The sequence below is a fragment of the Cyrtonyx montezumae genome, unplaced genomic scaffold, assembly GCF_038088225.1.
Source record: "Cyrtonyx montezumae isolate F1298 unplaced genomic scaffold, pur_monq_1.0 scaffold_12, whole genome shotgun sequence".
Classification (NCBI taxonomy): domain Eukaryota; kingdom Metazoa; phylum Chordata; class Aves; order Galliformes; family Odontophoridae; genus Cyrtonyx; species Cyrtonyx montezumae.
Window position 1 is genome coordinate 10,622,889 of NW_027071848.1, and position 72,089 is coordinate 10,694,977.

The following is a 72,089-nucleotide window of genomic DNA, read 5'->3' on the forward strand; positions in this document are numbered from 1 at the left end:
GTGAGAACAGCCAGTGGGAGAACATCTCCTAGTATCTAATCTGAGCTTCTTGCAGCTCACTGTGTCCATTGCCCCTTGTTTTCAGTATGGGACTGAGATGCATAATAACAGTAGGATCACCGAGTCTGAAACGTTTTCCTCAAGCATTTTTTGTAGCTTTTGAGTGGTTTCAGTGATGTTAGAGACTTGCTTGAGCACCTACTTTATAGAAAACATTGCATTTGAATGTTCAAAGTACCACAAAAAAATAAAATAAGGAAGTATAGCATGTCTATATGAAGAATATGTAGAATTATAATATATATATATGTATGTGTGAGTATGAATGTAATGTGTGTGTCTTTATTTTATGTATAATGCATACGCAGGTGTGTGAGTGACAGAGCAAGGCTGCCTGCGAGCGCTGCTGGAGGCGCTGGGTAGGGCCAAAAGCAGGGCCGCACTGCCCCGGCGTGGTGGCTCGGCTCCTTGCACGCTTTCATTCACCGACATTCTCACTTTTGTGTTTTCAAAGCTTTGCTCCACTGACTCTGGTCCACATGAGGTTTTGTTTTCCTTTGTAACGGTGGTCTGCAGATAACAGGTTTGCTTCATCCCTGAGTGCTAGGAAGCGGCCCCAACAGCACCACGCTTTGCTTTAAGTTACTCACTGTAACAGCAGATGGGTACAAACAATGTGATGTGGAGTTTGTAGAATTATTGTTGGGAGTGGCATGTGTGCCTGTGGTTTCCCAGGGTTTGATCCATCAGTTGCTGCATGCCTGGGAGAAATACAGCGTGATAGGCACTTATCACCTAAAGTATTAGCACTGACACTGCTGCCCCAAAGTAGTTCTCATGCCTGGATAACCAATAAGGCCTTGTTATACCCGATTTGGAGGATTTTAGGTCAATTTATCAGCGTTGTGTGAGTCACATGCAGTCAGGCAAAGTTACTAGGAGCATTACAGCAGCAACCTCAAACATCAAATTCCTGCAGCAGATGCAAATATACTACAGCTAGAAACACTCTGAACTTTGAAGGTGTATGTGAGCTCTGCCTCTGTGCATGCCTTTTCCTTAACACCTTTATCCAAACAGTGTGGAAGAAAGCCAGGCTCCAGGTTGAATTAAGCTTGTGCTCCTGTCTGGCTGGCAGGTTGCATGCATGCTTCCAGGGAAACAGAGCTCACAAATGAACACAAAGACCCCAGGCCATCTGAGGATGACTGACTTGATTTAGACTGACGCCCACCCAGGTCAACCATTGCAATCACTTCTGCTGCAGCCTGGGAATGCAAGTAAAATATGAACAATGCTATAAAGTTTGCTTATTATAGGGATGCAGCCTGCCGAAGGGATTTAGCTGTGTTAGAGCTGTTTACACCCTCTCATAGTGCCAAGGTTAATTTATCCCTATTTTTCTCATGTCTGACTGTAATCTTTAATTCCTTTTACACTGTAAGCAAAAAGAAATAAGGATGAGGACATGCATTCTGCTTTTCAGAATTGAGTTTGCTCTGAGAAATATTTTTTTTTTAATTATCCTTTTTACGTGGAGATTTCTGGAAAGCTGATGCACTTAATGCACTTAGCCACAACCTTGACAAACGTACTGCAAAAGGATAAGCAGGTTATATTATAATTGTTACTGAGTCGATACATGTATTTCCTACATGGACTTGTTAATTCAGGCCTCTGGCCGTGGTGTAATGAGTTTATGTTGGCAGGGACATGGCACTGTTGTGGGAAATTTTTGTTTTCAAGCTCATTGTTACTGAGGAAAATAGTAGATGAAGGGACATAGAAATACTGTTAGGAAATAAAATTGTTAAAATACTTGCTTTATTGGAAAAAGAATGATATTCTATGTAATTATATATATAATTGTGACATTTATTGGGATATGCATAGCAGATTACAGGTTATAATGGGACTTACATAGAAAATGTTCAAGAGTCTAACAATAGACTGTAATTATCATAAATTGGAGCAAATGTGATATGCTCCTGGGTTACATCAAATCCTCTCTTTGAACCAGAAAGCAGTTGTACATATTTTGGATAGTACTAGGAAAAAGAAAATGCTGTTGTGTTGTTGTGACTCAGCTACATCAACAGGGAGCTGTCATTTCTGTGCCTGTCATCCACACAACTTACTGCCAAAAGAATTTACAATAGTTCATAAACCAAGACTTCAGAGATGCTAGAATCATCCTTGCTGGACTCCAAAAGCCTAGCCATAGTCCCACAGAGACTTTATCATCGCTTGGCCCTGATTTTAATTGCTCCTCTCATTCTATCTTACCCTCCAAGCTGCCTGTATTGAGAAATACCTGAGATTTCATTTGAAGACTAGCTACTCAAGGTGGTTTTCACCTTTATTATGACTGCATTTACTTTGGACAAACAGCTGTAGGTAGGTATGGCACACAACAGCATATGTATGGGTAATCATCAATTCTGCCACAATGCTTAATTTATGCAGTCAGGGTACACAGGAAGGCAAAATAACTCTTTGTATCAAGCCATTGCCAGTGGGATGGATGAATTTTGAGTCTGTATAGTCTGGAGTAGCAGCTCTGCTACACTGTGCCCTGAAGAATTCAAACATCATTTACCTGCCAGAAAACCTGGGCTGTCTTAGCTACAGCCATTAAATAAGATGGATCTTTACTACCATCTGTGTTCTTCTGGCACACATCCTGTGATCTACAGATATGCAGAGGGATTTACCGAACTGCAGTTCTGTGTTGCTCATGGGAAAACCTTGATATGATGAACTATTGGCTAGTAGATGCTGACTATGTTATGCCAACAATGTGGAATGTATAGACATTGAAAATGTTGACTTACATTTGTTTCTATTGGAGCTGAATTTCTGTCTGAACAAAATATGTAAGTCAATAACCATAACTGAACATGCTTAACAATATATTATTCAAAAGATGTACTAGCATAATAGAAGGGGTACGTACGGCAAGAAAAGTTTTTCAGAGACACATGTACATGTTGACCATGCATTGACCAAGACTGCCTTCAGTTTTCAAGTCTTTTGTTTAATAAGGGAAAGGAAAGTCTGGGAATATTTGCTCTAGAGATACTTTCAGAGACTGACTGCAGCCTGCTGGTTTGGGTATTGTTCTCTGTGTAAAAGGAAACTCATATGTGAATTCCAAGTGAGCATGACAATAAGAGCAATTGCCAAAAATAATTCTCAGTCTCCGGGGGCATATGTAGCTGTGCTCACTCCTATTGAGCTGCTGAGGAAACTCACAAGGACCATGACATGCCATAATACTAGGAGATATTGCTGGGATAGGATGGTGAGGATCCTTCACTGGGACCATCAACACAAACTCTACCTTCTCCTCATTCTCCCTCACATTAAGTTTTAGGTATTGACTAGAAAACTTACATGTATAAATAAATAGCCTAATATAGATGTGCCAAGTCTTAATATAGTGCACTGTTTGGAGATGTGAAATCTCCTGCACAGAAAATCTCTCAGCATACTTTCATGTGCAACAGCCAATGGTTCTTGTCAAAGTCACTTCCTTGTAGACCTCATCAGCCACCCACTAAGGTGCTCCCATTTTCTAAAGACTCTGTGCTGTAAATAGATTGGGCCAGTGCCGAGCCCCTGCCCTAAAGCAAGACTTACCTCAGAAGCATCACTCAGGCTACAGAAGTCTGTGCCAAGTCCATGAAGAAGAAGGTGTCGAAGGCCATACTCACCACACAGCTGTTCACTACTGAAGGTTTGTGACAGTGGATAGGACTTACCTGAGTGGTATGAAAAGCTGTTTTGAAGGTGTGTTTCGATGGCATATTTTAGGCATCGAAAATTGTGCCCTGGAATTAGGAGGAACCTACAAGGTTGCTGAGTCGTCTGCATTGTGAATTTCTAGAATGGAATAGAAAAAATCCCCAGACATATGGAACATCCATGGTGGTTACAGACACACTTCAGCTGTTAAATAACCATTGGCTCTGTAGGAGTGATTTCTTTATTTCTTCTTACAGATATGCTGATAAATCTTTCTTGGTGCAGCTGGGCTTGGCTTTATGACTCTTGTTGGTGCTATGGGCTCCTGTAGGATCAGAGAAGTCTCTGCTGAAGGGATGTGGCTGCATCATGAATCAGTTTCCTCAACTAAAGCACAGAGCAATGTGTAAGATCCACCTCAGAGGGAAGAAGCTCACAGCACTGTTAAATGATGCTGATGAGTTTGGGCAGATCATTTCTGGAACAAGTATTTTCAATAGAAAAATAAAACATCCACCTCAGTGGAGGTCATATTGTGCTTTGTTCAGCACAGCCATCCACGGTCCTCTTGAATCTTTTACTGTGACCTGGTTTGATAACAATCTGAATATGTGCTTATCTTCATACCATACAGGCTCACCCATGACGCGTGGCATTTTAAACAATTTACTGTGTTCATTATTTTTCTCTACTCAAAAGCAGGTTTGCTTTGAGCCACCTGCAGGGTCCCAGCTTACCATGAGAAGATGGGGAACGACTCATGAGGCCACAGATGGGACAGGCACCATCTGTGCTTTAACGGGCACTGTTAGAATTGCAGCTGCTGCTGCCCAAGAGAGGCCTACGCACAAGTGTTTTGGACTGCTCGTCAATTTAATTGAGCCCTTTTTGATGAACTGCACAAACTTACCAGAATACACTCCTTGTTGTTTATAAAGCATGATGAAATGCCAGCATGATGTCAAAGTGTTTATACATAGAAATGTATAAAATTATTACTGCTCATATTGATAATGATGTATCTCCTGAGAGGTATTTGCAGACAATGCAATCTGATCTTCTTCGATTACTTTTATTGGAGATCCATTGATTAAATGAGCGAGGAATGAATGTCAAGGAGTAGAATCATGGAATTTTGAAAAGGTTAAAGCAAAATCAGGTGCTTCTCAAAGAGCTGCCTTGACATAAAAAGCACTGAAGGACCTCTGAAGTGATCACTGAAGTGATCACTTATAACCATCTCAGTGATGTCACGTTAAGGATGGTGACAAAAACAGAAAGAGGATCAAGAGTTTGTTTGCAACAATGAAAGAAATGAAATAATTACAATATTTTGAGCTACTCACAGTCACATACGCAAGGGAAGAGCACTGGATGCTATGGGATTCCCTAATCTCCCAAGAGTGTGAAATTTAAAGTCATTCCTCAGCCTCCCCTAACTTCTCTTTTTAAATGAGAAAAAGAAGTACATTTTCATTTTACCAAAGGGAATCTTTCTGATTTATGAGTTCTATCTTCCACAGACCAAATTAAAATTTAAGAGGAACAAAAATGCATAGAACTAAGCAATATTATTCACACCAGGATTTTTCTAAAGTATTTTAAAAAGCATTAAATATTTACATGAAAAATTAGTAGTTTTCATCCAAAGGAAGATTTCTACAGTTCTGTGAATGAGTACAGTTGCACATTATGTTGTCCATAATGTATTAATTGGAATGTTCAGCTACAGATTTCAGGCTTGAGGAAAATCTATGGCAGACAAATGCAAGATTTCATTGGTTTAAGCTGCATTTTGGGACACTGCAGCTGTGAGTACATGCTCTTAGTAAATTATATGATACAGCTGCTGCAGCCAAAGCATTGCCAAACTGTATATTTTAAACTTTTCTTTAAAGAGATAATATTGAAAGTAGATGCTTACCATAATGAAATAAAGTATAGGATATTAACTTCTCTTTATTGTAAAGTTCCTGGTCATCACCGAGAGTTTAGTTGACAAGCGCACACTAAGTTGCAGTTTTTGGAATGTCTTGGGTAGATTCAGTTAATGGGTATTTTCATTTATGCCTACCCACAGTTACATTATTGAAGAAGGAAAAAAATGTAATATTGCCTCAGAGAAAGGAAGAACCATACTAATACATTATCCCTGGAGGCTGGATTCTTCTGCTAGTAGGTTAGATCCTGCCCCTCTCAATGGGGGCGAAATTTTAAGGTATGTTAGAGGGAAAAAATATTAAGAGCCCATACTTTTTTCACAGTAAGTCTGTTTTGGATGTGAAAGCTGCTGTTGCAAGAGCTGTGAATTGATGAGTTAAAAAAAAAATTAATGTGATTTAAAGGAACGCTTAAGTGGGTAGCAAGACTACTTTGTTATTAAAAAAAAAAAAACCTACTTCAATGTCCTTTGTTCACCCAAAAAAGTCTGGAAATACCTCCTCAGCAAAGTTGTGTCAATCTTTTGTCATTAGAAACCAGAAGTAGAACCATGTAGGATGAAAACTGTCTGTTACTTAATACAGGGTCCTTCACAAAAGTCCAGCGTTAGTCACAATTAGCCAGAGAAGGCTAATTTCACATTAATCAATTAGGACAAGGCTTTTCAACCTTCCAGGAAACTTTCTTTGTTGTAGTAGTAGTAGCAATGCTAGTAAGTTGAAGCAATTTGCATGAGGCAACGAAGGATCAATATGATCATACAATGCAACACAAAGGTATTTTGAGTCTGGTACGTTTAATTTTTTATCAGAATTAGATATTTGGTATTGTGCTCATTTTAAATACTACAATGTTTGTCACACTACATTTGGCATTAAACCTCCGCAAATATATTTAACAAATTGTTCCATGAGTAATAGCTACATATAAAATATATTCATTGAATTAAAAAAATCCGTATTTTTTTTTCATGAAATACAATATATACATTATGATCCTATAGTTTTAAGGTAAGTTAAAATTTGGGCTTAAACAAATTCACAGTGTCCATTTTGTCTCTGTAATAAAAATCTTCATTTTAAAAGTGCCAGGATCTTAAATTACGTTTACACATTTCCTTAAGTGCCACATCCATACATTGGATTTATAGAGACTGAAGGTTTTACCATCATCCAGCACTGGGCTGCAAATCCAAATTGTACATTAAATGACAAAAACTTAGTGTTAGTGAAAGCAAATTGTGACTGTAATTGGAAGCCAAAATTTCTGGTCAACAGATTTTCCAGAGAACTTCTTAAATGTGGAAAATCTTGGTGCAGTGGGTTTTCTAATGTGGTCATTAATTGGAGCTATAGAAAGCGCTCACTACTTCAGAAAACCAGGCCACAGATGTTCATGTGGGAACTCATAATCAGCAGCCAATCCTGACTCAAGGAGATGGACAGAAGCATTCTAGGAGCCAAAAGACAGTGAAGATAGATAGCTTCATGCTGACTTCCAGCCACAGACCACCCCTACTGCCTTCTTTTCCATGAAGTTGCTGACACAGAAACCAGAGCATCTCTGCCAGCACAGCCATCTCAGAGTCTGCAGCACTCCCTGTGGACAACTGCAGCAGATATGGCATGTTATGAGGTAATACTTTCTAATTATCAAAGGCAAGTTATTAAACTGACTATCCTGTAGCTCATAGTTCTCCAGTCACACACAGTGTTTGTAACATAGCCTGTTCTCGTACCTTTGAAAATCTCATTTCCTTTCTCGTCCCTCAGAAAAACAGAACTTAAATTTTTTCTAAACCCTGAGTTCATCGTATCTGAGTCTCACATGCTCCAATAGTGGCTAACCTCATGGGATGAGCATAAGGCTGAGAGGTTCCCCAAACTCATAGTTAATACAGTCTGGGAAGACCAACTTGCACAACTCTGACCAACTCCAGGCAGGACAGAAACCTTCAGTTCCATGTAACTCTGCAGGGTTGCAAAACCACTCCTCATTCAGTCTTTTTTTTTTTTTTCCCTGAAAATACACAGTGATTTGACCAACATTTTTAAAAAAGGCCTATCAGTAAATTCAGTTGGAAACTAATTTTTATACCTCCAGTCTAAAAGAGAGACATGGGAAGATTCTGATACATTCCACAATAAATAAGTTTCACACAGCTGATTTAAAAGCAATTACTGTCGAGCCGTTCCTAGCCTTGTTTCCTAAGCATACAAGGTTTTTATAGGTGCATTATGCATCGTGAAGTCTGTGTTAAAATGTTTCCCAGCCCTTTTGCTATCTTTAAACAAGCTTAAAGAGGAACATAATATAGCATTATGACAATTCCAGACCTGGTAATTGTTGGAGGAGAGAAATCCTACTTTCTGTGCTAATTGAGGAAAAAATGAGATGGCATTTAGCCCATATCCACTTGGAAAAACAGAAAACAGCCAACTATTCTGCATGCAGGTATTTGCTGGCAAGTTGCACAACTGACAACCAGACTCAGCTTATGCTACCTCTCCTGCAGCCAAACAGAGACATTGGAATATTGCAGTGGGCAAGGTGGAAGCATTGGAGGATACTGATGATGACATGAAGAAGACTTTTCATTGATGAAGTCCTGGGAAACACAGCACAGAAGATTCCCCAGGAAAAAAAAAAAAGGACAAGGGATGTAACCAAATGTGAGATTTCATGCTTTTGAACAACAGATTTTCTTTTGCTGTGGATACATTTGAACAAAATGCAATGATTTAAACAAGTTTAACTGAGGAAGCATGGTCCGTGGAGCATAATGTTCCCAGAATTCAGAGGGTTTGCACCTTATATTTAGTTATTTCCCTACTTAAATAAATCTTATTCACATTTCCTTCCAGTTTGTGTGTTTTACTTCAAGACATAAAAGCAGAACTGGGGAACTCTGGAACAGACTAGAAAGAACTTCAAAGGATTAACTGTTTTGGATTAAAGGAATTTCCTTCAAGCCTCAGCAACAGTTCTTCAATAAGCTTGGTGATAAATATTTCCTTCTTAATGCACCAACTCCCATTGGAACCTAGGCATCTTCCAGGACAGCTCAGCAGTGACAGAGGTAAGTAGGGAAGGCCTCTGAGTATTCTGCTACCTACCTCTGTCAATGAGGTGCTCAAACAAATTATTTTAATATCCTGCACAATTTTAGGAAAGGCAATTAGCTTTTACTTCCCCCCACACATTTTTATTTTTTTTTTTTTTTTGCTAGTTGGGAATGCTTGAAAAATGAAATCGATATTGATAAAAATATGTAAAAGACTAGAATATTCCTCTTCTGCTCTAAAAACAAATAAAACAAATGTATGAATGCCTATTAAATGAAATTTGGAAAAACAACCAGTTAATGTAGGAAAACTTTGGATTTATGTTTTTAATCTTTCATGATTGGGCATATTAGATTCCACTCACGTTCTAAAAGAGGTAAATACAAAAATGATGGAAAACTATCCCTTCAACAGGTAATGAATAAATAAATATCAAGTGGTATTTCATCTATACCATAGACACAGAGGATTTGCCACTGTGATACTTTCAATTAAGAATTGGAATGATGTAGTTTCTGAATCCGCAGTAGAAATGTGAGCTAGACTTGAGAAAAACAGAAATATGGCTTTGAGTGGATTAACGTTCTGTTGCATTTCTTAAATGTTTGGTTATCTCTTGCTTTCTTCTTTAGAGTTGATTGAAAGTTTTTCCCCAAGTTTCCTTATAAGTTCTGCCAGATCTTCTGAATTTTGAGATTTTTCCTCAAGGAGTTCATACCGAAGACTTGAAATGTCCTGTTTAATCTCCTTCAGTTCACCTGTAACAAACATTAGAAGGTCATACTATTAAGAAAAGAAGGATAGAGTGACATATCCAAATATATCTCTGTCCTCATGGGTTTTCTTCCTTGAACCAAAAGTGTGTGGGTGTTCTGCTGCCCACTGATGAATGCTGGATCGTGGACAGGAAACAAAGAAGCCATTCAAGAAATAAACAAATCTGAAGGCGAAAGCATGAGACTTCATATCAGTTTGCAAAACCTTAATGATCCCCCACATGGAAGTTGATGACCTACTCTACTTTAAGAGAAATCTATCAGATTGTGTGCCTAAGTTGTCCTAGTCAGCCACAAAGCCTCTTACTGTACAGAAGAGATGTCCTCTGCTTTTACTTCTGCATTAAGTGCCGGACAGCATCAGAGGTGTGCAAATAAAGGTGAACATTTCTGCTAAGTACATGCACCAGCTGTTTTTAGCTAACAGACCACAGCAAGAAAAACAGATGAAGTATGTGTATCCCCATGCATATATACCCCTATTAAGAACACATATCTACAGAAGGGAGTGCCCCAAACCAGCCACTGCATTAAATGCAGCCTCCATGCAGGAAATACATGGTCTGAACTAGACATGGCATCACTCTTCATGAGAAAGTGCCAGATTGGTGATATTTCCTGATGGGAGAAAAGAAATAGAAAGCCACATCTCTTCCTTAACTTCAACTTAATGTTAATGTTTCATTTTGCATTTGTAAATGTGTCAAGAGGATTAAATATTTTGCAAATGTTTTTTCATGTGGTGTCTGTAACCACTTTAATTAGTTTGTTTTGATACACTGATTAGAGGTAAATGTTATTCATCAACATACTCACCTTCATTGACTTCATCACTTTCCTTATCTATCTGAGCTTTCAGTACGTATCTTTTAATCAGACGCTTCATTATTTTCTGCAGAGAAGAAAGTAAGAAAATAAGTTTACTTTCTTGCTTATTGCTAAGAAATTTCAAAATTTATGCTATTAAAAAATATGCTGTTTTCTTCTCACATTCAGACTTCTCAGTGTAGACTTGTCAGATTAGAAGTAGGGATGTAAAAATCTCTAGTATCATCTACAGTAGAATTTTAGATATTCTATACAAGCATCCACAGGAAAGTTAGAAAACTAATTATTACCTTCCTGTTTTTATTCATGAAGCTCAAACTAAACTACTATTAAGTCTATAATAATGATTAATACAGTTTTGATCTCCACATAGTTGAAAACATCTGGCCTTCACTGCTACCAGATGACAGTGACTGAATAACCAGGCTAATTGCTAAGATCTTTTGCAATGTCTATTTTAATCTATTTTTAGTATTATAACTAGTAAGCTTTCTTTTTAAATATGAATGTTGGAGAAAATGGGACACACAAAGGAGTTATTTAAGCACCTCAGCCATGACTCATTTAACCAAACATAAATATTTTATAATGTAAATATACATATCTGTGGCAGTCACCTTTAGTCCTTTTATGGAGAGTAAAAGCAAATGTGAGAGCAAAGCTCAACTCAGACATCTAAAACTGCAAATGAACTATGCAATGTGAATGGCCCTCTCCACTAATAATACGGGTGACCTATATCAGCAAATTTAGATGTAAATTTTACTTTTCTAGGATGCACAAACTTTGTCCCTTTTTTTCCTGCTAGTTCAAATTACTTAAATAATAAGCTATCTAATTACTTCTGCAAATGAGTCTTGGTTTTACTATTTTCATGTAGTTTAAACCATGGCAACACAATATTTTCTGATTTTCACTTAAGGATAGAAAGTCTACATAGGATTTTGTGTTTTGTTTTTTCTGCACAGGAATGGATTGGAACAGAGATGGCTGAGAAGTGAATCATCCTAGTTTAGTGGCCACAGACCATCATTACAGTCATGCTAGCAAGTTCAGATGTGTTACTGCTTTTTCTAATAATCCGAGAATTTTTCAAATCTGAAATCACACATCCTCATGTTTAGAGGATAAATTTATACTCTTACTATCTGTCATTGCATCATGATGATACCTGTATGGGAACTGTTGAATCATGGCCTGAACCACTGACTGATCACCTGAGGTGAGCACTGATTCAGCCGCAGGAGCACAGGTGAAGGCAATTCACCTGTATGACTGGAAGGGGTGGAGTCTGGCTCCACCTCTCCCAGACCCCATTTAAGGGCTGACCACCACTGAGGTAGGGTCTCTTGTTGGTGATCCCTCCTCTGTGGAGTTCTGGTCAAGTCTTGACCATCAGTGACAGGTGAACCTTTCCTTATTTATTGGTTATCTTTATAACATCTGGATAAGCCATACAAAAATATACCATCCACCTTCATTATTTTGTGTGGTATTCTTCTAAGGTATTCACCCTATAGTACTGGTCATAAAAAAAGTGAGAGTTTTTGGAGAAGCCTTGTATAGATGTTGCACAGTAATAACAGTGGTGCAGAGCAAAGAAAGCAACTTGGTTTTGTCTTACGGTTAGAAAAGGTATTAACATTTTACTCCACGCTATTTTCAATACGCTTTTGTTGATGAGCCAACTTGGTTTTGCCATATGATTATCAAGGGTGTCAGTACTTTATTCTACACTACTTCTAATACCCTTTATTTGAAGAAACAAACTTGGTTTCTTTGCTCTGCACCACTCTTGTATTAATCAGCATCTATACAAGTCTATTCCAAAAACTCATTTTCTCACAATTAGTATCACTGTGATGCAGTGATGGATAGTAAGATTACCAGCAGACAAAATAAAACAAAGAGAGTAATGAAAACGTAAAAGCTGAAAGATATTTCCTGTGCTTGAAGTATTAGAATACAGAAACATGACACAATAAGCTAAGCTGCTTCAGCAATCAGACCAGGAATCTCTTGCATTTCCTTTTGGTGTTCTAAGTTGCACTGTGCAGTTGAGGGATTTGAAGACTCAACCTGTGTCTAGAACTGAAAATATTTTCAAACATGTAAAAATATTGCACTATAAGTTGTGTTTATTTCTGATATGTACAAAGTCTATGGATTTGTTCTTGGTTCGTATTGTTTAGCAGAAATTCAGACTGTCCTTATGCTGTCAGTCTGAGCTGCTAGTTACACAGCTTCTTGACCTTGTGTAATAATAAAATGCTTTTTACCTGATATTGTCTTGGAGGATTGTTTAAACTGTTCAAGTGGATTTCATCAGAACTTCTTATACTTGATTGCTTCCTTTGATCAAGCTGAAATGGAAACATTACTCATTTTTTATTATAAATAATAATCTCCTTATAAAATAGTAAGTTAAATTACCTTGCACAGATGTTGTATGATAGAACGTTAACTGTTGAACCCAGTTCTGTGAGTATGAAATTACCATGAAAGTCCATCACAGGGCTTGAAACAAGCCCTTTCAGATTGTGCTGTAGGGTTAGGGAGGAACTCAGAAGTTTTCTTTGAATTATGTGTATTTTAAATAAGCAAAAGTAATTGTACGATATATATAATGAATAATATTTACATCTAACATGCTAAGTTCAGTTCAGATGGAAACTGAATTAAAGATGTATAACATGCTATCGTTGCTTTTTCTCATTTGAATAAAATAACCTTAAATGCTTTGAATATATAGTGGGAAGCATAAGTTTCTCTAGAATGTTTTAACTGTATGATGTGATTTTTAACAAAAATACTGGCTAGTGTGTGCACATAACTGTATAATCACTTTTTTATGGTTTGAAAACTAATGGTTATTCTTCTGGGCCTCACCTTTATTATTAGATTAAAAGAGAAATAACACCTTCCTGCTTCTTCAGCTCCTGGTTTCCTAATGAACAATTTCTGGAAATAACAGAATAAAAGGAAGAGTTTGCTTTCCTTGTAAAAAACACATTTGTATGCTGCTGATTCACCACTTGGTGGCAGAAACTGCCCAGATTTCCTTATAATTTCATTTTTCCACTGAATTTTTTAAGTATTGTGCCTATAGCTCTTTCCTCTCCTAAAAGCTTCTACTACTGTAATGAACTCAGCTTGTCACATTCATAAGTGAACCAGTATACATGTTTTTAAGGAGATATCAATAAAAATTTGCTCAAGAGTAACTGAAGAGTGAAGCAAAGGTAATTTAAATACACCAGTGATACAAACTCTATTAATAACTCTCCTCCAGGAGTGCTGTGTGAAAGAAGAAATGTAGCATGCATGCCATTGCTCTTAGGAAAAAAAACATTCTTGTTTAAACTTGCTTCTCATTTCAGCTCTCCCTAGTACTGCTTCAAATTCAATGCAGTGGTGAAATCAACTTTCATCAAGCAGCCTGATGAAAAGTTCTGAAAATGTGGAGTCACTGAAACCTTGAGCAAATGCTGAAGGAATGACATAGAACTATGTCAGGGGAGGGTCTGGCTGAGGATTGGGAAAAAGATTCTTTGCCAGAAAGTGGTCAAGCATGGGGCAGCTTCCCCAGGGCAGTGTACGTGGCCTCAGGGGCCATGGAGCTCAAGGGGCACTTGGACAACGCTCTCAGATGCAGGGTCTGATCTCAGGATGGTGCTCTGTGAAGTCCAAAGAGTTGGACTCAGTGATCTTTGTGGGTCCCAAATCAAACTCAGAATATTCCATAAGAGCTGTGAAATGCTAGAAAGTTTACGTGTAGCACACGTGACATCTGAAATTAAAAACATGCTGCCCTTGGTGGCAGTGTTTGTAACATCTGCATTTGCTTTTATAAGCCATTATGAACTTAACCAGAGGCAGGGGCTTGCCAGGGGTGTACTGCAGCTCCATGCTTTCCTTCTATGATTGTAATGAATTTCTTTTCACTTCTACTCTTCAGCTGTTATGAAAAAAGTGCTTGTCAGATTGGCTAAAAACTGACAGAGACATGTAATTTCTTTATTGGCGCCCATTCTGCCAAAGTATAGCCATCATCTCAAAAACTACTGACCCTGAACTGTGCTCAGACTGCTGCCTATTTTAACAGTGGTCCTTCCATTTAAAAAGTATCATAAAGGACATATTTGATTCTGCCAAAATAACAAACTCTTAATTTATTTTTTTACAAGTGTATGTTGCTATATGCTCAACTTTCTACATACTAAGTTTCATTGGTTGCTTACAATGCTTTTCTTCCACAATGTGTTATAATAGTGTCAGTCTTTAGACTTCTAGTACCACCTAAAACCCTACATTCTCCTAATGCAGTTAATTTATTCCAAACCACTGCAAGAAAAAGAGACTGACTATAAACTCTTTAAACAAGCAATGGATCAACTCAAGTGCTTTTTACTACACTTGTATGAAACAAATATTGGAATGCTTAAGAGTAAAAGCAAACTGCTTTCTTGGTGGACAGGCTTAGACACAGGCTGCAAAGGGGATTCAAAACACTGCCCAAGTGTGAGGGTGGCATTAGGAAAGCCAAAGCTCACCTCAAGATGACATTAGCAAGGGCAAGAAGAAAAGCTTCTGCTGCTGAGATAGCACGGAAAGGCTGAACAGTGGATCTGAGGCTCAGTGGAGCACTGTGGTTAGGGACAGTGAATGTAAGCAGGGCTGAGGGACTTGGTACATTCCTTCCTTCAGGCTTCAGAATTATTCTACCGGGGCACCATGCTTACTGGAGGGCTGATGGGTTTAATGAAGGGTTTAAACAACTGGCTGAGAATCAGAGTTGAGTCAGGGGTAAGTTGAGAGAGCTTGGCCTAGGCAAGTTTATTGGATCTAATGGGCTGCAGCTGTGGGTGCTGACAGCAGATGGTAGCGAAGATAGCAAGATAATGGAGACTGGGAACAGTCTACAAAGAAAGAGAGAAGTCAAACTCATCTTCAAAAGAACCCAAGATGATAATGTTGGGAACTACATCAATATCACTTTGGTAACTGGGAAAGTAATGGATTGAGTCCTCTTGGAGAACATTTCTGGACACATGGTTGAGCGTATGGTTACTGGGAAGAGTAAGTGTGGATTTAAAAAGGGTAAAATTTGCCTGACACTCCAAATGGCCCTCTGTGAAAAAATGACTGGAATTGCAGATGGAGAAAGAGCTGAAGATGTAATCTATCTTTATTTTAGCAAGTGTGTTTCAGGCTTGAGCAGTGGGCCCAGGTGAATCTCATGAAGTTCAACAACTCCAAGTCTTGCATCTGGCTCATGGCCACCCCCACTGTCACTACAAGCTGGGGGACAAAAAGGACTTGGGGTAGCAGTGGAAAGCAAGGTGGACATGAGCCAGCAGTTTGTCCTCACAGCCCTGAGTGAAAACCGTACCCTAGGCTGCATCAAAAGAAACGTGGCCAGCAGGGTGAGGGAGATGATCCTGCCCCTCTGCTCTGTGCTGGTGAGGTCTCATCTGGAGTCCTGTGTTCAGAAGTGGAGTCCTCAGTACAGGAGAGATGTAGATCTGTTGGAACACATCCAGAGGAGAGGCACAAAAATGACTGAAGGGATGGAACACATCTCCTACAAGGACAGGCCAAGAGAGCTGGGGCTGTTCAGCCTGGAGAAGAAAAGGGTCCAGGGAGACCTGAGAGCAGCCTTTCAGTATCTGAGAGGGGCTATGAGAAGGAAAGGGACAAACTCTTCAGCAGGGTGTGTTGGGAAATGGGGGAAGGGGAAATGGTTTCAAACTAAATGAAGGGAGATTTAGATTGGATACAAGGAAGAAGTTTTTTACAGTAAACATGGTGAGGCACTAGAGCAGGGAGGTTTTGGACACATTTGGAAACACTTAAGGTCAGGCTGGGTTCTGAGCAACCTGATCAAGGTGTACGCACCCCTATTCATTGCAGGCGAGCTGAACTAGATGACCTTGAAATGTCCCTTCCAACTCAAAAGATTCTTTGATTCTATGATTTTAACACTGTATCCCAGAATATTCTTTCACACACATTAGGATGTTATGGGCAAAATTCTGGCTGAATAGTTTTACTTAGAGGGTAGTAAGGACTCGTGTGGGACTTACACTTTTTAACACAGAATCTGTGAACCTATACATCACTTTGTTGATAGTACTGATGTTGCAGGACATTGGACTTGAGCTTTATAAACTTAATGAGTGCCCGTTTTCCAAGCCTACCCAGGTCCTTACAGTTGGTACCCCTTCCTTATAGCACCTCAACTGCACCACTCAGCTTGGTGTTACCTGCAAACTTGCTGAGCATGCACTTTATCTCACTATCTATGTCACAGATAAAGATATCATATGCTACTGGGACCAGTATGGACTCTTGAAGTACAACACTCATTATTGGTTTCCAGTATATTTACCAATGGCTGGATGTCAGAGGAAGTGTTGGATTGCAACTGTGAGGCTTAGCTGAAAACCATGGAGATGGTGGGGGCTAAATCACCTTCCTCATCAGAACAAGCTAAAGAAGTTGAGCTTGTTCATCCTGAAACAAGAGAGGTTCATCCTGGATAGAAGACTGCCCAGGCAGGTAGTGCTCTCTCTGTCCTTGGATGTTTTCAAGACTAGACTAGATGAAGTCCTAAGCAGCCTGGTCTGACCTCAGAAGTGAGGAGGCAGTTGGACAAGACACCTTTGAGGTCCCTTTCAGCCTTAAATATTTTCTGAATCTGCGACAGAGAGCAGGAAGAACTGTACATTTACAATGTTATTATGGAACTTAATTGATTATAGAAGTAGAAAAATATTTGTATTAAAAACCAAAGTAAGAATTTCAGCTTGTTCCCAGTGACTGATTTCAGTCTGAACAAAGCAGATCAGGAAATCTATCAGAAAAAAAAAAGATCAACACTGACAATGAAAACTTAAAATTGATTTTATCTTTTGAAAAAAGTAGTTGCTACATGTACTATAAAATTACCTTGTTCATCTCTGCATCTTCCTGGAAGTTTTTCTTTTGGCATATAAATGGTTTAGTGATCCATTTTTTGAGTCTGAGTAAGAGATACAGCAAAGATTTTGGACTTGGCACTAAGTTGAAGGGTACTGGAAGAGTCCTCCCTTCTTCAAAGTAAGAAAACCAAAGTTTAGCCCTTGCAAATTTCCATTCTACATCAGCATCATCCTGAAAAACAAAAATATTACTATTATTAATAGCATCTCTAGAATTGATGATGCTCTAGATAATGTTAGGTGTGTTTTCAATGTAATTGGCTCAATTTAACTTCGAACAGATCAAGAGCTTGTTTATAATATGTGAAAATCAGATTTGAATGAACTGAACTGTTATTAATACATTTAAAATAATGCAATTTCAGAAGAACTAAGTAGATTTGATTTAGATGTTGGTTAATCCAGAATGAGTGCTAATTCTGCATTACAGCATCACAAAGACTTTGTGCATGCTTTTTGTGACAAGTATGTGAAAGAGTAACAAGAATTAAAAATTAAAAACTGACAGTACAAATGCCTAAAGAAAACGTGGCAACATTCAACTTCATCCTCCTGGGCTTGACTGAGTAGTCACTTGCTTGGGAATCTGTTGCACTCAGTAAATGAAAAGGAACAATCGTAGGTTAACAAAAATATAAAATGCTCAATGAGCAAATGAGCTCTGATCTCTTATTTTACTGCTCTTCTTTATTATTTTCTTTGTGAAGAAGACGTAGTATCAAAACTTTAACTAAGAAGTTTAGTACTTTAAACATGAGCTTATACAAGATTAGTGGATTCTTTTTGAATTCCTTCCACTTGCTTAAAAATGTGATTAAATCAGGTATGCTATCATCACCACGATTTATATTTAACATTTATAATGGTCAAAACACTTATTTTACTCCTTTGTGTAAATCACAGAATTGTAGGAGTTGGAAGTGAGCCTCTGTAGATCACCTAATCCAACCCTCCTGCTACAGAAGGTCATAGAGGAAAATGTCCAGACAGGTTTTGCATATCTCCAGAGAGCCATGAGGGCACGCTGCCAGCTCATGGTGAGCCTCTTGTCCATCAGAATACCCAGGTCCTTCTCAGCAGAGCTCAAGAGAAAAGTTCAAGAGAAGCCCATTCTGCAGAAAGAAATGAGGTCAAGCCCAAGGACATGACTATATGACTATTGCTGTATCTGGTTATAGAAGCTGTTTGTATTCATTTACAGTACTTACATATAACAGTCTGGGGTTTATTGCTCTGTTTGTTCTGTTTCTTAGACAGAAAAATCTGAACCTCCCTGGAGAATGTGTGCTGTTCTTCCTTAGACTGTGACCTCAAGCCAGAGCCCAGCTCCTGGGACCAGATCGCTGTCTAACAACCTGAGCATGCTGCTCTGTAGCAAAGCATCACCTGGAAAAGACTGGGATGGGCTAGCTTCTGTAGACCTGCTTCCTTTTATTCAAAATAATGACAATTATTTAGATCTTCGTAGTGCATGGCACGCAAAAGTTCATGCTGACTGTCGGTAACTCTGCTGTTTACTTTGTCAGATAAGTTTTGTTCACTGCAGAGGACTAAAGAAATGGTTGTTTAAAGTAAAAAAGGAAACAGCACATTTTAGGCTAACAAGATCAAGGCATAGGAATGAAAACATCCTTGTAGCAAGAAGGACACTGTTCACAGCTCAAATAGTAACTACAAACAAGGTGCAGAGAAGATTTACTAAGTCACACAATACAGTATATCCTTTTTAGGATTGTAAGACAGTTCAGTAGCAGTTCCTTTGTCCTGTCTAGTTCTTACTTCTTCGAGCACACACAGCTGAGAAATTTCCAGATAACTTATAATAAAAACAAATGGTGAAAATAATATTTTTGAGTGATGCATTCCAAAATCTCATTTGTTATTTTTCTTATATAACATGACAACTAGATAGTATTTCCAGGAGATGTAGACAATCAGATTTTGAACTAAATTTCATGGTGATATTTCATCACAAATAGAATTTTTACCTCAATTTCCTGGAATGAGCTGTTGATCATTGCAATAAGCATGTTCAGTAAGACTATGACCATGGTAACATTATAGACTCCATATAGAACGTAGCCAATATTTTCAATGAACTTGTGTTTATAATTGATAACAACTGATTTAACTTCTGAAAGTCCAAATATAGCCCAGAACAATGTCTTGAAACTTTCTTCAACACTAAAAGAAAAAATTGAACACATGAACATTACAGGTGTAATTATCACTAAGAATTGTAGAGTCTTACTGTACACATTGCCAGCAACTGTTTTTTATAGAGTACAAAAATTTCTATTAACATAATGTACAACTCTACCACAGTAATATTATGGAGAACAAGATGAGTATCTAATTTCATATGTATATGCTGTTCTATTAAGTAATATAATTCCTAATATTTGAGAATGACAATAAAAAAGTTTGATTCAGTTCAGGAATTATATGTATAGCCTCAAAAAAAATATTGTAGTGATTCACTTTAAACAACTTTACGTGCTACGTATGTGCCTGTAATGTTAATGTAAATAACAAAAATTAATAACCTTTACATGCTTCATTATAATTGCATGTATATTTTGTAATAGTCATAATTGGTATTATTATACCATTAATATGAACTGTACTTTGAAACTGTGAAGTCGGATTGTCTGACTGTAAAGCAGTATGTTTAAAAAACAGGTGTCTTGCACACTGTAATCCTGAAGCTGAGCTTTTACTATTCCCACAGAGACAGGGTAAAGATAAGAAGCCATGGTATGGTGACTCTGATTTATTTATTTTTTTCAGGTTATTTCCTCTTAACCAGTTTGTATATAGAGAGAGAGACAGAGAGGGAATATATATGATATATTAAATATATATATACACATAGACATAAATCCAAATATCTGGGGCATCTATTCCTATCTCCACATCCTAATAGATTTCCTCTTGTTTTGATGAATAAATCTTATTCCCCACTGACCTGAATGCAGTAGCATTACAAAGATTTTGGATTTTACTGCATTAAGATAAAAATGAAAAGAAATTCATAATTTTTAATTATGAATCTGCCCCTCTATATAATATTGTCACGGTTTTATGATTTTTTGGTATTGGAATATTCCACATCATGACATCATGTAGTGCATTTAGAGTTAAAGAGTTAATGCTCCAGCTCCATGGAACATCGATAGTTCCAGGTATACCTGTCTATAGAAGAGAAGAACAACTACATTCCTCAGAGAACTTTGCAATGCTTTGCATTTTACATATTTACACTCAGAGGGAAAGATAAAGCTGTCTGTGGTCACGGGACACTCTCTTTCCTTTGGGATGGACTCAGCAGTGGGTGCTCGCTGCCGTCCGCCTTCAGCGTTAGCGTAAGGCCTTCGGTTTATCGGACACTCTCTCTTGCTCATTTTATTTGATTTATTAGCTTTAATTCCAATTATATTGTATTATATTGTGTTATTTTGCTTTCTGATATCTATTTAGTAAATCAGCTTTCCTCCTCAGATCATTGCTGCTGTTTTGTTCCTAGGCCCATCTCCCTTTTCCCTTTTCCCTTTCCCCCTTCCCCTTTCCTGGGGCGTGAGTCCGTGGGTCCCCCGCACCAATCGTCACGGAACTGGGCCGAACCTGCCCGTAAACTGGTGAGAAATATTCTATCAGAATTCTATCTGAGAATTGAAGTTTTAGGATTGTGTGAACTAATAATAAGAAGAAAATTAATTAAAAATAAATCCCTCTTGGCCAAGTTTATTTCTTGGCTGAGAAACCTTGTAAAAGGTACAGCTTCAATTCCATGACAATCCAAAATGAAACAGGTATGGAAAAGAATAAGTTTTCATTCAAGTGAATTATCCTAAAATCGCAGTTAGAAACAAGATGTCATAAAAAATTTATATCAAACAACTCCTGAGAGACATAAGGAGTAAATTCAGAACTTCTTATAGTGGAAAACAAACAAACAAACAAAAAAGAAATAACAGAAGTATCTTTCTTCCTTCAAAGTCAGAACAATCTATTCCCATAGGAAACTATGGAGAGACAAAGGGATTAGATCTTTGGCCAGTAAGAATATACAGAATTGCCTGAATTAAAGGAGAAGTATTTTATAATGTGCATCATGCTGTAGTGATCAGCCTACTTCAATTAGAGGACAGTAGCAGCTGACTGAGGAGCCAGTTCCCACATGCTGTAAAGAGCCACCATGCTATGCTTCAAAGTTGTAATGCTGACTGCCCTCACAGCAGGATCTGTCCTGCAGGCCCAGAATTAAGAGCTCATCTACTGAGATACAAGAGAGAAAAGAAGTACTTAATCCAAAACAAAGTGATTTTTAAAAAGAATTATAAACTTTTAAAACAATTAGTAAACATCATATGTACAATGCAAGCATTTTTCTTTCAAAAAACAGCTCACAGTCATTAATCAGTCATACTTACGTTGTAAATGCTTCATTTTGTTTCGCTCCGAGATAATAGGAGTAGAGATTAAACATTCCTATCATGAAAGCTACAAACACCATGATAAATATCACCATGAACTTGAAGATATCTTTCACAGTTCTGCCAAGTGATATCTGCAGGGGTCCAAAGCTTTCGTTGGCTGGTAAGATGTAGGCTATTCTGGAGAAACTCAGTACTACTGCAATCGCATACAGGCCTTCAGATATGATTTGTGGATCAGATGGATCCCAGTTGATTCTGGCTAGAAGTGAAACATGAGAATTTCTGTTAGCATTTCGAAGTTCACTTTAGGGTATTCACTGAAATGCTCTCTTTGAGGTGCATGACACTGAGCCAGAGTCATTGCAAATTTGAACTGAATTCAATGGAGCAATGCAAATTCGGAACAGTTGAAGCACAATCTACATGTTATTTTAACTTCACTGTACATTGCTTGAGTTTTTAGCTATTTTCATTAGTAAAGAAGTATAAAACTTTGATGCCTAAAAGTAAGTAGCAATTATTTTTATGCTTTTGAACTTAAAAACCACAAAGAAAAACAATGTCCTCCTTTAAGCAAAGTTCCTAAGAGCTGTGAATCGTTAGTTATTCATCTGGCTTCAGTGTACCATGTACAGCTGCTCAAATACTGCCAGTAGTGGCTGTCCACTACTTCACAGTGCTCAGTGAATGTCTTACATAAAAATGCTGCCAGAAATAAAAGTGAAAGAAAGGGAGATACTTCATTAAGACTAACATAGAGGTAGGATACTGGCTCCACTGTCCTTCATAGATCACCACTGATATAAATGAAAGGCAAACAACTTAAACAGTCTGTAAGATTACTAAAGTACCTTCCTTGGACTCTTCTGGAATTTCCCAATCTGCTAGTGAATTTAAGTGAAGTTCAGGTTTTCTATCTTCATTTCTACTAAGCCTTTCTTGTGAAGCAAATCCAGTTGTGTAAGTTACTTGAATGTTCTCTGAATCAGTGAGCAGCAACCCTGCCCATGACACAGAGTTGGAATTAGATGATATTTAAGGTCCTTTCCAACCCAAGCCATTCTATGATTCCATGGTTTCCATCGTGTTGTGACAGTATAATTCTATGATTGAGTGACATGGTATTGCCATTTGATAGGAAATATATTCTTAAATGGGAGAACACTCAATTTTGAAGCTGTACTTAAATAAATATTTTTAGAATAATGTCAGAATAAGAAACCCAAAGCAATATCCTTCAGGATACTTAAGTCCAGGAGGCTTAAGTTCAATTCACAATTGTGCTCCAGAGAAAGAGAAGAGGGTAACCTGGCATGGTTTTTATACATCCCAGGAGAGTGTTGTCATTGTGTATTTATTCTCCCGTAAAAGCTATAAAATAAATAATTTATACAGAAATTGAGGCAAACACTAACTTCTTGGAAAAATACTATTCTGAGCTTTTAACTAACAAATAACCACTTAATACAGGTCAGCTACAAACAGCTTTATACTATATTAATTCCCAACGATGCTGAGCAACAATGCTTCAAAATGTCCTCCATGTGTCCATAAATGTTATTCTTCAAGGAATTTACTGCCATGCCAATATTTATGCGTCATGACAACGAAATGAATGACTGTGGTTTTAGACATAGCAAGACTCAGTACAATCATTCCCCTTCTTAGCTGCTGTGCTCTTCTTGTGAGTATGTGCACATTGTTTTGTTTATTGAGCTACTCACTGTAAATGGCTCTAAACCCTCTATTCAAATGAGAAAACATGTGTGACAGAATACTGTGCCCTTTTCTATAAACATATGTAACTGTGTAAGCTTTACCTCAGTTTTCACATGTAACTGAAGGCAAAGATGGAAGATGTTTCAGTGTGGTTTAGTAGTCAGATGTCTCCCAGGTCTCCACATAAGCAGTTACCGTGCATACATTATTACCATACAAGGAGTTTTACCATATGTAGATATTCTCCAAGCAGGCTTAATTGTACACATATATACTTTAAAAATTGCTCAGTGCTGCTGAAGTGCAAAATAAAGCTGCAACTTCTTGTCATCTTCTTGCCTTCTCAGGTGATAATATATCATATAGCATAAATGAGATAAAGACTTGTGCTTGTCGTATCCAGAAGCTGTGAACATAATGTTTGCAAATTCTTCAAGTAAGTGTTATCTAAAATGGAATTAAAATTTAACTAGTTGCTTTTGTAACTTGGGTGAAATTTTGTAATTTTTCAGCAAAACCTATAATTTATTGGGTTTCAAAGTATATATTAAATACTCTGCTTTTTTTCTACAGTCTGAATAATGAAGAAAAGCAACCTTGTCAGGAAAAATGCTGGACACACTGAAGTGTCAAAAAGTGATGTAATTTGAAATCTACAGAAGAACATCTAATAAAAGGAAGAGAGATGTGGTATCAAATCTTCTACTCACTTATCAGATGTGGCAAGCAAGTTTACTAGCATGTTTATCTCACTGAAATATTAAAAATATTAAAATAATATAATAGAATCTCTCAGCAAAAAAAAAAACCCTGTAGTTAAAGATACATTTCTTATGTTGGAAAAAGATGTGCATCTCATTGTTTGGTTCTCCCCTTACATTGCATACACCTCGTGCTCAGTTGTGCTAATACAAACATGTTCAGGATAGCATTGTGTTACTGGAAAGATTAAAAAAACAGGATTAAAATAATGTGACAGTTTTGCATTTAGATTATTTCAGTCCTTGATGTCTAGAATAGTTCCCAGAGAGTTGTATGAGTACAACAGGATGAGAAAGAAGCACAGGTCATATTTTTTTTTTAACAAGTACGCTGTAGAACTAATCATAGAATCATACAATCATAGAATCATATTATTATTAAGGTTGGAAAAGACCTCTACTATCATCTAGTCCAATCATCAACCCATCATCACAATACCCACTAAACCATGACTGTGCCACATGTTTCTTGAACAACTGCAGAGACAGTGACTCAACCACCTCCCTGTGCAGCCCATTCCAGTGTCTGACCACTCCTTTGGAGAATAAATTTTTCCTAATATCCAACTTAAACCTACTCTGGCACAATTTCAGACCACTCCCTCTAGTCTTTTCACCAGTTGTGCAGGAGAAGAGACTGATCCCCAGCTTACCACAACCTCCTTTCAGGTACTTGTAGAAAGCAATTAGGTCTCCTTTGAGCCTCCTCTTCTTCAGATTAAGCAATCCCAGTTCCCTCAGCTGCTCCCCATTAGATTTGTGTTCCAGACCCCTCACCAGTTTTGTTGCCCTTCTCTGAACACGCTCCAGGGCCTCAATGTCCTTCTTGTAGTGAGGGGCCCAAAACTGAACACAGTACTCGATGTGTGGCCGTACCAGAGCTGAGTACAGGGGGATGATCACCTCCCTGCTCCTGCTGGCTACACTATTCCTGTTACACTGGCCTTACTGGTCTCCTGGGCACAGTGCTGGTTCATAGTTAGCCAGATGTTGACTGGCATCCCAATACACATTTCTGTCTTAGTGTACTAATTAACAGAAAATAATCAATACATATTACCAAAATGCATTCAACTCACCCAAGGTGTAGTATTTTATGTTGGGCTCCAGTGTTGGACTTGACAGATCTTTCATATTTGCATCAACCAAGTTCTGGGCTCTGGATGCGTGCCAAAATGCCATAAACCTTGCTATGAATGATGCTGCAAAAATTGCTAACATACCAAAATCAAGCATATTCCATAATTCAAAAAGATATTCCTTTGGACCTTGAGACCAAATTTCTTTACATTCAGACCATATCATCCCTAGTAAAACAGAACAGAAAAGCAGTGTATTCTTTTAGATTCATGTTCATTTTATATGATATTTTATTATGTACAGTGTATGCCTTTGGTTGCAGTCAAATCAAAACCATTTTGATCTTTGGGAGCTTGAGTACACAGTAAAATCTTTTAAATTGTTCATTCATATACATATCAGTACTTCTTCCTCATGTGCATAATAATAACGATGCTTCATACTGCTTTTGCCTATTCTACTGCAAAAGCTTTCAAATAAAAAATGGGAAGTGAGTTTGTCCATCTGTATGAACACAGTTAGAGACTGTAAGAGCAGAAATGCTCTGGCATTATCAGATAGCTGTAGCAGAACTGGTAGCAGAACTCACATATTCTCATTTGCAGAGAACCCTGTGTGACAAATGAGCGTGCAACTAGGAATCAGACCCAATGCGTTGTGAACAGGAAAAATTATCTGATTCCTAATATTAATTATTAAATAATAAATACATACATAAAATAAATATGGGAATATAGTATCATTTATGACATCCTTTTTATTGAGCAAATTCTTCCCCTTTTCAAGAAAAAAATATTTAATCAAGAACTAAGTTTCCAGAATTTCTGGGAGTGCAAATAAGATTAAAAAAAAAATCTAAAAATAATTTATTCACTAATTATCTATTTTCAAAACTCATATAATTTATAAAACTTACATTCGTAGAGTATTAGGAAATTGTTATATTATCTCCACAAACACAGTTCTGCTCATTTATACAGCTATCTGATGAAATAATTGACAATTGTCAATGTCTTTTAAGGTTATATGAATCAAGTGATGTAAAAACAGCTTCAATTTCAATCACAGGTTAAGCTCATAAAAGCACAAACTTCTAATTGTCTAAGTTCTTGAATGGAAGCAGATATTGTTCAGCTTGAAAACAACCTACATACTACTAAATTAACTGCCAGAATCTAGATCCTTAAAACATTTCTGCAACTAAATCTCACTGGAGTCATAGAATCAGAGTGGCTTGAGTTGGAAGGGACCTCAATGATCATCAGTTTCCAATCCCCCTGCTGCAGACAGGGTTGCCAGCTGCTAATCAAGTACTAGATCAGTATGCCCAGAGCCTCATCCAGCCTGGCCTTAAAACACCTCCAGGGACAGGGCATTTTGAGGAAATACTTGGAACATGAGAGAATATTAGCAGAAAGAGAGAATTGGACACAACAAACTTAGCCCACAGTGTGAAAATCTTTCCCCATGGAAGCTGATACAGCCTGATGATAGATAGATAGATGATAGATAGATAGATAGATAGATAGATAGATAGATAGATAGATAGATAGATAGATAGATAGATAGATAAAAAGCAAACAAAACCGGTAGATGATTACCTTAGCCATTCATAAAATTGCACTCATTCATATCAGATGATGCTGTTTTTGCCTAAGTCCTTTACCTGAATATAAAAGCCTACTGACATCTAGTAAGAAACATGAGGCCAACGTGGGAATGCAACCATCTAACTAAATTCACTTTGTTCAGTTCTTTACATTAATCTTTAACAGCAAAGGATTAATTTGAATCTAGCTTCAGTGAAATCATGGCAAGACAAATTTAAGCAAAAATTAATCTTTACCTATTACCCATGAAATAATTAACATTTCCATCCATGAGAAACAGGATGTTTTCATCCTAAATAGCTGCTTTACATTGCCAGTAGTTTCATTAGGTCGGAGCTTGGTGCCATCAAATCTATCAGCTGCGTTCATGACGAGCAGACCAAGAAAAATGGTGAAAGAAGCTGCATGGGCTACAAACTTCATAAATGGTCCACGCATTATCCTTCCCAGCTGTAACAGAGGTTATAAAACAAAAAGATATTGCTTTGCTTTCCTCCAAAATAAGAAAAATGAATAAAAAGAACAGGAACACAGAGAAATAAATGTTTCAATAACACAGAGGAACAAAGATCTGAAAAGAAACTGTACTATGATGCCACACTGACAACCACATTTAAATTTTTCTTCTTATTTACTGTCTACTGAAGAATAGTTTTGTTACTCACTTTCACCATGTATGTATTTTTAACTCAGTGTTTTGAAATAACTCTATAGTTCTTTTGGGGAATTTTTATGTCTATTATAAGTAATCAAGAGAAATGCTTAGTACAGTTATTAAATATATTTCAAATTTATATTCCAGTGATCTTTATGAAGTATTGAAGAAAATGGGATTTTGACACTTACTAAAACTATTAAATTATCACCAGAAGTGTGTTATGACTAAAGAATTCTGTTTCCCAACTGACATGATGCGCAGTTTGGCAGTTATTTTGCAGTTTTTCAACTTACTCCCCCTTTTAAAAAATGTCACTAGGCTTCAAGAGGGTATGTTTGTAGTTCTGTAGTGTATTTATTTCCATTCTGACTCCTTTCATGAAAACATTCTCAACTCCTGATGACTAAGCACAACTTCATAACAGCTTAGGGCAACAGTAAAAAACTTCAGTTCTATAAGTTCTATACAGTCTTCTGCAAGGATGAACATCTAGTGGCTATTTACTAGAGAGATGTCTTGAAAGTGTCTGAATATATTAACAACAGAAGTCTTAGCTAGTTCATTTAGTTGGCAACAGTAGGAAAATACTCCTTTAGACTTGTGACAAAAATGTTATGGTAAGAATTGAAAGTAAGTAACTGAGATCCCAGTCAAAATACATTACTATATGTGGTCAGGAAAAGGGAAAGGAAGACAGGAAGTTAAATTATCAATTTAAGTATTTTTGCTACACTTTTTTCAATACCAAAAGCAGAATTTCACTGACTTTACAATCAGCCTTCACACACACACAAAAAAAAAATAAGGGTGCAGTCTTAAGGTCTCCAACTCATTAACATCAAGAAAAGTAGACAAATATAACGATACTCTTGAAGGAACACTGTCAAGGTTAGCAGGCACAAAAGTTGATCTTTCTCCTTCATACTTTATTTTGCGAATCCATGCTACTCATTACGTTTCTCACTCAAAGAAATTAATTTATCTTTTTGTTGTTGTTGTTGTTACATATTTCTTCATCCTAATGAAATTATCTTCAGGAACCAATTATTTTTTGTTGCCTACAAAGAGAGAAGGTGTTTGTCATGGGAAAAGATTCCATTATTTCAAACTAGCAAGGAACAGTCATGAACAACAAAGAATAAAGCAATGTTGGAAAATGATGAAGTACCTTGACAATGTCCTTTTAAATGCATTAAATTTGTGTTCACAAATGAAGATGGGTTAGGATACAGATGCCAGAAAGTGTCATAATCAGAGAAAAAAAGAAAAAAATGTTGAAGGAAGTAATATTATTATAACAATTGGTCAAAAAACATTAAATTTAAATGACAGAACTCCTAGCCCCCCACCCCTTTCAAAAGAGACATGAGTATTTTTACAATAGATAGATAAAACTCCCTGGAGGTAGGACTGAGTACAGCTATAAAGTGGGTACTCAAAATCTGGAAGAAATTATGATGTTCCTACATGGAGATCCAAGAAAATCATGGAATGTCACTTGCTAAATTTGCAGTCCTCTTATGCAAAGCATATAGGTCAGAAAATAATAGTAAGGTAAAGAGAAAAAACATAAAGATATAGCATAATCTTTCAGGATATTGAGACTTTTCTATAAGCTAAACTCCCTGTTTAATAAACTTACACTGAGGGTTTGATAACATAACATTGTTTGCCACTGCAGAGGCCAAGGACATGGTCTCAGTCTGTAACTTATGTGCTTTTGCAGGTTTCTGATTCTTTGTGCTACAGTCTTTGTTTTGGAGTGTGTTTTATACCTTGGTTCAGGTTTCAATTGTCCTGAGTGAAGTCAGAACTTGGATTCATTGTTCCTCATGGGTCCCTTTCAACTCAGGACACTTTATAATACTATGACTCTAGGACAAGATATGGAACAGTTATACTGTGCTTCCTTCTACTCCCTGTGTAGGATCCACCTGACATGGCTGAGGACTGGAGTTAGTGATTCACGTTACTTCTCCCATAGAAACATGACCAATGCAACATTATGCATTGTTATAGAGAAGATAAAATAGGACTCTGAGTAGTACAAAGTCGCAAAAGAAAAAATGCCTGGTTCAGGTGGGGGATGACCTGCTGGAGAGTAGCTCTGAGGAGTGGGATCTGGGTGTCCTGGTGGGTGACAGGTTGGCCATGAGCCAGCAGTGTGCCCTGGTGGCCTAGAAGGCCAGTCGCATCCTGGGGTGTATTAAAAAGAGCATGGCAAGTAGGTCAAGGGAGGTGATCCTCCCCTCTACTCTGCCCTGTTGAGGCCTCACCTGGAGTATTGTGTCTAGTTATGGGCTCCCTGGTACAAAAAATAAAAAATTAAGACAGGGATATCCTGGAAAGAGTCCAGTGGAAGGCCTTAAAGATTATAAAGATGTTAAAGAGCACTTCTCTTACAAGGAAAGGCTGAGAGACCTTGGCCTGTTCAGCACTGAAAAAAGATTCAGAGGGGATCCGATCCATGTCTATAAATATCTAAGTTGACGAAGGGATGAGGCTGGACTCTTCTCAGCAGTGCGTGTTGATAGGATGAGGAGAAATGGCCACAAACTGGAGCATAGGAAGTTCCTCACAAATGTGCATGGGAACTTGTTCACAGTAAGGGTGACATAGCACTGGCACAGGCTGCCCAGAGGGGTTGTGGAGTTGCCTTCTCTGGAGGCAATCAAGACCGCCTCTATGCATACCTGTGCAGCCTTGTATAGGGAGCCTGCTTTGGCAAGGAGGTTGGACTAGATGATTTCTAGTGGTCCCTTCCGACCGCTACAATTCTGTGATTCTGTAATTCTGTGAACAAAATGGGATAATGCATATGCTTTTTTAGTAAAACAATTTCCCAGCTCCTCATGTAGTAGACATCAAAACTCCATTTCTTTTGCCCTACCACACTGCAAAAGAACTATGGATATAACTCTCAGAATGTGCTTCTAGAAATACGTAGGGACTGATCAAGATACTACTTCAGAAATCCCAACCCCAAGGGTTAAAATCAGTTAAAGATTTTATGTCAAATTCAGATACCCTATATTGGCCAATGGCTGATGAAATCATGCATAAATTCATAAAATTGAAAACAGAAATTACAGTATTAATTATATCTTAACAAGTTGGACATTATAAAGATTCTCAGAGAAACTTGAAAATAATTTTTAGTCTTTCCAAAGATCATGCTATTAAATAGTATATGAGGAGTTTGGGGCTGATTATCTCAGTAGTTATACTGAGATAATTACCAGCTAGAAAAGCAGAGTAAATAGTTCAGAAGTCTTTAAGTGCATCCAAGTTGCCACATTAGGATTCTACGGTACTGACCTTAACTGGGTCAGGGCCAAAGAACTGCACATTCACACCAGTATGGTGAACAGCAAAATGGCATTTACTGGTAGCAAGCATTGGCTTATATATCCTATGTGCCCCCAAGCATGCGTCATGAATTATTCCGATACCGCCACGTATCAGATAACAGAGCAGGGGAGGTCCTACCATCACAACCCGAAACCACCTTATTATTGCCTAATACAACACAGAGTGGATCACCAGCTGAATCTCAATGAAGAGACGATCTTTACTCCTTTCAGGTTCTGGTACTGCTAAATTCCTGACAAATTAACAGGAATCTGATCACAGATTTTTCTGATTATTTTTTTTTCCAGATATGAAACTCACAATTCAGCATTTGTGGCCCTAGCTCAAATTGCCTAATTTTTATTTCAACAGGAATTTTTTTATGTGTTCAAATAAACATACTGAGATGCAAGCGTTACGAAGGCTGATTCTCTTTTTGGCTTTCTCAGAGCCATGGCGTGAAGATTTAAACAAATGTTTCAGAAAAATTCCAATGCCAACTGTTATTTCCACTTCTTTTTCTTCTATCACTGTGCCCTACAGTACCAAATGAAGAAAAAGAATGGTCAATTTATCTCGATAGAGGGAGAAAAAGAGTTATAAAATTCCATGAGATCATAAACAGAATGGAGTCTATTGATACAAATAGTGTTCTTTATTGGAACAAGCCTGTACTGAACATAATGAAAATTTTTGTATTCTAAAAGTGAAAGGATCCAATTTTGAAGTGCATGTGAAGCACAAGATAAGAAATCACAACTAGTAAAAAGATGGACTGGATTTTACATTTGCAGAATATAATGAAACAAAACCCACTGAACAAAACCCACTGAACATGTACACAGATGACAGCAGGGAATTATTAAAAAGCAACAAATGAAGTGAAACCTAAAGGATGTTGTCCATTGACATTGACATTAAAAAAGTTACTCTGAAATAGCTTTTCTAGAATGTATGATAGTTCAAAATGACATGAACATCCAATAAATCATTGAAAAGGGGAAATGACAAATAGATAATTCACTACTGTGGTTGAAATGACTTCTAAAGTATGTTGAATCTCATGGTGAATTTTAAGACCAAAGCACTCACAAAAATCCTAGTCAGTATATAGGAAAGTGAAAATGACATTTCTGATTTTTATTGTCCAGACTGAAAGTAATGGAAACTATGGCAGAACAAAAAGTTCTTTTCTCCCAACTTTTTCCTCTCACAGAACAATAAAAGGAAAAAAAATAAAAATAAAAAAAAAGCAAATACTTGAGTCTACAGTCCTTCGTCCCCTGTCATCATCTGAACACTGGACTTGGTCTGCTAAAATAATGGATGTTTTTCTGTGCCATGTAAGATCCATTTGGTCCTTCTAATATGCTCTCAGAAGAAAACTTCAATCAGTGTCCATTTGCAATGGATAGTAACTAACTGCAACAGTTTCAGAATAACTTCTACAGAGGTCAGAGACCGTGACCGGTCTCCAGCGGAAAGACCTGACACAATATATGCCTCATTCAAGCACATATAGTAGTAGCATCCAAGACCAAACATGTTATGAATAGATGCAGTGGAGGCTGAGCAGCTGCTTTATGAACTTCATGGAACATGAGTATTAGCATCATCCTGAAAAGCCAACAGCATTCACCTTGACTTCTAGAAAATCCATGATGATAATTTCTGACATTAATGTTTTGGTGACTTTTATCTATTAACTTTTAAATATCAAAAATAAAATTGCCTTTGAGTTGATATGAGTCAATCCACAGCTTGAACTTAGACTAGCTCTGTGCCAATGAAAAATGATGATCTTCAGCATTTGATTACTAATGCAACGACTAAATGAAGAATATCTTGATCATTGTTTGTAAACTACGATTATTTCAAGACGTTTCCTGCTCCACTATGTTTCTTTAATATAATATACATTGCATTTAACACACACAGTTGCCTACCATAATTATAATTATTTAAACATGCAATCCTGAAGCCATTATATTCTAAATCACTTTTGTAATAACAGTTGACATGCACTATAGCTTAGTAGCTTATAGTAGCTTATAGCCATGTTTCATCTTTGCCAGGCTGGAATCTACATGCAGATGATACACACATTAATAAAAGGTCATTACAAAACTGTACCAACTGACCTTACTGCAAGGAGCAATCCAGTAAGCCATTGAAAGGAATGGCAGTCCTACTGCAACAGCAAGAACAACCAGAAACTTCACTGCCATAGTCTGCTGCCGTAAACCTGACAGATTCTCATACCAGATGGAGAGAAGTTGTTGCTGGCAGTTTGGATGTGCTACAAACTATAACAAAGAAAAGGAGCACAACAAATTAATAATATTATCATAATATTGTTATTAAAATAGCAGCAATATCAAATGCCTTAAGACCGTGGAGTAGCAAAAACTCAACAAATACACAAAGGAGCTCTAACAAGGCTACGAGAAAAAGGATTTTTATGAGCACAATCTCCCAGCATGCAGGCATATTGCTATCAGCAACAATAAATGCATTAACCTAAAAACTGTACAATTTTATTGACACTATGTTCCATTACACATTATTAATTTTCACTTCAGTATAATTATCCTTCATCTTTGTCTGTGCAAACTCCACTTATTTCCAAAAGTTGAAATTTTCATGTTGGTACTTCAGAAATTCTTTTGTTCACAAAGTTTTTTTGTTCTGCAAATGATGGTACAGTCTTTGGTCATAAAAGAAAAAAAAAGTGCCATATCTTCACATGCTAAGGTGGAAAATATCACCTTTTTCAGCTGGTAAAAGAATATAGGTGTCCCTTCGGAAGGACACTGGATAAAGGCTATTTGTAACTCAATTATGGAATCTTCTGGGCAAACACTGTAAAACTGGGAAGTCTGACCAGTAACCTGTCAAAATGTCTGAATAGTATTAGAAGTTTCTTACAGAGGTAGTATTAAAGTTAGGCTCTTCTGCACATTAGATTTGAAGTCTCAATTTGGGCATGCAGTTAGAGGTTTAACTCAGTCCGGGATTTCTTCTACAATAAATTGCATTATTTAAAGTATACTGGCTGAAGGTGCAAGAACTGTCTTTATATATAGCTAACTTGCCTACAGGTGTCCAGCTGGAGACAGAACTTCTACTGAAAGAAAGATATAGACTCAAACACTATGAAAGACAAAGTCAACGTTGTACCTTCCCTTTGCAAGTTGTTTCAGCTCTTTTTAGTGAGCCTTGCTTTTCAAATGTTCTTCATGTTCACGCTCCTTTGCTAATAGATTCTCTTTGGTTAAAATGGTTTTCTTCTTCCTTTCATGAACACAGTAAATACTGTTCAACTACAAATGTTCAAGGTTTGCCCCAAAGATGTGTATCCAATTTCTGTTAAAAATTTTCAAGTCTCCCCAGACAAACTACATCTGTATATTGAGTCCATGCTGGGTTTTCACACATTATGATTCCTCTTTTTTTTTTTTTTCTGTTAAAATAAGAAATTATTTTTACTGTGTTGACAAGATTTATCTCACTATGTAGGAAAAGTTATCCAAGAGAAGATGAACCTACTTTAGGGTATCCTGCTTTTAAAGAGTATTCCTGAGCCAAAGACTTGTGTCTCTCATTTCTACAGATCACATCATATACATAACTTCTCCTGCTTTACATAAACATCAACTGGAACTTTACAACCTGTATTATCCAAGAGAAGCTTCTGGGTAATTTTAGAGCCTTGGTGCAGCCACTAACTCAGACGGATCTTATTCAACAGAGTATATTTCAAGTGCAGACCAGAGTCTTAAACTGGCAATAGAAATAGAAAGTAAGCCAAAGAATAGATTTGTGTGTCTGGAGCACACTGCTCTTCAGAAGCAAAAAGCACTGCACTGTTACTCCTAAACTGTGCCTATGATCACCATGGAGAAAAATACACATTTTCTGTGACATACATCGTTTCAATAAATTTTTTCAGCTCTCTGAGTTCACTTTTCCAAGCTTCAAAATTAGTGTGAATTTTGTTCGTTATTATTTCTTTTAGATCAGAAGTAAAAGCAAGTAAATATCTAAACATTTTGCATATAGCTAGACATTTTCACAGAACCATTTGCTTTCATACTCACTGTGACCAGGATCCACCCTGCTTACCTGCTTCTTCATATTACAAGCCATCTGGGGCAAGGATTCCTTTTTTTGTTTATTACAGTGGGCATAAGGGCTCAAATATTCATTTAAATGTCCTAAAGCTACCATTACATAAACATTTAATAATTCCACATTTTAATATCATCATGATTACACTGATGTCTAATCAACACAATTGCTTACTTTTTTTACTTCATATTTGATGGCGAGTTTTAACCGGCTAAGGCTGGGGCGACCGTGTTCTCCATTACTGTGGCTCATCTCTACATCGCCATTCAAAATAGCTTCCACTTCTTCTGTATTTCTGCACAGATCGAGGAGGCCAACTACAAAATCCTTGCATTGCATAGACAATTTCTTGTAATCATTCTGGAAAAAAGAGGAAGAAAGATGACTTGATGTTTAGCACTAACAGCAGAGAAACACTTCTGCATTCCAGTTACACACTTGTGCAAATCAACGGGTTTTTTAGCATCTTGCTTTTCTTCTGGTAGTTAAACAGCATTTGCTTAACATGCATCTACTTGCCTTCAATGTTCATAAAGAGCAGTATTTATCTCATCTTGGTCACCTAGGATATATAGATCATCCATTTTTATATCTGAGTTTCTTCTCAAGACTTGCTTTAGAGTCAGTTCAAAGTAAAAAACTCTTTTAGAAACATTATTTGACATTATTTAAATGACTAGTCCAAGTTGAGTTGTATAGCGTGGAGGAAATTATTCTTTTCACAAGAAATATACATAAATATCTCAAATGTGGAAAGTTACAAAGGTAACAAAATTGGACAAGAAATCTATTCTACAGAGAGCACAACTGAACAACCTCCCAACTTGCTTGAGAACTATATAAATATATTTAATTTCTTAGGCCTCAAATTATTCTTGTAAGTCCTACCTCTCAGCTTCCAATAAATTTTTTTGCTTACAAATGCAGGACCTCATTGCTGTTTTCCAGCAGTCACCTCAGTAGCAGTACACCAATATCACATCTCTACCTTCAACTCAATACTCTCTAAATCTAATATCTGACAATAGACTCTTGACAAATTAACCAAAATATAGCTCTCTAATGGCAGATTCAGCTCATTATTGCTTCAGTTACCAATTATCTTTTGGTTTACCAGAAGGTTCAATTCCTAACAGAAAAAAACTTTAATCATTGTACTCCATGGTTCATGAACAACTTTTTGCTTGCAGCTGCATTTGCGTTCTCATTTCATGTTCAAAGTAAACTTCTATGAATGCTGTTATTACAGGAACTCATTTCTACTTCTGATATGTTCTTCATAGAATTCTCTCTTCTCTGGTTCTTGCTCTCTGTTTAGTCCCTTATTTTAAAATACTTCCTCGTACTAACTGCCATCTGATGCACAGCCAGGAAGACAAAACATTATTTAACACAGAACATCCTAATTTGTTTGCTGAGGGTGTACTTCACACATGTTTGTTTTTTATTAACCACAGTACAACAGCAGTTAATTACTTGTGTAAACTAAACAACTGCATCTGAATTTTACATTTTGCTTCACTTAGATGGATCAAAAATTCATAGACAAGTACTTATATACACCACTGTATAACTACATGTTTCTGATTTATATTTTTAATAATGTGAGCCAGATAACTCAGATCTATCAAATGAGAAATTTAATGTCATTTAGCTACAGAGATGAAAGAAGATAAATAATAAAATGAACCTCTCTGTGACACGTTGTGTATTTTATTACTGTATTATTTAATTTGCCTCTCTTCAGAAGAATAACTACAGAGATTAACCAAAATCCTAACTTCTCAGCAGTACAGGAAGATATTTTTTGTGAGTAATATATAACCTTCTCTCTGGGTTTCATTTTTGTACCAGCATCTAAGATAAGATTTATTATTCAATCATGTTAATAGGGAAATGTCCTCAAAGTTAAAGGGAAATCAGTCTTCTGACATTCCTAGACAAAGGAAAATCAAAGAATCAGCCTATGTACCCTTTCACATTAGCTAGGATGAACAGTTTTAGGCTGATGACTGACACCTGAATAAGGAATATTTTCAAACAAAGTTAGGAACAAAACAATTTGGCCTACATAAGTAACTATTTTGTAACATACTGGTATGGGCATATCTTTTGGTATGTCATCTAAATATGTATATTTATCTGCACACAAACACACTCATTAGTAATACCTGCCAGCTCTAGTGCCTGAGACATGACATACATCTTCAGAACAGTATGTAAGAAGACAGTTTCTCCATGGTGGTTCTCCAATGCATTTCATTATTCTCCAAAATAATTCAGATGTGATACCCCATTCTAATGAATGTATTTTTTTTCTGAGTTTAATCCTTTTATTAAAATGTTATGAAAATGTTTACTGAGCAGCCAGAATCCCCTGTTCATGCTTTGTAGAATTTAGCCCACTGGAATTTCCGCTCAGCACACAGCATCATAATAATATATTTTCCATCATTTTATTTTCTCATTTGCAAGCATGATAAATCAGCGTCGCCTCCTGTGAAATGCTGCTATGGCTGCAAACAATAGCAGATGCTGAGTTGAAATCTCCTCAGTGGGGTTTCAAAGGAGCTCTGGGGATGGAGCCATGCTCAGCATCATCCACACTGGCCCTGCTATGGCTCAGGGAGGCTGCTGCCTGGTAGAGCTAGTCAAAGGAAATGTAGGTTGCTGTTCCTGTTCACAGTTTGCTGTCTTGAGCTATACTCTTCTATGAAGAATTTATTGTCTTAGGGAAGGTTATGGAGGGATAATAACACAAGGGCTACTCCAAAAGTAATGCTTTTTATTTTATTATGTTTGGCCATAGTCATCAGATGCAGTATGTATGGCAGTGGAGGCTGAACCTTCTCACCAATATTCCATTACATTTTATTGCTGAGTGACAGGTGGCAGCAGAGGAGCAGTCTGACAAATGGGTGGTGCATTTCAGTGGTGGCAACAGTGTCAGTAGGTCTCCTCTGCAGGTGCAGATTTTTATTAGTGTGGCATGTAGGTTCTTGTTCAATGCTGTCAAAAATGCTAATGGTGGCAACTGTGCTGAAAAAATAGTGTTTCATAGCTGAGAACATTCTCTATCAAATAGTACTGTTGTGCACTTTGCATTAATTGTAGTTTCCATGAAAAGAAATAGAAGGCGTTACTTTTGGAGCAACCTACATACCTTAAACTGTTGTAGGATGATCGATCAGGGACTGAGCACCGAAAGGTAGCTCCAGTCAGGAAATCTCATCTCTAACAAATCAAGTCTGTTCAATTGCATGGCTTCCTTGGGCCCACTGCTTCCTCCATCCAATGAAATGCATGGTAACAGACAAACTGCAGCACATGCTTCCCTCTGTCTCACTGCCCCTGTCACAAATGCAGGCACTTCTGCCTGCCCCCCAGTTCTTCTTGTCTCTTGATATTAATATGAGCCAGAGGAAAATGTTTGGTATAACTCATATTTTTAGAATGGCCTATGGCACACAGAGAATTCCACAAGTTTTCTTCTACTGCAAATTGTAAACATAATCAATTAAAAAAGCAGCCCTCAGGAACTGAGAAGGCAGTTTGCAATTAATTTACATTTGGAGTCTCTAAAAAGAATCAGCTCTCAACTCTGCAGCCAGGGAGGTGTGTGCTTCATTCATTGAATGTGACACAGCTGATTCAGGGCTCCTTGGCAGCTCAGAAAAATTTTGACAAATTTTGGCACCCCAAGGCTGAGGGAAGAGGCATTTTCAAAGGCAGACAAATGCATTATTTACAAATATATTCCTTATCTGTCCTATGCCTCAGTTCTTCATTTCGAAAAGGTACTATTAACTTTTCCCTAAGAGAGCTGAGACTACTTATGATGTAGACTGCAACTTGATTTCTGTCGGTGTGCACAGTTGAAATCAGGCTTTGAGATCATAATTTGGATTTTGTTTCCCATCAGGTGAACAAACTAAGAAAACTTTTAGGGGTATTACTTTACACCAAACTGCAACACATCTACATTTACTGATAAAAATGCATTTTTCCTTTCCATCTCATTACACAATAAAACAGTATGTTGCCATTATAGCTGCAGAAGACTTCTCACTAAATACGAATCTTATCCATTTTGAGCAGTGCTGGGCCACAGCTGTTCCTCTCCAAAGTCCAGGCCATATATCTGCACGATAGCATTTGTCAGATGTCATCTCTGTCCTTACAGACAGATATTAGCTTGAGGGCAGGCAAACAATTTAGATGAAAGAAAATACAATAAGAATCCCCCAACGTTCAGTATGTTTGTAAATCTGTGTGCTTGACTATGTTGTCCAAAGCTAAATTAAATGGCTTTCAGAAAATCTTGCAAATTTCCATATTACTCAGGAAGCCTAAATATCTGATTTCTTGATAGAGAAATACTACGTGCATCTGTCCAATCATTCTTCCTTCAGAAGTTGTACTCTACTTTTTTCTGCATTTACTCCTAAAAAAGATTGATTCTGCAAAATGTTGAAAAGAACAATGGCAGTAAGCAAACACAACATGCACATAGTGCCAGATAACACTGCTGCAGAGTTCTGATAGAAAGAATTTGTGCTGGAGAGCAGTGCTTTCTGCTGCTCGTAGCATTTGCTATTAGGCTCAAATCACAAATTCATGTTTAATTTTACCTTGATAAATACTCCAAAAGCAGTGTAAAACCAGTTACTTCTAAAATGCTTTATTACCAGTGAGTTCAATTTTCATTTAGGCAAGTTTTTGAACACTTTAACTGGCTCAGGTAAGCTCCAGGTGGAGCTAAAGATTTACCATGTCTAGCTAATCTATGCACAAGAAATATTCTTGCATTGATTACACTAACGTGTAATCAATTTTTTTTAAGCAGAGTCTACACTAGCCAAATAATTGTACTGAAGTCCTAAAATAAAGTGAGGGGATGGTTTTCTCAATAAACCGCTGGGTTATGATCAGGGATATGAGCTGATAGGAGCCCAGAACAGCCCAGGCTCAGTAAAGATGTCAGTGTCCATTTCCTGATGCTTTCTAAGCATAACCTTTGTGCTCTCTGCACTGAACTGAAGCCAGGTAGCCCTCAGTCAAGCACCCATCCTATCTTGATACTGTAAATGTTACCACTTGTCAACAGTGTAAATGTTATCACTTGTCAATGCACATTAAATGCGCTCTCTACTATTTGATATTTATCCAAAATGATCCAGTTCCAGTACTTGCAAAAATGTTCTGAAACCTTATGTTGCCAGCTGCTTGCTCCTGGTGAAACCTTAAATTAACAGATACTTAAACTCCTGCATTGTCTTGTGCTCCTGCTCCTCACTGCTATTATCCACTTATACCTTGCCTTAAAGCATACGCATGTTCCCAGCAGAGCTTGGCTGATGACAGCTTTGACTCGTCTTCAGCTTCCTGCTTTTGCTGAGTGATGCTACTTCAAAATCTAATTTGCAGTTCTTTCACAATACTATCCTGGAAGTAGAGTTCTAATTTTAGAGAAGACAACTGTGACAAAAGAGGAACTTAAAAGAAAGGTCCCTTTGGGCTGAGTGGTCACATAGAGCAAGGTGCTCTGCATGGGGTGGCAGTGCAGGCTGAAGAAACTTCTTTGCTGTTATCGTTCCTCACACATGAGCTCCATTTCCTGCCCTGGTAGCATCATGGTCAAATACTGTGCTCCCAGTTCCCTCTGCCAATTGTGTACTGCAGCACACATTTGAAGACCAATTCTTGCTGACAGTTTGAGATGATGATGCTATTATCTCTGTCTATCTTAACTTGTGTCACTCCAAGTGCAGTAAATTGAGCTATACCGTCCCTACAAATCAGACATGCCACTTATCTCAACATAGTTGTGAACTTAACAGGCTGCACTTATGGTGTACAAAAATGTTTATCTGTTCTGTTCTAAATTTACTCCCTTTTAAGTTAATCAAGTCCTTTTGTTCTCATCTTCAGCTGCTGCTAAAGTGAAAGAAAAAAGAGAATGTGGTTTAAATACTCTTCTCTAAACTGTATATGCAAGCATTGGATGAAATATTAGTCCACTGAGATCCTAAGGATTTCTGCCAGGAATTTCATGGGGCAGACTTTCATTCTCTGAATTAAGCTGAATTAATTTTGATTTTATCAGAATCTAACCTTTCTTACTGAAATGTCTATTTCAGTGCACAAGTTCTCATAATTGTACCTTCTCCATTTCTCTCCCCCATCTCACTGTGGGGTAATAATCAGCTGTGAGAAGCTAAGATGCCTGCAGGGATAAACCACAATTGCAATCCGCTATTAACATTGCCTGTGTTTGCACAAGGTCTGACATTGCAGCTACTGAGAGAAAAATCTTATATTTATGAGACTATTACTGTCTTAAATAATACAACTAAATGATGAGTTGCCCATCAGTGTGGAACCACCACAATGGGATTCAGTGCACCCTCAGCAAGTTTGCAGATGGCACCAAGCTCAGTGGAGCAGTTCAGAGAAGGGCAACAAAACTGGGGAGGGGTCTGGAGCACAAGTCTTATGAGGAGCGGCTGAGGGAGCTGGGATTGTTTAGTCTGGAGAAGAGGAGGCTCAGAGGAGACCTTATTGCACTCTACCACTTCCTGAAGGGGGGTTGTGGTGAGGAGGGGGTGGGCCTCTTCTCCCTGATAAATAATGACAGGACGAGAGGGAATGGCCACAAGTTGCGCCAGGGAAGATTTAGATTAGGCCTGAGGAAACATTTTTTCTCTGAAAGAGTGGTCAGGAACTGGAATGGCCTGCCTAGGGAGGTGGTTGAGGCACCATCCCTAGCGCTGTTCAAGAAGTGTTTGGATGAGGTGCTAAGGGATTTGATTTAGTAGTTGGGTAGAGATAGTGACAGGAGGATGGTTGGACTAGATGATCTTGTAGGTCCTTTCCAACCTAATGTATCTATGAATCTATGAACCTATGAACCTATGGACATGCTAGATGGAAGGGGTGCTGTCCAGAGGGACCTGGACCACCTTCAGAAGTGGGCCCATGCCAACTTCATGAAGTTCAACAAGTTCAAGGGCAAAAGGTCTTGCACCTGGGTCGGGGCAATCCCAAGCACAGGTACAGACTGGGCAGAGAACAACTTAAGAACAGCCCTGAGAAGGATTTGGGACTGTCAGTTGATGAAAGATTCAGCACAAGTCAGCAATGTGTACTTGAAGACTAAAAGGCCAACCGTATCCTGGGCTGCATCAAGAGAAGTGTGACCAGAAGTGTAAGGGAAGTGATTCTGCCCCTCTGCTCTCATGAGACCCCACCTGGAGTACTTTGGGGCCTTGAACAACCTGGTCTAGAGGGAAGTGGCCCTCCCTGTACCAAGGGGGTTGGTACTAGATGATGTTAAAGATCCCTTCCAACCCAAACCATTCTATGATTCTACGATAAGTATAATTGAACAAAAAAGATTAAGAGATATACACAGAAACAACAAAGAAAATCAGCACATTAAAAAAAAACAGGACAATATTTAGAATCCATTTAGTAAATAACTGTAAAATATTGCAAGAAGTGAGCACAATTTTTCAGTCCAACCATGAGAAAATAATGAGCATATGAGTAGAACTGTTTCATCTGGCTTGCACAAGTGACCAAAACATCCCATATCTCCTATCCTACTGATTTATGAAGATGATGCCAAACTCTTCCTGCTCAAGTAATAGAAGAAAGACATTTGATTGAAGTTTGTAATTGTGTGTCTGTCAGAACAGGTGTCCCTCTACTCACCTTAAACTCTTTTTCAATGTTGGCAAGCACAGCCAACTCATTGCTGAGCTCTAAGGCAGTCATTACAGGGTCTTCACTGGATAAAGACAAATAAGCAGGGCTGGCCAGACCTTTGTAGGCATTGATTCTGGACCTAGAATGGCTGAAAGAGTCATGCTTTTGTTTCTGATTGCATTCACTGCACTTGCAGAAATAGTCATGTGGTCTATCAATCCGAGCCCCTTTTCTCAGCAGAGTGTAGACAATCTCATACTCATGACAGTGAGCAGCCAGAATGATTGGTGTAACATCATGGGAAAACCGTGTTCCATCTTCATCATATGCATAGAAGTCATCGTGCTGGAGCTCTGACTGGCTAGGACTTAATGCAAGCCTCTTGCCTTCGGCAAATGCAGGATGGTTTAGGATAGCTTCTACTATCCGAACATAACCTTTGCTAATAGCCAAGAGCAAGGCATCCCCAACCCGAGATAGGTTCTCCTTTTTCAACAGAAGTTCTGTGATCTCCAGATGTTCGTTAGCAACTGCCAGCTGCAAGGCATTCTGCCCCATGTAGTCCACACAATTTACATTGAGTGAGGGACATTCTTCCAGCATTTTGCGAATCACTGGGATATTTCCATATTCTGCAGCATCCAAGAAGCGCTCTTCCTCAAGAGAAAGGCTTGTTGAGTGGTCATTAAACATATACGCTGGCCCTCGACTGGCCTGTCTCCTCCCCTTCTCCCGGAGAATGGTCTGTCGTCGCAGTGCTAGTCTGTTCTCATTGCTGCGGCTGCGTGGAAACAGAGGGAGTATTAATTCTGCTGTATGACAGGGCATGTCAATCTCAAAGAATAATACATAAAAATATTTGAATCATTTATCTGTTGCACATTTTTAATGCAGAATGGAGATCAGAAACCCTGGCTTTGATGCATTTTGTAACCTCTGCCACTACACGACTATGGAATCAGTAGTGAGCCATGCAATCTTTGAACAAGAAAAAGCCCTAGTCAAACAACATTTAAAACTACACTTTTCTTAATTCCTCCTCCACATCTTTTGTATAATGTTTAGTGAAATAAGATTCTACTTTACATTACAGTGGTAGAGTAAAAGTTTTTAAGTTAAGGTTCTTTCTCAAGTTGATTCAGAAATCATCCTCTGTTTTCTAGTACTTCGTTATCTATCTTAACTTCTTCTCATTGTTGTTTCATATCCCACCCTTCACTCCAATTTGCACAGTAACTTCATGCTTTTTGTCTCAATCTTGAAAAGATTCAGAAAGACTAATTTCAATAACATTTGTACACATTGATTCCACTTTCTGGTTAAAGAATATTTTCACCAGAAAACATTCAGCTAAGATTGAGAATTGTTTCAAGAAGGGCAAAAATACAGTATGCTGAACAAATCTACCACTTTATGACATCATCACTTGCTCTAGCAGGACTTCCATGCAACAGCTGGCTATCATCAGATCTCAAGTTCACTGCTTAAATATACATTTTAAATACAAAAATGACCTGGAAAATAGTAATTAAATGTTAATACATGGAATGACTGCCCCAGTCCAGAGACAGATGATAACAATGGCACGCAGAAAAGTGAATAGTCCATGTCTACTCAGCTGGCAGGAGTCCCAGTGACATCTCATGAATCTGGGTGCTCTCAAGCAGCCCTTCTGAATGCCACCAGCCCTTCAAGATGCCTTTCACCCAAAGCTCTTTTCTTAGTCTACTTTGGTGCTAAGTCATAGCTCAGAGTGAAGCCAAGTAGCAGTGTGAAAGAAGTAAGCAGCCATGGGATATGGATTGTATATCACAGAAGGATATGTGAACACAGAAATTTTCCAGAATTCCATCTGCTTCAGAAGAGCATGCAGGCACACTACACTTGTTTTTATGATCCTTACTGCTACTACTACATCAGCAACTATCTAACCTACAGCTTCTCCTCTGACTTGCTGATGCTCTACTAATATCTAGAAATAACTGCTCCTTCATAAATTGGATCTCTACATGATAAAAGCACATCTACTATGCTATATTCTTCCCCATCTCTTCATCCTTTTCATTATTACAGTTCAGAACATTGACATCCATTAATTCCTCCACTTAGTGGCTTGCCACCAAATTCTGGCCATTATTGTTTTATAACAGCTCTGAAATGCAAGTAGTTCTACTACTGAAACTGCCGTCCATCCCTCACTTAACTCGTCTTACTCATGAACTATTTAGTTATTCCAACGTAAAACAAACCATTTCAAAATAAAACTTTTTGAGGAATGCTGAATTATCAGCTGTGGGTTTGTTTTGTTTTTTGTTTTTTTCAGTGCAAGATATACTACAGTCTCTCTAAGAGGAAAATCTAATTCATGACAATTTTATCTCTGTCAACTAAGATCCTAATCCTCAAAAGAAATTCAATTGCAAATCATTTTCTCTCCCCAAATTACTCTTTAACAAACTACTCAATATTCACTGCAACTTCATCTTTTTTCCTTTATGAATAGTAGCTTAATGAGTCTTTACATGCATATGTTCAAATGCACTTCAGTATTTTCAGTATTTCCCATCAAATAATAATTGCAAATAATATTTTATTCATTAAATATGTTACCAATTAATATGAATTTGAGTATTTAAACAACAAAGTAAAATCATCATTTTAATCTGACTTAAAAATTCACAAAAAGTAGCATTACAAAATATCTTCTAAGAATAATCTTCTAGACTGTTTATATTTAACCATACTATCAATTTCCCTCCTGCTTTTTGCCTTTTCTGTTCAGAGATACAGTCCTCTGCAGCAATGGAAGTGCTTCAAATTGACAATGCCTTAGACTGAACAGGACAATTCTTTTCAAGATAATTAGAAATATGGAATGTAGGATATCTCAAAATTGGCAACTTTAACATTGTTCAATATACTGCCAGTACTAGTAATGTACAACAGTAAGTTTAAAGCCTTAGTTTATTTACTTCACAATATAGAATAAAAATACACCTCATCCTCTTCTACTCCTCGAGATTGCTCTTCAGGGCTGTCTGAGTTCCTGTGGTTTCCAAGCATACAAGACACCCTGGGTATACATGCTACTGTCTTATAGATAAATATGTTACATGTTGGAAGAAAAATTCCATCATTGTTTCCAGAAATCTTAAAAGAAAATGCATATTTGTTAACAAGTTCTCCTTTGGAGAGTTTTCATAAAAAAACATGAAAACTTAAAAAAAATGTAATAATGTTACTGTCATTGGCAAAAATATTGGTGTCAAAAATTGAAATTCATTAAATAGAAGCCAATTTTTTTAGCTACTTGCACACATTTCAGGTGGATAAATTAGGTACGAGAGTACCCAGATTTGAAAGTATGCCTTAAAAGACTGGTCCTGAAAAGTTCAAACATGAAATATAACAATCTGCTGGTAGGCTGAAAATCAACAAGACATGAGAAGGATGTTAAAAACAAGTATGAGGAAAAAATGGGAAAAAAGACCCAAGGAACGGAATGTCATTCAGAGAGACCTAGGCAGGCTTGAACAGTGGACCAGGCGAACCACACAAGGTTCAACAAATCCAAGTGCAACGTCTTGCACCTTGGTCATGGCAACCCTCGCTATCAGTATGATCTAGGGGACAAAAGGATAGAGAACAGCCTTACCAAAAAGGACCTGGGGGTACTGGTGGATGGCAAGCTGGACAGGAGCCAGCTGCATCCAGGACTGCATCAAAAGATGTGTCTCCAGCAGATCCTGAGGGAGGGAGTGATCCTGCCCCTCTACCTTGCACAGATGAGATCTCACCTGGACTACTGCATCCAGATGTGGAGTCCTCAGTACAGGAGATTTGCGGACCTCCTGGAGTGCATCCAGAGGAGGGCCACAAAAATGATCTAAATTATCATTTAGATTATCAAATTCATCTAATTAGTAAAAATACTATGTAAAAATTAGCAAAATGTTATATTAAAAATTAGTAAAAATACTATTAGTCAAAATACTATGACTATGAGTCAATCATCATACCCCATAAATAGTGAACAGCGCAAGTGCCCTTTGAGCTCTAATCCTAAGGACAGAGCTGCATGTGACCTCCCCAATTCCTTCTAAATACTGTGAAGCTTGAGCGACTAAAGTTTCAGGGTAGATTATGTGGGCTATTTACAGGATGTGGCCTATTGAAAGGCCCACCTCTTATGAGAAGGCAAACATCCATGGGAAGCCATATGACATGATCTTAGGTGGCAGCAAACACCATGGGAGCCTGCTTTGCTGACTCTAAAACAAAAAGAACATAGAGCAGGGTGGAGATACTGAGGTCAAACATCATGGTCATCCTCCAGGGATGGGGTCTTGATCATAAAATCATTGAATCATTTGACTTGTTCAGAACTCTTAAAGGCCATCTACTCCAACTCCCCTGCAGTAAATGAAAATATCTTTAACTAAATAAGGGATGCTCAGAGCTAAGCCCAGACTGACCTTGAATGTCCCCAAGGATGAGGCTTCCACTTCCTCTACGGGCAACACATTCCCAGTCCTTCACTACTCTTACCATAAAAAAACCCTTTTCTTATATTCAGTCTAAATCTCCCCTCTTTTAGTTAGAATCAATTTCCCCTTGTTCTATCACAGCAGACCCTAGTAAAGAGTCTGTCTCTTTCTTGATTATACTATTGGAAGTGATAAACTATCTTGTTATCCAGAGCTAGCTTTCAGCCAGCAGTTTTCTATCTTTCTGTCAAAAACATGTTCTCTGAGTAAATTTTGCAAAACAAAGACATGCTTGACTACAGTCACCCAAGCTGCATTTCAGTGTAAGACAAGAGCTTTAAAATGACCTCAGAGATAAGAAATTTTGGGGAAAGTACCATTGCAGACAAGTGAGAAGGACATCACTGACTTCTGGGACTAGTCAATGAGCTGAGCCTCTCTTCCTCCCATACAGGGATGCCCATTAGAAGAGATATTCACACTAAGCTATACTGAATGCTTCTCTGGGAAACTTAGAAATCTCTGTAGAGTTATTCCACAATTTAACATATTAGCAGTTGACCATATTATTGAAGCTCTTGGTTTAACCTCATGTGTTCTGTAGGCGGTATAATTATCAATGACAATTCAAAAGAATCTGCAATCTGCTGCCTTAAAAAATTGCACTAATCTAGCCATGAGAGTTCTCATTGGGCACAGCCATGTTACTTAAGGGAGGTAGTGAGAGCCAGTCTGAACACCACTAGATGAACTGGACAGTATGCTATGTGTAAGTGTAATAGCTCATATTTTGAATGAGGCTAGACTTACAGATCTGATTTGGACATCACTCAGAATCTGAGTTCAGCCATCCCCAGCCCTTTTGATATCTGAGAACAAGTTGAAATACAGGGGGAGAGGGATGGGGAAGGGGGGGGGGGGGGGCATTTTCTGCCAAAATTCTTTGCCGTTTTCAAATGACACAAGGTAGGAAGTGCTGAAAACTTTTATCTTTATCTGAGAAGTCACTGGACAATTTATCTTGACTTAAATAAATTGTTTACTCATTTTTCAAACAGAGAGTATCAATTGCTCAGTTTCTCTTCAACTGAGCTGTTTGATGACAACTGAAAATATTTTCACAATTATAAATGAAAGTTTTATTTCTCAAATTAAATGTATGTTTCAACATTTGCTATGGAGTCATAATACTCCAACTGAGAGCAAGGCACTTTTATATAATTACACATCACAGAAGTTTGAGTTTCTAGTTCAGTTAATGAATTTAAAGTAAAAACTATTTAACCAGTTCTAATACTTTGCAGTATTTTAACCCCTTTAACGCTTCTTTGCTCTGTTCATTGAAAGAGACTGTAGATGTTTTGCCTGACTCAACAGGCAGCAGGCAATGAGTAAGGTAACAAGTGTCCTGTACTGATCTTTAATCTGTTTCTTATGTTTAGCAAAGGAAAATTTTTGTACTATTTTCATTAGCATGTCAACTACTACATATGTTGTTATATATACAGTGCCTCCTTATGCTAACTCTGCTGCAATTTCCTTCTCCATGGCCTCTACAAGCCTCAAGATGTGATGACCATCTTCTGATAAATACACTGCAACACCTCTCACCTTCAAACTCCCAGAGCAACCCCATTACCTCTACCTTATTTTACTTCAATTCATTCTAAAGATCCAAGCACTCTTTCAGTAAGTATTTGTTTTTCTTCAAATCATATCTTGGTATCTCCCTCAATCTTTCCTCCACCAGTTTTCTTCCCATTCTTTCCATATGTACTGCAAGTGCTCATGTGAATCTACCTTCCAAAAAGCCACGATGCCTCCTCTCTATCAAAGGGAAATATTCACAAAGACTAATCTCATCATCTCCTACACACATAATTACACAAGGATTCAGAGCACAAACAGCATCTCTTCACAGATTATTGGAATATACTATATAGAGCATGGGAAAAGCAGTATAAACGGCTTCTGAAAGTAAACTGGCAGCAAAAGAAGGGCTAATAAATTCATGGAGAGCTACTGTTCAACAGAGTGATGGACCACGTGACCAAAGACATCACAGGTAAGGCAGGTAGATGCTTTTTCTACTCCAGTTTTCACTGTTCTGTCTTCAGACCTCAAGGGTCCATAAACCAAGTTGCAAAGTCAAGCATTCCTGTGTTTGAGGAAGATTGACCTGGACTGCAAGTAACATGGCTGGATCCACAGCCCTGAAACCCTGCATCCAAGGTACAGAGGGAGGTGGCAGACATCACTACCAGGATGTCCACTATCAGCTCTGACAGTGCACAGTGGCTAGAGAAATTTTTATCCACAGGAAACAGATGTGCCTGAGTTTTTAGCTCCCCATTGGCTTTAGTGTTAACTATAATATCTTACTTAAAGTAAATGACAGTCACTACATCAATTTAAAACATGTATTTTTACCTGCTCTGTACAACTAATCCAATTAAATAAAATTATTTTGATGACTTTTGATCCTTGTAAAGTCAAAGGAAAAACCCTTGAGTTCAACAAGATTAGCATTTATTTGCTTCCCAATAGGCTAACTGAACTTCAGTTAACTGGCAAAAAAGAATAGTTTGTTAACTGACTTTCTTTTCTTAAATAATAGAAACTGATTATATTTGTATTTCAGCAACACACTCAGTATGATTTATCAAAACAAAGAGTAATCATTGACCATCAAAAACACTCAGAATTAGTTTCTTTGTCCTGTATAATGTCCTCTTTCCTTTCCTGCATATATAAGAGAATCTGCTTAAATGGAAAAAATAGCACATACATACATTCCCTAGGGAGTAGCTCATCTTCTGGCATAGGTCTTATTATAGACTGAAATAGAATACTGTAGTGTTTGCTGTAGCATATCTTTGACACTGAGCTCTAGAATTTCAGTGTAATCCATTTTCAATAGTTATTCCCTCAATTACTATATTTTATATATATGAAATAAAATCCCCATTTTGCTCATTCGCAATTACAGTTAATTAAAATTAAGGCTCTGTAATTAAAACTGGTTCTTGTAGCAAAACACAATAAATATGTTTAATTGCAACAGATGAAGCAAATAATTCTACTTTAGTATTTCTGTTTAATTAGATACACACAGTAAATATTAATTGGGTTGTTTGTTTGTAAAGGTAAAAAATACTTGGTTGCCTCCATAGGCAAGAAGAGGAACTTAATCCAGAGCTGCATATTTGGTCCTCCTCTGCTCTGGTGTTCTTACATTTATTTTACATTACTGGCATCTTTTCATTTAGTTTTTAAACAAAAAGAACTGATGTTAGCACCTATTAAACACATAATTCTTATAGGAACACAAAATCTCCTTTACAAACTACTGCATAACTGTTGGCTGCAACACATAATTAATGCACTTTGCCAGGAATATAGTCTAAAGGACTGTGCTAACATATTACTAAGAGCCAGCAAGAATAAACTGGAATACCTGCACCATTTTGGATACCACATTACAGGACAGAGTTCTACAAAATAAGAAATAAAACACAAGAGAGCAGTAGAGGTCATATAGTCTCTACTTTATTTTCCACTTAAAGCATAATAAATTTGATGTTGTGAATTATACTGGGTGATATTCAACTCATCTTACTTCTACCATAGCAACTTCTACAAATTAGTTGTGCAGATCCATTCTCCACATAAAAGAGAAAATTCTCCTGTCAACTTTTAGGACTTATTTTGGGGTATTAAAAATGTTCATGTGAAGCATCTCATTTAATCGTTTAATCCCAGATTAGATTAAGTTAAGGTCTGCTTTAATGTATATAATTCAGTGAGATACTGGATCACCACAGGATCATGGAGTCAAGCCCATTACAAGAATAGATACAATCTCAAATAGTTCCTGTAAATGTATTAGGCTCTGACTTAAAGACAGCCACTTTAGAGCCACGATTTTCTTTTCATTCACTAATCCTGCTGAAAAGCAAATCAAAATTTGATTAGAAAAATTCATCTGATTTTCAATCTAAATTGAATAATTGGCCAACTTATATGTATTTGATTTTATTTGGAAATCAGAATTGCCTTTCAAACTAAGTAGCACTTTCTCCCGACATTTACTTTCAACTCTGAAATTCATAGCAATCATACATGCACTCAATATTTATTCTGTTGAGCTAAATCAAACTAATCCCATTTACTGCTACATCCATATATTACACCTACCACAGAACAAAACTATACAGTAATCCCATTTGTCAGCATTTGTAGTAAAATTAGCAACCATTCTATGTTAAAATTTGCATCGATGGCTATATCACTGGTGCATTTATATCCCAGCCAGTACCTGGGCATTGTTGACTACTTTGGAGCTAGATATGTCTCTTACCTTTGCAGGCTTTCCTTAATCAGCTGTCAGGAAGTCTGATTTATGAACTGAAAGAACTGTGTTGAAAGATCCTATTTCAAAACTCAGCTCTCTCCAAGAACACTGACTTTTACAATGAAGAGCTGTGGAGATGGGAAAGTTTGGGGGAAGAAAAACTTTTGAGAATATTCAGCACCCTGATTCAAAGTAAAAAAAAAAATGTTCCTAGGAGAATCTGTAATAGCAAATAAAGGCTGCATGACCTTGGGTGCTGAGAGGATAGATGCCTCCAGTTATTCTTTTGTTCCTCATGCTGATTAAGAGCACTATGTTAACTTATTTAAGCTTATGGCTTAGCTTTACTTTCAAATGTGTATTAGCTCTGGAGGAATACTATACAGCTTCTTAGGAAAGCCAAGTCCTGCAATTTGGCCACAGCAACCCCAGGCAATGCTACAATCTTAGAACAGAGTGGCTGGAAGACTGTGTGGAAGAAAAAGACCTGGAGGCGCTGGATTTGTCTCTCAGCTAAACATGAACCAGCAGTGTGCCCAGGTAGCAAAGAAGATCAATGACATTCTGGCTTATTTCAGAAAAAGTGCAGCCAGCAGGAGCAGGGAGGTGATCATCCCTTTGTACTTGGCACTGGTGAGGATGCACTCAAGTGCTGTGTTCAGTTTGCGGTCCCTAACTACAAGAAAGACATTGAGGCCCTGAAGCGTGTTCAGAGAAGGGCAACGAAGCTGTGAGCAGTCTGGAGCACAAGTCTTATGAGGAATGGCTGAGGAAACTAGGATTGTTTAGTCCTAGTCTCCTCCTAGAGAAGAGGAGGCTCAGGCTCAGGGATGACATTATTGCTCTCTACAACTACCTGAAGGGAGGTTGTGGTGAGGTGGGGGTCAGCCTCTTCTCCTGCATAACTAGTAGTAGGACTAGGGGGAATGGCCTCAAGTTGCACCAGGGGAGGTTATGGAAAAATTAAGACAAATTTCTTCTCCAAAGAGTGGCTAAGCACTGGAACGAGCTGCCCAGTGAAGTGGTGGAGTCATCCTCCCTTCATGTTTTCATCTTATGACTAAGCTCTAGTAAGAGAGACTGTAGTGAAGCCATTACTTAAGAACATTCACACATAAGCAGACATAATGACTGTAGTTTTCATTAAGATAAAATAAAAATGTTCTTGTGCAATAACCCTTGAAACATGGCTGAGGAAGAAAAGGGAGTTATAACTACCAGCAGTGTCCTAAATAGAAATATTAAAGTCATAAATATTCTAAAAGCAAAGAGAAGGGAGGCAGTACAGCATACTGTCACACTGGCTTAATCACAAGTTACTCTATGTCTTTAAGCTCAAGCATTTTGAAAATTAGCCAGTTACTAAACCTGAGAATAGTACCCATTGCTGGTTGAAAATCAAGTAATTGGCTGAAACAATGCTCAAAACATAGTAATCACCTCTCAATCACCTCTCTGGGGGAGATTTCACAAAACCTGAATCAAACAGGATCTGTACATATGGTCTTTAGTAAGACTTCTGTTGCAGTCGTCACACATAATATTCTAAATGCAAACTAAAGAAGGAGGTTGAATGAAACTCTGAAGAGAGAGTAGAACCAGATGGAAAATTGTAGTTACCAATCCAAGGTTACAAAGACAAATTGCTAAAAAAAATCTGACAGACCTGATATAAGTTATTTTCACTAAGTTTTGTGCATGTTATAGTAGAAACTCCACATTTCTTATATTCATATTGAGGAATCAAAAACAGGAGGAAAGCAAGGTTAGGGTTATGAATGTATCTGAAAAAAATGGCCTAAAATAAATGCTATGCAATTTCACAATAAGTAAAAAGTTTTACCACTACATAAGAATAAGCAAGCATACACTAAAATATGGGATTGGCCTAGTTTAGCATGAAAGGAACAGATAAGAAATATGATTGAGGTTATATAATCTTTCAGGGACACATAGGCCTTACACTTTAAAAACAACACAGACCAAGTGGAATTGGTCTAGCATATGACAACAGAACCGTTCAAAAGTCTGGATGATGTGAAATGAAGTGTGAGCAGGCTTTGTTTGGTCTAGAGTCGACTGAAGGAAGATAGTGTTCAAATTATAGTGTAAAAGGAAGATCTAGGATTGCTAAGCTATTGGTAAGAAGGTTATTTATAGCAGAGAGGATTACTTGGATATTCTATTCTTTAATGTTTCTTAATTATATATATATATATATATAATTATATATATAAATTTATATAAAACATATAAAAATGAATCTGTTAGGTAAGATAATATATAATTTTGTAATATATCCATATTGGTATAAAGATTCAAAATTCTCCCACAAGCCTTAGAAGCTGGTGCTAAAATATAAGTGGGTAGTGCTGAAGTGTCCTGTAAATAACAAGTCAAAACTATCTGTGAGTAGAAATGGGAAAAACCCACTGGGATCATCCCTTAAGTAATTCATCCTGCAGCACTTGAAAGGTATGAATAAGATTTATTTCTAAGTCTTGGACAAACTTTTTTTTTTTTAATCAGAAAATGCACATCAAACACCAAATATGAGTCATGTTACCTTTACTATTAGAACTGAACCTTTTCTAAAGTTATAGTAGAAATTGATGCATCCTCTGGGACTGCCCTGGTGGTATTTCTGTGACCAACACTGCCATAGATTTTTGCTTATGTAGAATGGAAAAGAGTTCCCTTTGAGCTGATATATTACGTTGTGCAAATGCTTTTACACATAAGTGGTTAAAAACAATCTGATTCTAGAAAGGATTTTGCTGTCCACAGCCTGGTTAAAAGTTCACCAGTTGATGTAAAGCTGGAAGGGTAATGGTCTGACTAACATTTTTTTTTCAGGGAACAACAGGAGATTTTCCTCGCTCCCCTGGAAAGCAGTTCAGTGACTACTGATTTGTTTGATGGAGAGAAAACACACGGTACAGGCCAGGCAAACATTTCCCAGGCTCCGCATTTCATTTGTCATTCTTCCTACTTCTTACCAGCTCTCTTGCTCCAGCAATAAAACTGGTGGCTTATTCAATAATAAAGCTGCTGCCCACCACTGAAAAAGGAATGATAAACAAATAGAAAGGTTTAGAGAAATGAGTAAGAAAACAGTGTCTGCAGAAAAAATGGTCCGAGGAGGAAAGGCAGTCTGGAAAAAGGCAGCTGAATCTGCTTGAAGGAGATTAATCAGAAACAACAAATAAATGGTTAAAGAGCACTGTTTGCCTGCAGATGTCAAATGAAGAAATGAGATGTGTATTCAGAGAGGGGGAAGGGAGGGGAGGGGAAGGGAGGGGAAGGAAAGGGAAAGGGAAAGGGAAAGGGAAAGGGAAAGGGAAAGGGAAAGGGAAAGGGAAAGGGAAAGGGAAAGGGAAAGGGAAAGGGAAAGGGAAAGGGAAAGGGAAAGGGAAAGGGAAAGGGAAAGGGAAAGGGAAAGGGGAGGGGGAGGGAAGGGGAAGGGAAGGGGAAGGGAAGGGGAAGGGAAGGGAAGGGGAAAGGGAAAGGGAAAGGGAAAGGGAAAGGGAAAGGGAAAGGGAAAGGGAAAGGGAAAGGGAAAGGGAAAGGGAAAGGGAAAGGGAAAGGGAAAGGGAAAGGGAAAGGGAAAGGGAAAGGAATTTAAGTTTTTATGTCCTTTATTATCCCTGAACCTGCTACACATGATACTTGGAAGGCAAAGAAAACAACAGATTATAGATATTGTAAGGTGGTATGACATGACAGATGACTAAGAGAGAGAACTTAGAGAACTAAGTTGAGACTGCTTAGTATGGACTGCCTTTTACCATCCTTTTATTTGAGGATTAGTGTAATTTTACCACAAAACTGGTTTTGTAGGACTGAAAATACTTTTGTACCTGAGGACAGGAATAATTTCATGTTGGCTTCTGAAAAGTTTTGACAATATGACTGGACATTACATGTAGGATTTGGTGTCTAATTTTAAGGTCACTAGTGAAAATCTGAACTGTTATCATCCAGTACTTGGTGATTTTTCTCTGAATTGTATTTATGTCTGCAAAACTACATCCTTTATACTTACACATTTCTACTGAAATATTTTTTCCCCACTGTCAAAAAAAAAACAATGCCATCAAATTTCAAAATACACTTTGAGTGCAATTGCTTAATTTCACTATGATAGTTGCTGGACAATGTTTTTTCAGAAAACTTTCTTGCAGAGGGTATGTGCCCACCAGAGGGAACTCCTTACTAAGCCTGGTGCTTGGTAGCATCAGTCCTCAACATACTCAGCTTCCCAATAAAAATTTCACAGCTCCGTGTTCCCTATATTCCCTTGGAAATGCCTTCTGAAGCTTCACTATATAATTTCCTGACATTTCCTCCCTCTCTCTGGGGTAGACAGTCCAAAACTGTTTGGTTTCAGCAATAGTAAAAAGTGTTCAGATAGTCTTAATTATTCAAATAAAAATTAGTATTTTAGCTAGAAGTCTGGGGAAAAAATATAATTAAAAAAGGTCAAAGTAAATTAAATATAAAGCATGACTTCAAAATAAATTTCAAAACTGGCTATATTGCTAACTGATTTGTGTTTCTTACATAAAACACATAAGGTATAGGTGTTTCATAGCCTTCATCACAGTGTGTTTTATTGAACTACCCCACAATAATCTCATTTCAAGGTATAGTTTAAATTCTGTGTCTATTTCTACAGACTTATCCATAGCTATTCTCAGAGTAAATAAGAAACTCTATTTGATTCTGAAGGAATTTATATGCCTTTGGAGTTGGGCTTTAAACAAACTCCATAGGTCCATATGAATTTGCATGTTGTAAATGTCCTGCATCTTGTTCCCTCCTCAGTTAGCTAGGCAGTACCTAACTTTGTCACTGAAGATGATGGTTCTTTCTGAGTGTCATGCTATAAGCACTGAAAATTAGGTTCTCCTTTGAGAAACGTAGTGCCCTGTTCTCCCAAGCAAATACTCACTGCCTACCTCAAACTGTGCATTTTATGGAACTACTACTGTTGCACAGCACTCAGGTTAGGGAGCAGCCAGTCATGATGCCTCTCATGTATTACCAGCTTTCATTACTTACATCATTAGGTGCAGACTATCAGTGGTTGCTATCACAGAAGACTATTCTAGATCACAATTGCTAAATTTGCTGCCTCAAGCAAACTTTTCTGTTCTATTCCCCAGTAACCACTGGCATTCCTGTGTTAATAAGCTACTGAAGTTAGCAGTCTAAAAACCCAACATCTGTCTTTACCAGGAATCATTTTGTTTACCTAGATATGAGACCAGTGAATAGTTCACCAATTAGGTCCAGCAATGAAATTCCCCAAACTCCTTTAATGTCATTTTTTCCTATTATTATTCTCTTATTACTGCTATCATAATATTATACTTGATAAATTGTAGACTTTGGCACTAAATTCACTTATGGTAATGGTCTGTGTTGCTTTTTTAAATGAAGCTTAAGCATTGTCCAGTTAGAATGATCACAATTAATAGAGTGGCTCTAACACAAACACAGCTGATCTCTGTGACAAACATGCCTCCATAAACAAAACATTATTACATTAGTAATGAAGCAGCAGACATCAACAAGATATCCCTTGTACTGATCTCTGGAATGCTGTGCTACCATGGAGTATGTGCCTGAGTGCTGTGTCCCACTGGTTATAAATAAAAGCACTTAAAATAGAGCATAGATGCTTGTACTAATGTTAAAACTGGATACAAACAAAGCAAACTTCTATTATACACAACTGAGTTGATCTTGGTATTCCCTGCTGGAACCTCAAAATTCTTAAAGAGAAACTGACTTTCAAAATACAGATTACTGACAAGGTTCTGTGTTTCACCTCTCCACACCAATTCTGGTTTACATTAGATAGAGATCCCAAAAGGACGAAGAAACAAATACAATGCGCTTTTTGTTTTTTTGTTTTTGGGTTTTTTTTTTAGTTTTAAAAGGCTAAAACTGATTTTTATTGAATTAAACAGATTAATTCCTACATCATTATCATCCATTTGATGCAGGAATTTTGCTGTCTAGTGGATTAGATCACAGTGTTGTTTCATGCATATTCTTGGAGAAACACTCCCTTCTCTGCCCATTGCTGCTGCAGTACCATGTCATTTGTTATGGTGATGTAAGTGCTGGAGCATGTCCAGGCCGACCTGAACTAAGAAGCTTAACCAAAGGACGGTATTACTGAATAAAATGCCTACTCTCAGCACAGCTCTTAAACCCAATTTATCAGGTAGATAGAAACACTTGTGTCGGCCCATGGTTAGAGAGTATGAGGACAGGGAATGGGTGATGGGGAACAAGCACAGAGGTAGGCTTAATCCCTTTGGTCACAGTACTTGTTAAAGCTGGGTCCACAAGACAGTCACTCTTACAAAGAAAGTTTGAGGGAGTTAGGCTTGCTCAAACTGGAGACGAGAAAGCTCTGGGGATACCTCTATGCAGACTTCCAGTACTTGAAGGGATCTTATAAACAGGAGTGCAACTGACTTTTTAAATGCTCTGAATGTGATAGGACAAGGAGGAATAGCTTTAAACCAAAAGAGCAGAAATTTAGTTTAGATGCTAGGAATAAATTCCTTACTCAAAGGCACTGTCCAGGATGCCCCATCCATTTAAAGTCAGGCTGAATGTGTCCCTGGGCAGCCTGATCTAGTGGAGGGGCAACCAGCCCACAGCATGGGCTAGATAATCTTCAAGGTCCCTTCCAACATAAGCCATTCTATGTTTCTATGAAAGTCATGATGCAATTTATGGAAATCTACAAATGAAGGCAACAAAGATCTACAGTTATACTGGACTGTGCCTCAACCTACTGTCTGTCACATTGCCTAATTCACTGCACCAGCTTGTGCTTTGCACTGCATCCAGACTGTGTGCTCTATTTGTTGACACAATGAGCACAATAAAAAACAAAACAAAACCAAAAGCAACATTATATATTCATTCATCAATGATGCTCTATCTATGGTGATAGAAAAATGAATAGATAAAATATTTAAGCAACATGGATAATGTAATCTCATATGGATATTTTCTACCAAGCTCTATACTTACCCATATCACAGTTGCATAAAACAAACCTGGATATATTGCTCTTATTTAAAACTGCATTGAAACTTGAAATGAATTCTATCTCAAGTTCAGTGTTCTTATTCACATAGCAGAAAACAGGTTGAAATCGAAGAGTCCAGAAGGGCTAGGATTTTTCTCAGTGTCTAATTTTTTACTATCTGCTTACTTTCTACAGTTCACAAATGCAGAGCAATTCCCTTAGCTGATTTCCTACCCCAAGGAATGCTTTTGCTCAAATCTCTGCTTCATCAAAAGACAACTACAGAACTCTGCTACTGAGAATCCACAAGAATGATCAGGAGACTAGAAAAAGCAAAACCCCATTCACACAGAAACCTTCCCTCTAGAGAGCATATGCTGCTGAACTGACACAAAAACAGATTTAAACTGTCTGTCAACTCAACAGTGCAGTTCCATAGCATGTATTTTCCTTCTGTCGTGTCTGTTTTTGTTTTGACCATACCATAGGCATGTTTTCAAATAGCGCTGGAGGGACCACTGATGATGACTTATACTGCATACTTATTTTCCAAGTACAAGCTGAGTCTGTAACTTTCCCCTACAAAGCAAATTGAATAAAATTGAGCAGTAAGAGAAATTAGCAAATAATTGTTGGAAAACAAGCAAAGGAACGTACTCCTTCACATTGTATAATTATGATGTGGAAACCACCACACAACACCGAGGGTGCTAAGTTCACAATAGGTCCAAGGGGCAACTAGACAAATGAGGAGATCAGAAATCCACCGTTATTAAGCATACTGCTTCTGAAGCTTTTCAACAGCAAACAGCAGGAAATGATGAAAGTATGCCTTCTTGTATTAACTACTGTCATCATCTTCTCTTGGTATATGCTTTTGGCCCCAGCTGGAGACAGGATACTGTGAAGCCTGTAACTTAAACATCATGTATACATGTATGCACATATATATAATCATAATTAGTTGATTCACAAGGTTTTCCTGAACCACAGGTAGAACTAAAGAGTCTGACTTTTAAATCCTTTACCTTGAGAGGTAAGCAACATTCATGTGAATGTCTCACAGACATGAAAAACATGGGGATCTCTTAAAGGACCATTTCTCCTCTGTTCTCTTACCAGGATTTAGCATAGCTTGGGATTTAGCTCACTAATTTTAATAGTTAATAGTAAATAGTAAATAGTTAATAGTAAATATCACATAGATGTATGCATGCTGTAACAGCACAAATTAATAAAAAATCCTTTCTGAATGAGCATGTTATAAACTTGGATGTGGATAAAGATGATTAAATTAGGCAACTGAATGTATGCCTATATTTTAGAGACAAAATTACATTTGCAATGCTTCTCTGTGTAAAGCCACAACCTATAGTAGATAAATGGAATACAAACTAGTATAGTGGTAATTTATTATTTAATTTATATAGAATATATGAGCTATATTCATGTTTCTAAAACAGTTTCACATCTGACAGAAATGCACACTGAAGAGATCAGCGCAAATAAGTATAAGGACTGGAAGCTGGCCTGAGGTGCAATTTTTCTTTAGAATTTCAATGACTGTGGTGCTCATACAGCTAATCTTGATTTAGGCTCCTTTCTAATGTCTGAAATTAAACAAGAGCTTTAGAAGACATTAACATCTAAGTACAACATATCAGAAAGACAAGGGAGATCAGACCCTACTTGATTAGCTCTGTGGCATCACAGTATTCTTCTTTAGCAAATTCCAGGGTGGAAATGTCAAAGCTCAGTGGTATTAGCTCTTGAAGTTGCAGCAACAGCCTATAAGCTCTAAAGCAATACAGATTCAGTTTCTTGCCATCTGACATTCTCCACAGCTAACCCTTCTTACCTTTGCAAAACCACACCTGGAGAAAAACATTTACATAAGGCTGATGATTTTGATGTATCACGATCTATAACAGTATCTGTAAGAGTAATTAACCATAAGAAATACTGTTGAAGAAGATTTTCCAATGTGTTCTCCAAGGAGCCCATATTACAATTCAAGTCCTTCAATGTATCAGTCATAGCTCAGAACCTTTTTCTAAAAGTAGTTACCATTTTTTGAATTCCACACATAATATTGCAACAAACATACTTTGCATAACATATTTTGACCTTTAAAGAAAAAAAAATTAACTCACAAGATCCAACTCCACAAGGTACATTTAATCCTATTTCATAGCTCTTTGCTTATTATAAGGCTTAATACTGCCAGGACTTATTGACTTTGAAATAAAGGTAAGAAAACTCAGATCTTTCTTGTAGTTCCAGGCTGTCTGCAGTAAGAGGAACAATGCTATCAGCACTGACTGGTTCATATTCTATTTGCCTAAAGCAAAGAATAAGGGCAAAAGAGGTTCCTTAAGTAGAGTTATGCAATTATGAGCTCCAGCAAAATGCCAGTGGTGGAACTGCAGGGAACACGATACTAGATGACCATAGCTGGACATCACAGGTAGTAAATTTGCAAAATGATAGACAAACTTTACTTAGCAGCCTTTAGTAGCAGCATCTCATATAGTATTCTTTTTTGCTTGCTAGAATAGGCAGATCTGGGGGAGACTACACAGAAGGACAAGAAACAGCCCTTGCTAAATACTGTCAACATAAAAGTGGAAAGGGAAAAGAGCAGAAAAATAAAGCAGCACCAGGGAAGAATGTATTTAGGCTTTCCTTCAGATATGAAGAGATGTCCTATTATGATCCTGAGGCATTAGTCTTCTGATAACAGTGGAATTTGTCATTTTAAGATTAATTTTGCTTCAGCTTGTAAAGCTGACACATTCAAGAACTTCACACTCTTGCTGACATTGTTCCTTTTTAGTTGGATTGTACCTTTTACCTCTTATCATCATTAGTATTCATTCTGCTTTGTTTTTTTTCCTAATAAACTGAACTCAGTTGAGTGACATATGTGGTCATTAACCTCATTTGTGAAATGCTTCTCCCCAGGGACCTTCTTAACTTCTCCTTCATTAGTTTTTAAATTAACCCTCTTTAGAGGGAACAGCTACCTACTTTCTCCATATTGAAAACTTGCCAGCAGATATTTATAAAGTGCCTGGAAATAATAATAATATACAATAAAATTTAAATACTAGAATAGAAAATGAAAGACAATGGAATCATTCTTCCCAATCCCTTGGGTTGTCTGTTTTCTATCTGTAAAATGAAAGCACTTTAGGACAGAGGATGACTGCACTTTATACAGTCTGAGCTTAAAAGACAGCTGTTGATAACAAACAGCTGGGTTATAACATACTCCAAGGGCAGCCTGGTTTGATTTTCCATGTGGAATATGCACAGGGAAGAGCATCCATGAAATATATGGAGGCACACCAAATTCTAGCAGATAGACAACTACCTTTCCAGGTAATCTTGGTTCAAAATCTCTTTAAATTATAAGGATAAAATGTAGAGGATTTATCTTTAAAATCAGAGGATAATCCAAACCAGACTGAATTTTTGGTTAAAAAAAAAAACAAAACACCTACCATTTCACTTCTGATTCTTAGAATATAGAGGGTATGTTTACATTCCCAGACCATATGGTATGATTTTTACTTTTTTTTTTTTCCAGGATGCTGGAGACTATTTACCTCTACTCCCTGTGCTATTACTGCTTTTCTAGCTGTCTTTCACCTCCAAGACAAGGAGAAACCAGTAGCATAATGAATTTCTCTTCTCACATGAATAGGCTGCTGGATTACTCCATTCTTCGTCCCTTTTCATTATGCAACAATCCATCTATGGTTGTTCTTTGGTTCCTGGGAGTTAGCCAGTATCCTACTTCATCTTTCACTTGACACCACTTCATCAGTTCACAATCTCCAGCAAAGAATCTTGTCAAATGATTTTAGAAAGTATAAATACTCCAGTGAATATCACTTATCTGATGCAACATTTTTATGGTACTTAAAAATGACTTTTGAAAATTAACCAGGCTTCTTGTCTTGTTTTCAAATTCCCTTGGCCGTTGATAGATAAATCATTCATTTTCAGGAATTTTCTGATTCATCAAAACTCATAAACCTCAACGTTCTCATAAAGAAATACTTTATCAAACTAACTGTAATACTATAATTATACGTAATATATATGTAGTGTAGAATTGCTTCTTTGGAAACAGAATAAAAGATAGTCATGAAATGTAGGAACCAGAAGTAACACAGAAGGAACAGAAAGTACATAATTACAGAATCACAGAATCATTAAGCTTGGAAAAGACCAAGAAAATCATCAAGTCCAACTCTCAACCCATCCTCACCATTCCCACTGAATCATGTCAGTGTCACTCAGTGTCACATCAACATGGTTCTTGAAAACCTCCAGGAAAGTGACTTCACCACCTCCCTGAGCAGCCTGATCCAATACTTCACCACTCTTTCTGAGAACAAATGTTTCCTAATATCCAACCTGAACCTCCCCTGGTGCAACTTAAGGCCATTACCTTGCATCCTATCAACATAACAAACTGAAATGAAGTAAGGTAATCATGTCCACAAAAGCTTTAATGAAACAGGGGCTTCAGTACTTAGAAGAAGAGCAACACAGGTCCAGACACCTCCACTATGCTGGAACAAAAATCAGAGGACCCTACGTGCTGAGCACAGAGCTTCAGCTTCCATTGTTTTAACTTCTTTATGCTAAAATACCAATTGATAGTGGACAGCCTGTTATGTTTCAATAATAAAGAATTCGTGGAAGTAGAAAAAGTAATCCAGATCACCTCAAAGCTTTGCAGAATTTAGTTAAAAGAAGCTAGCATTTAGTGTAACTGTTACCCTCTCCTTGCTTTCATATAAATGCCACTACTACTTGAATGTGGAGTGGTATCTTTGGAAACATGGCCAGAACTGCATATCCTTATCTGTGTTTCATGTATATTGTATAAAATTACCAGATCCTTCTTTCTTTATGACCTAAATAAAAAGTCTTGTAAGCAAAGAATGATTTTTTTTTCTTTCCTCTAAAATCACTTACATTTTACCAGTAAATAAGTAATAGTGATATGAAGCATCTGGGTCAAGTTCACTGTACAAAAATTCATTCAGCTATCCAAAATATTGAATAGATTCATTTAATGCTACCCTTAGTTTCAGAATAGTTAAATTTCTTACCTAAGCCCATTTTGTGCTTCCTTAAAGATGTGCAACTCCCAGCACTAACAGAAGTGAAGAATAAGGTGGATGAATAAGGCAGATCATCAGGATTGCACGTTCTTGTCTTGCTGAGGGACAGCCTGACATCTGCTGAAAAAGTAGCAGTGAGCTGTAGGCAATCCAGGATGCTCCTGGAATGCATCAAAGATAATTTCCTGAGCCAAGTAACAGACAGTCCCACCAGAGGTGATGCACTGCTGGACTGGACCTGTTACTTATCAGGACAAATGAACTGGCTGGTAATATCAGGATTGGAGGATGTCTGGGCTACAGTCACAATGCACCGGTGGAGTTCAAACTCTTGTGGGCTAATAGACAAGCAGAGTAAAATCAGGAGTCTCAATCTCAGGAAAGCTAACTTCCAGCTCTTCGGGGAATTAGTCAACAAAACCCCCCTGCAAATCTGTCCTCAGGGACAAGAGAGCAGAGCAGAGATGGCAGATCTCTAAGGAAGCTTTCCTTAGGGCACAAAAGCTCTCCATCCCCAAGTGTAGGAAGTCAGGAAAGGAAGGCAAGAGGACAGCATGGCTGAACTGGGACCTGCTGGTCAAACTGGAGAGTAAGAAGAAAATGCACAGGCAGCGGAAACAGGGACAGGTAACCTGGGATGCTGCTAGGCTGTACAGGCATGGGATCAGGAAGGCCAAGGCCCAACTGGAACTGTACTTGTCAAGAGGTGTAAAAGATAAGAAAGGCCTCTATAGATACATCAGCCATCAGAGGAAAGCCCTGGAGGGAGTACCCTCCGTGGTGAGCAACACAGGCAGGTTGGTAACAATAGACAAGGAGGGAAAGAGGTATTCAACGACACTTTCGCCTCAGTCTTCACTACTGACTACTCTACGGAACAGATAATTTGCAAGGAGGGATCTCCTTGCTCCTTGCAATACAGCATTGCTCCTGCTATATGCAAAGATCAGGTCTGCAGACACCTGAGGAACGTGAACATTCATAAGCAGCGGGTCCTGATGAGACGCATACCAGAGTCCTAAGGGAATTGGTTGATATAATTACTAAGCCACGCTCAATATCTGAAAAGCCATGGTTGTCAGGTGAAGTCCCTGGTGACTGGAATAAAGGTGATATAGCACCCATTTTTAAGAAGGGTAGAAAGGATGACCCAGGGTAGTATCGACCTGTCAGCATCACCTCAGTGCTGGGGAAGATCATAGAGCAGATCCTCTTGGAAGCTGTGCATATGGAAGACAGGGAGGTGATGTGGGATAACAAGAATAGCTTCACCAAGGGCAGGTCCCACCTTACCAATAAACCATATCACTTTCTCTGACAGTATAATTGTATCGATGGACAAGGGAAGAGCCATTGATGTCATCTACCTGGACTTCAAATAAACCATTTGACATGGTTCCCTATAACATCCTTCTCTCCAAATTAGATAGATACGGATTTGATGGGTGGATTGTTCAATGGACAAGGAAGTGGTTTTAAGATTGCACCCACAATGTGGTGGTTCAATCTCTAGGTAGAGAACAAGTGACAAGTGGTGTCCTTCTGGGGTCAGTACTTGGAACAGAGCTCTTTAACATCTTCATCAATGACATCAACTGTGGGATCAAGTGCACCTTCAGCAAGTTTGAAGATGATGCTAAGCTGTGTTGTGCAGTCAACACATCTGAGGGGTGGGATGTCTTTCAGAGAAACCCAGACAGTCTCTAGCAGTCAGCCCTGGTGAATCACATGAGGTTCAACAAATGCAAATGTAACATCTTACACCTGAGTTGTGGCAATCCCCATTATCAGAACAAGTTGGGGAACAAAAGGATAAAGCATGGATCGGCCAAAAAGGATTTGGGGGTACCAGTACATGTACAACATGTACAGGAGCCAACAGCATACACTAGCATTGCAGAAGGCTAACAGTATCTTAGGCTCCATCACAAGCATTTGTTCCTGCTTTCTACATATCTTTTTTACATAAGTATCTAACCATGAGTCTTATAAACCTGAACGTCAGGAAAGAGACTTCAATTGACATTCTGAGTTTATTTCATTCTATGACAGGTCAGTACTAAGGAATGTATGCTTATTTTCTCAGTCAACCTTAACTATAACAGGCAGAAAACAAGCTTTGCAGGGTATATGGCCATTCTCTGCATCATCAATCATAACTAAGTCTATCATGGTCTAACTCTTCAGAATTCCTTTGCATGTATGCTGGACCTGTGTTGAAATTGTTGCTTACTGCAAGTGCTGAAGAGCATTGAAGACAGACTGAAAATAGCAATAATGAACTTGCTGAAAGGATGTTTGGAAAAAAAAAAAAAAGCATTAAAATAAATGAGAAAATTATTTCTTAATTAGTTAAAATTTGAAATAAATTATCAAAATAAACAATAGCAAATTTTAAAATATATATCACTGAAACAAGATCAACAACTTAAGTCTTTATTAGAGGCTTTTTCTTAGGGAGAAAAAAAAATTGAATGAAGTCTGATTCTTCTGAGCAGGACTTATCAGAATGGCCCATAGAAAAATCAGTTGGATGACCTAAAAGGGTTGTGTTATCATTCCACAGCTGTATCAGGAAGCACTGCTGACAAGAAGGAAAATAATGTAAGAAATCTGATTTATAAACAAACTTCTCATGCTGGCACCTGGATTATTTAAGGCACTTAAAAAATGACAAGTCAACCCAAAAGGGGAAAATGTTCTTTAAATAGGGGAGAGCATGAGAAAATTCAATGAAAAGTTAACAACCAGGACCTCAGGTCAGGAAACTGTTCAAGAATACAAACTCAGTTTCCTGAAGCAATATAAGATCTTGGATGTTTCTCTGCAAAACTAAAATCCATCAGAGTCAGAGAGAGCCTGAATTTGGGTCATGCACGTTGCAGGAGGGAACACTGTCTAGCCATTTCTGGCTGTGTGTCTGCATTCTCCTTTTGCATCACCAAATCAGCATTTTTCAACAAAGAAAAAAAATAGAAATAAAAACATCATGGTCTGCTCTGTGCAGACTGTGTGTTCTTTGTGTCACTTAGAGAATTCTTCTCTCCACCTCCACATAAATTGGAGAGGTATGGATTTGAAAGATGGACTGTTTGATGGACTAAGAACTGGTTGACTGGTTGCAGCCAAAGGGTTGTGATCAGCAGTTCTGTGTCCGGGTGCAGGCTAGTCATGAGTGGTGTTCACCAAGAGTTGGTCTTGGGACTGGTGCTCTTCAACATCTTTATCATGACATAGACAATGGAATTGAGTGCACCCTCAGCTGAGTGGTGCAGTCTATATATTGGAGGGAGGGGAAGCCATCCACAGGGACCTGAAAAGGCTGGAGAAGTGGGCCTGTGTGAACCTAATGAACCTAAGGGCAAGATGTTGCATTTGGGCTGGGGCAATCTAAGTTATTTACATGGAAGAACTCATGAAGATTAGCCCTGTGGAAAAGGACATGGGAGTCCTGCTGGATGACAAACTGGACATGAGTCAGCAGTGCACGTCTGCCTCCCAGAGAGCCAACTATATGCTGGGCTGCATTAATAAAAGAAATGGTCATAAGGAAGAGAGAGGTAATTGTCCCCACTACTCAGCTCTTGTGAGGCCCCATCTGGAGTACTGCATCCAGGCCTGGGGCCTCTAGCCCCAGAAAAATGGCCTCTAGAAAAATGCAGAGCTCTTGGAATGGGTCCAGAGGAGGGCCACTAAAATGATCAGAGGGCTGGAGCACCTCTCCTATGAAAAAAAAATTGAGGGAAGTGGGCTTGTTTAGCTTGGAGAAGAGAAGGCTCTGGGGAAACTTCACTGTTGCCTTCCAATACTCGAAAGGAGCATATAAACAGGAGGGGGAACGACTGTCCACGCAGGTTGATAGTGTTAGGACAAGGGGGAATGGTTTCAAACTAAGACAGGGAAGATTTAAGTTAGATGTTTGGAGGATGTTTTTCACTCAGAGGGTGGTGACACACTTGAACAGGTTGCCCAGAGAGGTTGTGGATGCTTCATCCCTGGAGGCATTCAAGGCAAGGCTGGATGTGGCTCTGGGCAGCCTGGTCTAGTGGTTGGTGACCCTGCCCATGTCTGAGGGGTTGCAACTAGGTGATCTTTGAGGTACATTTCAACTCAGGCCATTCTATGATTCTATGATAGTTCTTGTGCCCTACAAAACATTTTGCTGGATTTAAATGCCAGTGGAAGTATCCTGTCCAAATTCCATCTGCATACTCCAAGTGCTGGGAATTCTCATGCTGTTACCACCAAGCAGATTCAGAGTTACAAAGAAGAAGATAATCTTCTCCAGTCTCTATTTCCAGAAATATTTTGGAGGTGGTCTAAATGAGTTTCTCCACAATCATGAAAGGTTTATGTAACTGTGCATATTTGAATTGCCACTCCCTGGCAGCCATAATACAAGGCTGAAATTTCCTCCCTCTCACATAACCAAAATCTGCCAGCTCCACTCACAGTTGCATCAACACCATCCTGGGTCTCTGCATAGCACAAAATAGCAGAAAAAATAGCAGATAGCAAAACTACAAATTATTTTCACAATAAATCAGGGGTGACATCTATAATGCATAGGAAAGCAGTCTTAACATGCTGTTTTGTTAGATTCCCCAAACTCATGTTACCTTGAACTCAGGATGAGCTTCTTTGACCTACTGACACTTCCACAAAAGCACTGAAAACCCACAAACTGACCTTCCACATGAGTTAGTCCTTCAGTAAAATATGGAAGTAAATAAATAGGATAGAAACTTGCAGATATCACTAGCTGGAACTGACCTGAATGTCCATGATTCATTTGGGTTTTTACCTGTCAGCTAATTATGTTTCTGTCAAAACAGTAACAAGCCAAGATGATGATGCTTATCTTGTAATAGTAGAAACACAAATCCAAAATCTGCAGTCACTAAATGAAAAAAAAATATCCCACTGTAAACACACTTCAGATGGGATCAAAGAAAGTAAAGGTAAAGGATAAAGCAGTCTATTTTCCTGGGAAACTGTTTTTATCCTGAAGTTCATTAGTGAGGTACTGAAGATGTTTCAGTGTCTGCAGGAATGGAGCAAAACTAGAACACGATCTTGGGATTCTCTGCAGGCCCAGGACTGCAAAATCAGAAAAAGTCTTATGGTTCTCTTGGGGTTGAAAGAACCATTTAAATCCCCATCTTCAAAGACAGAAGCTGGTTTCCAAACTGCCAATTTTGTGCCTTAAAAGGAAAAGTAAGTTGTGTTAGCATCTCACACTTGATGTCAGGCATGCTGAGAGGCACCAATCATTTTTTGTCTGCTTTCACTTCTGAAAATAGTGTGCCACCAGACACGTGCACAACAGCATGTTCTTCAGGCTTTGCAAAAGCAAAACTACTACAGAGTGAATAACGAACCTAGTGAAATAAACAAATAAGGCAAAAAATGTAACCCTTTACATTTATGTGGCAGTGGGCATTGCTACAACTAGGGCAGCTCTGGCGTAGAGCAGTGTCAGAAGTTGTTAATGTTTAATGTTCCTAAATTGCATGCTTTGCTATGAGAAAAGAAGTATGTACCAAGTGCTGTACTTGGCAAAGAACTAATAAGTCTCCTACGTTATGTAAAACAACATTTTTCATGTTCTATTTCCTTTATTATTATACAGTTTCTGAAATCATCTTTCTGGTGCAGAACCACACTTCTTTGCATGAGGCAGCTGCACTCAGTTTCAACTTTGTGAGCTGAAATCCCTTCCAGAATAAAAACCTGTATTGTTTCATATGCACTGAATGCAATGACACAATAAAAATTATTTGAAAACACTATGTATAACTAAATAAATTTTACTCATTTTATGAGAAATATTTTCTCTTCATGAATTATTTATTGATGTAGCACCTAAAGCCCCCTTATTCTTCCTCTGCTGGCTGCTGGGCAGACACTCAGGAAGCCTCATGGAAGAGCTTACAGCAGAATCTCAATCTATACCTCAATGATCGCCATCTGTCATGAGAACATATTTTTAAAGAAGACAAACAGGCAATTGAACACAGCCACCAGCTATCCCAACTGTCTCAGGGTTCTCTAGATGTGTCCCATTACTCTGCTTCATTTTGCTGCAAGACTAAGAAAGAACAAATATGGAAATAGAAATACAGGTTTTATATAATCATCCATCACCTTGCCTTTCCATGGATTTCATTTTGAATGGCTCTCCCATGATAATATCCTACAATATCAGTTTCTCAAGAAAGCAGCTCAAGAAAGCAGCTCAGTTTATAAATGGCCAATTGTCTCCAACACTGAAGTCCAGACACTGGGCAATAACATGGGGAAAGTATAAAAAGGTATAATGAAATTCACATTGCCTTTAAACAGAGTTTGTTATGACTAAGTTTGAATCTTCATAAGTATTATTTCTAGATTCACATGCTTTCTTTTTAATTACAACTCAAAGAATAAGTTCCTTACCACCCCTTATTTATATCCCTTACGTGTTCTTAATAGAATTTATCAAAATAATCTTTACTCACATCACTTTAAATGGCTTCAGAATTTTTGAGGAACTGAAGCAGGACAAAGGGAAATAGTATCAAACAAAAAGAGGGAGATTTAGCTTGTATATAAGGAAAAACTTATATACAATAAGGGTGGTGAGGTGCTGGCACAGGTTGCCCAGAGAGGTGGTAGATGCCTTGTCCTTGGAGGCACTGAAGGTCAGGCTGGACAGGGCCCTGAGCACCTGATGGAGCTGTAGGTGTCATACACCTTATCTTTAAGAGCCCCTTTCAACTCAAACAATTCTATGATTCTATCATCTCTGCCTGAAAGGGCCAAATTTGCCTTTTGCCCTGACACTGATAGACAGAAGATTTCAACATACTGGAGCAGAACACCAAAATCATTTCCAAATCCTCTCAGAAATGATTCAGGACAGTGACTCACTTTTCTGCTACTGAAGACATCTGGAGGGAAATTTAGCATCAAGCATACTTCCTCTTGTTCTGCTCAGTCTGTTACTACACTCAAACCTTTTGATTTTGATGCAAAAAATATCCAATAGTAAGAAATAAACTGCATGTTTTCATTTTTTCTTCAATAAATAAATAAATAAATAGATAAATAGATAGATAAATAATTAAACAAGCAACCATCATCACAGGGAAAAGAATCTGGCTTTTAATGGAATGAAGACTGAACATACACTCATGTTGACACTAGAACTGACTTGGAAAATGAGATAATGTGTAATCATACCCTTTGTGTGTGACACAATCAGATGGGATTGATCTAACTAAATATGGATGTACACAATGCAGACATCTGCAACTGAGCTAGGCAACCCAAACCTTCACCAGTTGATGGACACAAATAAGCCCTTTCACAGCAAGATTCAGTGTCCTAAGTGTCTATATTGTATTGCACACTAAAAATGTCTGTTTAGCTCCATCAGTTATAAAATAAACTAAGCATGCCTAACTGTGATGTAGATATCCATTCTACACTACGAAGTTACCTGATACGATTACAGAATTTTTCATGTTCCTACTCAGGTATATATTAATCAGTCCAAAATAGACACCATTTTTATCTACAAATTTTATCTTGCTAATGTTCTTAAATCACTATGACTATAGTAAAATTGCCTCTGGAGCCTCAATATTCTTTCTTGAAATTGTACATCTGTCTATAAAGTAAGATAAAGAAAATTGTGTTTGAAGCTGTATGAGAAATCAGACTAAAAGCATGAATCCCAAAGGTTTGAATATGAACAAATACCCTCTTAAGAACATACTTTTCTGACATTCAGTCTAAGCTCTGGCAAAAGGCCAAATAATGCTGTGAAAATTCTCCAGGCAGTTGCATTCGTACCATATCAGCAGATGCTAGATAAAGCCAAATATCTCTTTGGATCAGATACAAGTGTTTCTGAGTCATGTGGGAACTGCTCTGGACCTTTAATGGTCAAAAAAGGTCTGAAAAGTCCTGTGATATGTCATGGTTTTATGATTTTTGGTATTGGTATTCCACATCGTAACATCAAACCATGACATGATAAAATCAAGTGAAATGAAGGTTGGATTTGATGATCTTTAAGGTCTTTTCCAACCTGAGTGATTCTGATTCAATGATTCTGAAGATCCTTGCCTTGCTAAAAATATACTTAATGGATTTTGAAGTATTTAACTTCAAAATTAGTATCAGCCTCTGGCTCTGCATTCACAAGAGATTAACTGGCATTCTCACTGTAATTCGGCATGTCTATCATCTATATCTA

At 37.9% G+C, this 72,089-nt stretch overlaps 1 protein-coding gene across 1 annotated transcript; it reads right to left on the reverse strand.

Moving 5' to 3' along the window:
- Positions 1-8,913: 8,913 nt before the first annotated feature.
- On the reverse strand, positions 8,914-43,507 carry TRPC6 (transient receptor potential cation channel subfamily C member 6). Its single transcript, XM_065730023.1, has 11 exons — positions 42,806-43,507; positions 35,264-35,449; positions 33,100-33,264; positions 27,186-27,399; positions 25,339-25,566; positions 21,774-22,038; positions 19,329-19,524; positions 17,309-17,512; positions 12,637-12,720; positions 10,346-10,421; positions 8,914-9,511 (listed from the first exon to the last, which is right to left on the reverse strand). Exons 1-11 carry the CDS (start codon positions 43,490-43,492, stop codon positions 9,363-9,365), a joined length of 2,454 nt encoding a protein of 817 aa, XP_065586095.1. The 5' UTR covers positions 43,493-43,507; the 3' UTR covers positions 8,914-9,362.
- Positions 43,508-72,089: the final 28,582 nt, after the last annotated feature.

Bases quoted from the DNA above. Each gene is read 5' to 3' on its own strand.
- TRPC6 (XM_065730023.1), bottom strand. From the start codon at position 43,492: ATGTTTAATGACCACTCAACAAGCCTTTCTCTTGAGGAAGAGCGCTTC. The intron at 33,265-35,263 runs GTAAGCAATTGT...TCTTTGTTATAG, and splicing joins TCAAATATGAAGTAAAAAAA to TTTGTAGCACATCCAAACTG. The intron at 12,721-17,308 runs GTAATTTTATAG...TTTCCATTTCAG, and splicing joins AAGATGCAGAGATGAACAAG to CTTGATCAAAGGAAGCAATC.